Source organism: Juglans microcarpa x Juglans regia, chromosome 6D (genome assembly GCF_004785595.1).
Source record: "Juglans microcarpa x Juglans regia isolate MS1-56 chromosome 6D, Jm3101_v1.0, whole genome shotgun sequence".
Classification (NCBI taxonomy): domain Eukaryota; kingdom Viridiplantae; phylum Streptophyta; class Magnoliopsida; order Fagales; family Juglandaceae; genus Juglans; species Juglans microcarpa x Juglans regia.
This window is the reverse complement of record NC_054604.1, coordinates 28,280,076-28,341,023: the sequence shown is the minus strand read 5'-3', so window position 1 is coordinate 28,341,023 and position 60,948 is coordinate 28,280,076. Positions and strand designations below refer to the sequence as shown.

Below are 60,948 nucleotides of genomic sequence, written 5' to 3'. Positions count from 1 at the left end.
TTCCCTAATTATTTGGCTGCAACTATATTCAGAGAGAAGCATTACAAAGCAAAACACTTGTTGGATGCTAGTTTGGGCTATAATCCCTCCTTAATTTGGAGGAGTATTTGGGGTTCATTGAACTTTCTTAAAGAATGGTTGAGGTGGAGAGTTGGAAATGGGAAGAGTATCTATGTGTGGGGTCACAAGTGGCTTAACTCTCCATCATCATTCATGGTTCATTCTCCTGTGAAGATTTTGGACAGCTATGCTAGGCTCTGTAATTTATTGAATAATGATGGGAATGGGTGGAATGAGGAGCTAGTAATGGAAGTCTTTATAAAGGAGGAAGTAGAGCTGATTTGTAGCATTAATTTGAACAAGTTAGGCTCAGATGATAAGATGATTTAGTGGCATTCTAATAAGGGTTCCTTTACTGTGAAGAGTGCATACTTTGAAGAGTAAGGTAGGAAAAGAGCTCATAAAGGTGAAACCTCTGGAGAATGTGAAAAGGATAAGAAATGGAAGAGTATATGAGGTTTGAAAGTGCTAGGAGGAATTAAAGCTTTCTCATGGAAATTGGGGAATGACCTTTTAGCTACAAAGAAGAATTTGTGGAAGAGGAAATTGGTGGAAACTGCAACCTGCCCAGTCTGTGGTTAAGAGGAGGAGACATCTATGCACGTGGTATGGCAATGCATAGCGGCAAGAGATGCATGGGTAGTGTCCTTTAGAGCAGCTAAAAAATGGTCTAGTGCAAAAAATAATTTCCTACTGCTATGGGATAAGTTCATGGATAGGCTGTCTGAAGTGGAGTTAGAATTTGCAGCAGTATTAATGCGTATGTTATGGCTAAGAAGAAAATCTTTTATCTTTAAAGATAAATTCAGGAATCTTAAGTGTTTGATTAGAACAGCTAAGGCAATACTTGAGGGTTTTCGAGATGCTCAAGGGAAAGAGAAGGATCAAGATTTTTCTTAGTCAACTGGGCAAGAGGGGGTGACAGAGTTAATCTTAGGTGGATAAAACCTATACAAGGTTTCATTAAGGCCAATTGGGATGCTTCCCTTAGTAAACACAGTCTGGGTCTAGGAATAGTCTTGAGAGATGAAAAAGGTGACATCATGGCTTGTGCTTATTACAAAAAGAACCCAATACATGACCTTGTTGAGGCTGAAACTGTGGCTCTTTGGTATGCAATGGAGTTGTGTAATTCACTTGGTTTCAACAGAGTTATTTTAGAAAGAGATGCTGATGTGGTGGTGAAAGCAGTTCATAACAAGGAGGAGAATCTGTCCTCTGTTGGCCATATAATCGAAGATGTCAAAATTATTTTGAAGGAGAGAAAATCTTGGAAAGTGCAGCATGTCCGAAGACAAGGAACTGAAGTGGCTCATTTGTTAGCAAATAATGCTTTTAAGTTTGACCAAGGGAAGATATGGATAGAGGAATATCCAGAGTTTATTGTTTTACAAGTTTTTAAATGTGTAAACCGTACTGGTGAAAGTTTAATTAATTGAAATCTACGAGGTTTTTTATTCAAGAAAAAAAAAAATGCGTGCGTTGATTCTCTGATTCAATCATGGGCTTACATTTTAGACCTACCCTTTGGACTATTTATATCGATCTTATTTAGTAAAATATTTATGGGCTGCTAGATACTTCACAATTAGTATCGAATACAAATTTGACGAGAGAATTTTTGTATCGAATTTTATAAAAATAAATTTATAAATCAACATGATTTGATAGGATATGTTAGATTATAAAATTATTTTTATTATAAAATAAATATAACGGATTATATTAAGGTACATATAAATTTACTTTAATAAAATTTCTTGTGACCGTTTCACTCCTCATTTACTAATTATTTGAAGGAAAATGATGCTCTTCCTACTGGAGCTCTCGTTGGAATTTTTTATTTTTTTATTTAGTGATTAAATAATTTTTTTTAAAAAAATTAATTGTTAAAAGAAATAGATGTAAAAAAAAACATTTAAAATACATTAATAGGAGCTCTCAACGGTGGGCCGTGGCCGTAGAGCCACCCTTATTTGAAACTAACACACCAGCCAGCTAGATTTCATTGGGTAATGATACCCTTTCCTCCCATTTACAAGTTGTTTACAATCGAGTGACACGGCAGCTCTTCTTTTATTTAGGTTAAGTTTAGATAGTAAGTTGAGATAAGATAAAAGTTAAAAATTAAATAAATTATTATTTGATAATTATTTTTTAATATTATTATTATTTTAAGATTTGAAAAAATTGAATTATTTATTGTATTTTATGTGAAAATTTGTAAAAGTTATAATGATGAAATGAGTTGAGATTAAGGTCCCGTTTAAATTCGAAAAGTATTTTATTCCATCTCATTATTTCATCTCATCATTACAATTTTTTCAAATTCTCACATAAAATATAATAAACAATTCAACTTTTTTAAATTCTAAAATAATAATAATATTAAAAAATATATTATAAAAATATTTTTTCAACTTTCATCTTTCATCTAAAACATTCTAATCTCATATCTGAATCCAAACCAACCTTTCACAACTCCTCTTAACTCATTTCATTTTATATAATCATTACATTTTTTCCAAATTCTCATACAAAATAAAAAAAACAATTCAACTTTTTCAAATTTCAAAACAAAAATAATATTTTATTCGACTCATCTCATCTACGAAAACAAACGAGGCCAGCTCAATCCAAACTGAGCCTTAAGGTTGCGTTTGGTTGCAAGATTCAGCTGAACCCAGTTTAATTTTAAGCTGAGTTTAACATCCAAATATCCAACTTTCAAATTACTAAACTCACTTCAACTCAAAACCTCCTTACACGTAAGATCTACAATATTTTTCAACTTAACACATCTTTATATATGGACCCACAACCTTTTTTAACTTTCCATAAAAAGTATTAAATTTATTTTAACATTCAAACACATTTTAAACTCAATTTAGATATGCTTCACACTTTATTATAATTAATTTAATAATATTTTATTATTATATAGAGAGTAAATAGCTAATCTAATGTGGAGATTGAATTTAAATAAAATAGACAAATATAAAAAAGTACGATATTGACTAAATTTTAAAAATAAATTTAGTCCATCTAATAAAAATGCTCTTATAAATAACTGAGTTCAGCGCAAGTATTTTAAAATCATTTTCACCGCAACAAAACCCATCAAGACCTTTGAAATTCAAAAACAAAATTTAGTACCTTTCGCAGTCTCTTCCACCGCATCGTCTCTCTGGCAGCTTCGTCCATCAGCATCGTTCGGCACCGCCATCTCAGGTGAGTGTCTCTCCCTCCATCTATTCTTCATCTCTCTCTCTCTCTCTCTCTCTCTCTCTCTACGGGTTTTGACTGAAAATGGTTAACACTTACTGGTTACAGCCTTCGTTGCCGCCATACACACCGCCAGAGACGCCCCTCTCAAGCCTCAAGCTAAGCCTCAACTCGTTGTTCTCTCCCCCTTGTTTTGGTCAAGCTCGGTTCTGATTCATTCGGTATATGTCCACTTTTTCCTTGATTTGGTTGTGATTGTTGCGTAATTTGGTGGCTGATTGTGATTGCAAAGTACTTTCCTCCGAGTTGGTTGGCTGTTGCATATTTGGCCCTCTACCTCTTTACAATTGAAGCTTTCAACGGAATGCCTTTCCACAGATAAATCTAACCGACCAAAAAAAACTACAGCTTTGGATTAAGCTATGTCTAAAAATAGGATATAGGGATATTTGAGATGGAAAAACGAAAGGATCTAGGGATTTAATCAAAACCCAGCAATTTTGGGCCTGAATTTGATTTGGGAATGTGAGATTGATGTCTCCTGTTTTTTTCCAAATTTTCATTGCGCAAGGTCATTGACCACCTTTAATATAAAAAATTACCCTCTATATCCATTATATATATATATATATAATGGATATATACATATATATGGATTTCTAGCATGTTTAGTGTTCTTGACTCTGCCTGGACATTTGTTTGGAGTGGATATTAATAAAAAATCCGTACTTGTCTTGTTACCCTTGGGGTGTTATTTTTCTTTGAGGTTTTAGTTTATCAAAGACCTTTATTTTTTGAATTCTTCAAGCAAAATGTAAAATATTAGTTATTCATCCTCGTCCATTGCTTTCCTACTGTTTGAACTTTGAATTCTTTTCCTAATTACATTTTTATCTTTATTTTTTGTATTTGATTTAGAATGTGAAATATTAAGTGTTTTCATTCATGAACTAGGTTATTGAAGATATGAACTCATGGTCATTTGATTTAGAATGTGAAAGACTTTAGTTGAACAATTAATATGTTTCTAAATCCATTATAATGCAGGTTTGAGATTTCAGCATCATTAATGGAGGGATGCTTGGATTATGTTACAGTATTTCAGTTTTTGGTTGAATTGTAATGTGTTGTAGATAAGCACTAAATTAATTTTTGGTCATGCTATAATGTGTACAGTTTTGTTCAAGGATAAAAATTAGTGCTTTTGATTAGGTTGAAAATTAGTTATAATGTGTAGTAGATTAGTTGAAAATTAGTTGTATGTAATAGATAAGTGGAAAATTAGTTTAAATGCATACAGTTTTTGGCCGAGTTGTAATGTTTACTATTTAGTTGTAATATGTACTCCAATTAGAGCATTCCCATCCTATACTTTATTTCACTGTTATCCCTAAATTATAGGAAAGAATTTAGGGAAAAGTTGAAAAAGCCTCTCTCATCCCATTCTCTATTTTAGGATTTTGATTTAGGGATAAACAGTAGTTTACCAAATATAGGGAATCAATATTCATCCCCTAAATCATCTTTTATCAATATTTTATTCTAATAAATAAAATAAATTATTCTTCCAATCATCTACATTTTCTCTCATACTCATATTTATTATAATCTTAAATAATAATTTTAAAAATAATTTAAATATTTACTAAAATATAAAAATATTAATTTTAAAAATATTATCATACCCGTAAAAAAAATAATTTAAATTTTTGTTTAAAATATTCACTAGAGTAATAGTTCAAAACATAAGAAAAAATATTGAATAGTTAAGTTTGTAAATGGAAGTGAGAGAAAAAAGTAATAAAGGAAGAATAGAAGAATATTATTTTAATAGAATAGAGAAATGATGTAAATGAGATGTAGAAGATTTTTTTAAGATGAATAAAATTTAGAATAAAATTATAGGGAGTTTTCTCTTTAGCTAAAATTTAAGGAAAAATTTAGGGAATTAGATTAGAATGCTCTTATATTGGAAAGGATTATGTAATAGACTTTTTTTTCGAATACCGACTTCATTTATTGGATCTTTATAACAAAGTTAGGTCTTGTTTGGATTTAGAGATGAGTTAAGATGATTTTAGATGATTTGAATAAAATATTATTAGAATATTATTTTTAATATTATTATTGTTTTGAAATTTGAAAATTTTAAATTATTTATTATATTTTGTGTAAAAATTTAAAAAAATTATAATAATAAGATAAAATAAAATGAAATCAGTTCTCAATTCAAAGTGAGGCTTATTCTTTCATTTATTTCCCTCCAAAATAAAGCACGCTTTTTTGTTGGAAAATTCTATCCGCCACTACCTAAATGGCTAATCCATACTGTGACTTGTCTCGTTGTCAAATAAAAATTCAACTCAAATTTGCCAAACAGTGTGGCCTCTACGAAAGTTCTCTTTCCATAGATGAATACAGAACGTACTCATGTATCTTAATGCACCGCCGCCCAACAAAAGTAGCCCAGCAATTCGGTGAACCACTCTTGAATAATTCAGTTTAGCTCAACCTACAGCCAACGACCTCCGCCCCTTATTTATTCCACCACATTCGATCGCACAATCCTCAATTCTTCGACGCAAACTGTCACACATCATTTGTCGTGGGCAAAATTAAAGCGCAATGGCAAGCGGCGGCATATCACGGGATCAGGACGAGCGCGCCGGGGCGGAGATTGTGTATGGGTCGGAAGAGTGCTACCGCCACTCGGTCGAGCTCTTGGCAGAGCTAGGGTTCCCCAGAGGCGTTTTACCCCTGCAGGACCTCGAAGAGTGTGGAAGAGTTCGAGAAACAGGGTTCGTCTGGATGAAACAGAAGGCCCCGTCCGAGCATTTCTTTACTGGGACTAACAGCCGAGTGAGCTATGCCACAGAGGTGACTGCGTACGTGGAGAAGTTGAAGATGAAGAAGATGACCGGAGTCAAGAGCAAGCAGGTATTTTTGTGGGTGCCCATAACTGAGATGAGCATGGAAGATGCAGAAAGCAAGAAGATCTATTTCAAAACACCAATGGGGATTGGCAAGTCTTTTCCCATTACAGCCTTCATGACTGAGGAAGAGAAGCAGAAGTATCTGGAGAAGGCAAATAGTACTGATCAATGAAGTAAGGAACGAAAAGTACTTCTCCATAATTATTCTGCAGATTTTCTTTTGTTGTTGAATAATCTCTTATTGTTCTTATTTCGTACTTTGTTTCTCTTTTGAATCAGTGTCATTCACCGACTGCATCAATATATTTAAGGTTTCGCTCGATCTTCAGTGGACCGCAATCACTAATCCAATATTTCTTTGTCATTTTGTTCTATATATTGTCCTGGTAACAAAATAGACCACGTTGGTCGATCGGTGTCCTTAATTTGCCTCTACAACTTCAAAGTATTATGGGATGGGAATGTTTGGTTTGTTAGGATAAATATGAAAGATTAAGCTACGTTTGTTACTCTCAAAAAAAAAAAAAAAAAAAAAACTACGTTTGGATCTTAAGATGATATCATATTATTTGTGAATAATCTGTTATAAATAATAGTGATCTATTTATGAATAGTTAATAAATAGTGAGGCTATTTACTTACCAGCCAACCTAAATGATTTATTTCTTTTTATCAATTCAAATATTTAAAATAAATAGTGATTTTATATAGTATAAAACAAAGAGTCGAACTATTCTGTCGTCCAGTATAACCCACTCAATCTGACTGTTAAGCTAAATGTGAATTTTTATTATTTTCTTATTTTCTTTTCATATTTTTTCAACATATTTAAATATTTTTAAAAAATAAAAAAATATACTAATGTACTAAAAATTACTTTCTTAATTTTTAAGTAAAAAAAATCAAATACACAGTTGAGCAAAATGAAGGGACAAAATAAGGTGCAAACTAACATTTCCGTAAAAAAAAATAAAAGACTCGTTACCGACAACATAACCTATAAAAATAAATAAAAAAAACAATAAATCCAATAAATCGATCGTGCCGACTGCCTAGCTACTTCATTCACTCGCTCGAGATATAGCCACAAACAATGGATGAGTTGCTGTGATTCAAATTGTAAATTGAGGAGCTAGTTTTAGCCCTTGAAAATTCATTTCATTTTATTATTAAAATTTTTCTAAATTTTTATATAAAATATAATAAATAATTTAACTTTTTTAAATCTTAAAATAATAATAATATTAAAAAAATAATATTTTAATAATATTTTATTCAATTGATTTAAAATCATCTCAATTCATTTTTAAATATAAATGAGACCTTAGAGTATCTTTGTTGTTTGGCCAAATAAGAAGGTTGGCTAAAATTTACATAATTCATGTAAAAAAATCCTACATTAAATTAGACAAATCTAAAATAATTTAAATTTTTATTACAGTAATTGGCTAAAGATGAAGAACTACAATTGATTTACTAAATATTAAATATTAAATTTTCATTCTAAACAAATATTAAAATATTAGTTTCTCACTCAAAGTAAAAGTACTATTTAGTTTGTAATTAAGAAATTTAGATAAAATTTTAGATGAGTTTAATCAAATACTTTTTATTATTAGCATTAAATGATTTTTGAAAATATGATTTTTTAATATTAATTTAATTAGAATATAATTATTATTAATATTTAATTGGTAGAGCTATAAAATGTGATAAAAATAAAATAAATAAAAAATTATTAAATTAATAATATTTTATTATTGTATAGAAAGTGAATTAATAATTCGATGTGAAGATTAAATTTAAATAAAATAAGTAAATGTAAAAAAATATATGATATTGATTAAATTTTAAAATTGATTTAGCCACACTAATGAGAATGAAAATGTAAATGGGCACATGAAGCACTTGTATCCTGGTCCGAGGAAACACATGATTAACATATGGATCGTGCTACACCTATCCCGAGGCCTTTTTTTTTTATTATTTTTTCATATATTTTCTTTAATCTTAAAAAAAAAAAATTATCAATATTATTAAAAAACACTTTTCTAATTATTAAATAAAAAAAAGTAAATGGAAATCTACTGTCGGTAGCATTCGACGCATGGCATTATTTTTATAACCTATCTAATCAGCTAGCTAGCAGCCCAATCACGACATGTGCTTGAAGTTAGGCACTGCTATTCTCTAAACGCAGATTAGAGTTATACACGTGCTTAAAGTCAAAAGCTCGTTTGCTAATGGTTTGAAATGGATAATTCTATATATTATTTTATTATTTTATTATTATTTTATTAAATATAATGTGATATATTTATTATTATTAAATAATTATTTATTATATATTTTTTTATTATCTAATAATAATAAATATATCACATTATTTAATATAATTAAAATATGATAAGAATGTGATGTATAATATTATTTTATATATAAATAATAAGCACATATCGTGATTGAGCTGCTGGCTAGCTGATTATATATGTTAAGAATAATGCTCTATGTTTTTATGAATGTATGATAGGCTGGTCTCAAATTGACTTAGGATTATAAAATTCGTTAGATCTATTTTATAATATAAATAATTTTATAATTTAATATATCACGCTAGTTTATAAATTTATTTTTTTATAAAATTATTTCACAATTAAAGTATTTTTCTATAAGAAATGCGGACCAAAAACGTTTAAAAAACATTTTTCAAATATAATTTATACGGATAACTTATGATAAAATCATTTTTATCCATACAGTACTCGACGGGTTAATGAAATATAATATTTATTGTTAAAAACAAGTCTCAAAAGTAGTAAAAATCCGAAGACGATAAACAGTCAATTTCCGGGCGCCAAAACAAATGCTTCTGTTGCAACGGGAATTCACTACTTGTAACGGCGGCTGTTCGCTCACCTATTCCTAAAAGCGGCCACCAATGGCAAGAGCCCCACCTCTCAGCCCCTTGTACCACCTTCGACCAATCGCGTTCGTACGAACTCAACTACTTTTCCCTTCCCCGATAAGAACCAAACCTCACAGTATCTCCGGCCTACACGTCAGCTCCGCCGCCACCGACGCAATGCCCAGTCGCCCTGAGCATCACCCGTCGCTCGAAATCATCGCCGGCGGTGGTGACGGAGCTCGCGACTCGGTCCTCCTGGCTCTCAAGACCCTGACCCGTCCGTACACCCCGTTTCCTATGATCGGATGGAACCGCCACATGGAGACCATCTTCGCCTCGTTCTTCAGGTCTCTCCCGGACGTCAGGCTCCGCAGGGAGTGCCTCCGCACCCGAGATAACGGCTGCGTCGCACTCGATTGGGTCTCCGGCGACGACCGTCATCTGCCGCCTGAGTCTCCACTCCTCATTTTGCTGGTTCCGTGCCGCTCATAATCAATTTTCTCTCTAATTCAATTAGTTGTTATCCGGAGTTAAAGCTTTTTAGTGGTTTTTATGGATGGTTACAGCCAGGTTTAACAGGAGGGAGCGGGGACTCGTATGTGAGGCATATGTTAGTTCGAGCCAGAAGCAAAGGCTGGCGTGTGGTTGTCTTTAATAGCCGAGGTTGTGGCGATAGCCCTGTCACCACTCCTCAGGTATTACTTTCGGTCCGAGATTCTATGGCTTTTGCACTGCACTGTCCAAGCATGGCGCACACAATATATTTAGCAGATTATACATATGAATACTGAGAGGCTTCTATGAAGGTGTGTGATCAATTTTTACAACTCTTCTGGTTCAGTTCTATTCGGCTTCGTTTTTAGGAGATATGCGTGAAGTGGTGGAGCATGTTGCTGCTCGGTACCCAAAAGCTAATTTATATGCTGTTGGTTGGTCTCTTGGAGCAAACATTCTTGTTCGATATTTGGGTCAGGTAGGATAAACATATAACTATGTTTTTTTTTTTCTTCCTTTTGACCATGTTGATTATACACGTCGTGTTTAGCGAAGTGTTCTCCTTGCGATTATTTTTTCGTATCGAGTGTTTTGCTTTCTTTAAGTCATTCTCTTCCATGATTTATGAGTTGATGTGATATGTTGATTCGGGTTTGGAAGGCTTCTGCTTTTTAATTTTGTATGATGCAGAGGACCTGTGCCGGGATAATCTTATTCTAGCTTGTAAGGCTAAGCTTGAATATGGCAATAATTTCAGATTGTCGTAATATCCACTCAATTCATCAATGCCTTCATTAAAATTTTAACTAACCAGGTGGAATACGCAGTCATTTTTATGGTCTACCCACAGGCTAACCTCCACTAGATCATAGGCTAGCCTGTGTTTTGCCACTGTCTTAATTTGTTCTTTTTCCCTTCTAGCTGTGGTGCGTTTTACTTGATCTGTCGCGAATAATTGAAACTATTCCATTCATATCTGTTCCATTTCAAAGGTTTTTCAATTTTGAGGTTCTAAGCGACAAGGGAAAAGTCTATAAGGAGATTAGGGTATTGGAAAATCGTGTCACTACTTCAGATTTATCATAGTGGTGCTTCATATTTTTTATTGGGACAGTAAATCTGCGATTTTGGGGCATCTGAAGAGTGGAATGTGTTAAGTTAGGATGTTGAGTCTTAATTTCAGCTAATTACACTCTGATGTGACCTTGAATGCGACATGTGCTAAAGCCACCATCTTTGGGGGAGAAGTAATGTTATCTGGTTGTAGGAGCTACTCTTGGACTGGCTTCTTATTGTTTTCTTCTTTTCACTTGCCTCAAATCTGCTGCTGTACATGTTTCATTTATGTTTTCATCATGTGTGACTTGCAGGAATCTCATAGTTGCCATCTTTCTGGTGCTGTGTCACTTTGTAATCCTTTCAATTTGGTCGTAGCAGACGAGGACTTCCATAAGGGCTTTAACAATGTCTATGACAAAGCTCTTGCAAGTTCTCTCTGCAAAATTTTCAAAAAGTAACCGCTTGTTATATTGTCCTGAGACTTATTTGAACGTCAGTTTGATCTCTATGATTGTGGAAAGTATCACTTGAAAACTTTTGTTCTGTAGGCATGCTCTTCTATTTGAGGACATGGGTGGTGAATATAATATCCCGTTGGCTGCCAATGCAAAGTCTGTTCGGGATTTTGATGAAGGACTAACCCGTGGTATGTGTTTCTTGTACATGGGAGTAAATATTTTGTTAAGGATATAATGATATGTCATGATCTTGCAATACCTTCTACAATTGCTGCAGTTTCATTCGGTTTCAAGTCAGTGGATGACTACTACTCCAATTCAAGTAGTTCAGACTCAATAAAGCACGTTCGCATACCTTTGCTTTGCATTCAGGTAACTAACGTCTTTACCACTACATTTCTATAAGCATATATCTGGAACCTCAACCGTAACATAGAGCATGTGCATTTCTGGTAGATCATTTTTTGTTTTGCTTTTCCGTCTTTTCGTGCGTGTATAAATTTTGGTTATCAATTTTCTGATAGACAAATACAAAACTCATGCACTTGCATGATTGAGAACCTATGACCTCACCCTCCATCCGTTACATATGGGATGAAAAGGTGCCATTTATCGGTAAGTTGGAATTGCTGAGCCATACAGGTATGGAAGTAGGATATGCCTTGTGAAACAGTGAACTTATGTCAACATAAGAGACCAGGGCACTCAATCTAGATTCATCATTTATTATTATTACAAAGTCTTAAGTTTTCTGTAGGTATAATTTCTCCCTGGAAAAGCATAAGGGAGAACCTGGCATTGCAGTCTGCTGGTAATGCAGAAGGAAGGAAAATAATATGTTTTGAAGTGTCGAATTGGGTGGCCCCTTAGAGCTGATATCCGTGTCTCTAATCCCAACTTACATACTGTTTGCTTTAAGACTCTCCACCCTCTACTTGTCTAGATAAAGAAAGAGGCCTGACAACTTTGAATTTGTTCTTCTGTTTCATTAAATAAAATTCAGCTGAACTGTATCAATGCTCTTTTTTTTCCTTATCAAATTCATATTTAATATGCTATTGTGTTGGATTGGCCCAAGCCTTCTTTATGGAAGAAACAAATATCGTTTAAATATTTTAAAAGAGGAATGGAAAGGAACGAAGAGTAAAGAACTTCGTTTGGGTGTATAATAAGAATGAATGGCTATGAATACTTTTATAACAACAATACTATTATGCCCCTGCTTTTAAGTTATCTTTTTTCTATTCATAAATTATGCTTTATTGAGACAAACTGTCAAATATCAATTTCACTCGAGAATCATATCAAAATCACCCTAACTCCCTAATTTATAAATTTATTTATAATAGATATATACATACTTTTAAGTGGTTTTGGTGAAATGAGGGAGAGGGAGGGAGATGTAGTTTTTTGAAACAATGTGCAGAGCAACATAACTTATTTCATTGAGTCATGTGCTTATAATATAGAAATTACATTCTTTTAGACATGGATGACCTGAAAGTTATTCCATTAAAAGCAATAAATATTAAAATGTGTTGCAATTGTAGTTCTTATTTCATTGAATCACAAAGTACACACTAATGGGTAAAGGAGAGAGGAAGAAGAATCAAATGCTAGATTTTGAAATGTTTTGGAATGCTTTTTAGGTTTGGATTTCTGAGGCATGAGTTAGACACTTTTAAAAATCATGTCAGGTGATGTTCAGAATGTTCTATTAAGCTATATATGGGAATGGTTTGCAGGCAGCAAATGATCCAATTGCTCCATCAAGGGGAATTCCTCGTGAAGATATTAAGGTTTGTATGTTGCTCCCTAGTCTCTTGAGACATCTCGTTTAATTTGCTTAGTACTGAGTTATGTTGAATCTCTGGAGGTGCAACTTGTTCCTTCTTCCTAAGGTGCCCAACCGCTTTTGCCATGCTTATTTATCCCCTCAACTACACAAAGCCTTTTCCTTGCAGTCTTCATGTCTCCTGCACACTCTTCTTTTCCCTATTTAGCTTCATGCCTTCATCTGGGTCATATTTTATTCAGATCACTTTGGTAAAGAAGTTGCTTTTTGTCTCTTGAGACATATTCTCATTTGATTCACTTAAGATAAATTTATGTCGAAACTCTAAATGTGCAACTTGTTCCTCATTCCTGAGGTGGCCAACCACGTTTTTCAAGCTTATTATCAACTTATCTGCACAAGACCCCTTCCTTGTAGTCTTCATGTCTCCTGCACAATGTTGTTATCTCCATTTAGCTTCAAGCCTTCATATGGCCGGGTCATATTTGCTTCAGATCACTCTGTAAAAAGGTTGTGTTTACTCGTTGACCCTGTTTCCAAACATCAGTACATGATCTTTTGACCTATGTCCAATATACCTCTCTCTCTCTCTCTCTCTCTCTCGCGCGCATTCACATGCACATGCAGTTTGGTTTATTACTCTTGGAATGCAGTATTTTAAAATTCCCGAAAGAACTTTTGTTTGGGGGTATAACTATGAAAGGGACTATTCTAAACTGGCAGAAAGATGATAAAAGTGGTCATGGAAACCTTGGAAAAGCTTCTGCCTGGCATTTAGCCTACCAATGCTGTTTAGATTTAGAGGAGTAAAACTAAAGGAAAAAGGTTGGGGGGTGTATTTGGGTCTTTTCTTGATTAAGTGGAACAATTTTTCTTATAACATTTCACAGTTTGCTGCATTTGAGTCCCCCAATGAATCATGGTTTAGCTCTAGAGGAGCTATATAACAATGGGATAAAATGACAAAAAATAGACTTTTGCTGTGGTTTGAAATGTCATGAGTTAAGAACCAGGACTACCACCTTGTTATTTGCTAAAAACACACATCTCTACCTGTTTATGGGTTAGTTCTTTTGAAAAGTTTGACTTGATTGATATTTCCCTTCATCATATGAACCTAACCAGGTTCTGGGCTTTCCCACTGTTGCGAATTCAATTGTTGTATCGGTTTTCTCCTCTTCGTTTCCTCTTTTTTTTTTTTTTTTTTTTAATTATTATTATGAAATATATCCATTGCTACTGTTGTAGGAAAATCCGAACTGTTTGTTGATAGTGACGCCCCAGGGTGGCCATCTAGGATGGGTCGCTGGTGTGGGAGCTCCGCTTGGGGCTCCTTGGACTGATCCTGTTGTAATGGATTTCCTTGAGCATCTAGAGAGAGGAGTATCTAAAGGCCTTGCATCTTCAGTAGATTTGCAGCAAACTAGCGATGTACAGAAGGCTTTCACAGGCTAGAAGTGTAGCCGGCAGAGTGGTTGGCATTTATTCATTTGTTGATCAATTGATACATCCTCTTGCGATGATGCTTGTGGTCAATGAAGAAATATCATTGGATTAAGACCATGTCCTCTTGGTATTTCTTTAATAAGACTATGTCATCCAATTCTTTTCCAGTTTCATATTGTTTGTTCATCTTTGGATTATTATATTAGTCAAAATGCTGGATGTACAAACTGAATTTACAGAAATGAAGGAACTAAATATTTAGTATAGTGAGGTTAATTATCTTTTGTTTTACTTGCTTGCATGCTACCTCTCACCTGGACAGCATATCTAAGACACAATGTCGTCCATTGAAAAATTTCATGAAAAAAAAGTTAAATACTAAACTAGTCACCATGTTTTGGTTTATAGACAGATTGATTACGAACTTTTAAAAAATGAATTTCTTCATCCAAGTGCTCTAAATTTCGGTGGTTTTTTTTTTATCCTTTTATTACATAATCGTTAGACCCATTAACAGAGTCCCTACCATTGCCAATAGACTCATCTAATTCTGTATATTTTAATTTAATTTGATTTTATGTTTGTTAGATTCGTATGTTGTCAGCATTGAGTTATACTGTGAAATCGAGTTGGAATGGTATATATTCATTCAATTCAAACTCAATTAATATAATCAAACTCAATTAATAGACGAGTGATATTATAAGTATTTATAATTTTACTTACACTTCTACTATTTATTTTATTAATTTTAATTTAAAATTTAAATTTTAAAATTTATAATTTTCAACGTATCAATAATAATTTTTATTAAGTATATTAAGCATTTTTAATATTCTGTCGGTGCGATTTGGCCTAATTAAACGTTTTCAACGATGGATGGATCGCGCATGCCATCATGGATTTGACTGACTGGCTTCTATTTTCAGTTCACACACGGTTTTCAAAGCGCACTCGTTTCACGTTTAAAGCAACGTCCCTTCACATTGATCCTAACCCTTCTGCTTTCTTATTGTTCTATCATCCAATCACCTTCTCTCCCGCCTAAAAAACCAGAACAAAAAAAGGCACAAAGCAGACAAAGCAGCCAATTCATGGCAAGAGCTCCCCCTCTCACCCCCTGCCGCCACCTCCATCTTCGACCAATCACAGCCAAACCAACCCAACTACTCTCCCCAGTTACAATAACCACTCCTCGCAAAATCTCCTCCGTTCACGTCAGCAGCACCACCTCCGACACCATGACGAGTCGCGGGTACATTCATCCGTCTCTCGAGATCGTCGGCGGTGGCCGACATCGCGACTCGATACTCCAGGATCTGAAGACCCTGGCCCTTCCGTACAATCCGTTTCCTGTGATCGGATGGAACGGCCACGTGGAGACCCTCTTCGCCGCCTTCTTTCGGTCCGTCCCTGACGTCAGGCTCCACCGTGAGTGCCTCCGTACCGAAGATAGCGGCACCGTCGCCCTCGATTGGGTGTCCGGTGACGATCGTTACTTGCCGCGTGACTCTCCGATCCTCATTTTGCTGGTTCCGTCCTTTCTACTCGCTATTTCTATGTTCTATTTGGTTTCGGTTCCTACTAACCGAGTATTTATACTGTGCTAATAATGGACGGTCTCAGCCAGGTTTAGCCGGAGGGAGTGGGGACGCGTACGTGAGGCACATGTTGGTTAGAGCCAGAAGCAAAGGTTGGCGTGTGGTCGTCTTCAATAGCCGAGGTTGTGGAAATAGCCCTGTCACCACTCCTCAGGTACTTACTTTTAGCTTGAAGATTGTTCCATGGCTTTTTTGGCCCTGACCTTGTCCAACTATGGCCCGGAGTCCTGGACAACATATTTGTCAGATTATAAAAACATTCGAATCCTGAGAAGTTTCTTTCTAGTTTCTTCCGAGGTATATGCTATTGATCTTATAATGTTGGTGCAGTTCTATTCAGCTTCCTTTTTAGGAGATATGCGTGAAGTAGTGGAGCATGTTGCGACTCGGTTTCCAAAAGCTAATTTATATGCTGTTGGTTGGTCACTTGGGGCCAACATTCTCGTTCAATATTTGGGTCAGGTATAATAATCATGCATTAAACTGTTACCTTGTTTTTGGTTCTGTCTGTTTTTTTTTTTTTTTTTTTTACCACGTTAATGTCCATATACCTGGTGTATAGCTAAGTGCTCTCAATAAGTTTTATATTCTTGTATCAATTGTTTTTTCTTTCTTTAACTCGTATTGCATCCATGATTAATGACTTATTGATAAATGCTAATGTTTTGTCTTTGAAGGCTTTACTGCTTTTAATTTTGCAAATGTGATAACAATAATATTAGGCTAGATTGTTTCAATGTAAAATGCAGTTATTTTCTGCTCTACTCAGTTCATCAATGCCTCAAGTCTGGATAGCCAGGGGGAATACACACAACATTTATCTCCATATGCTCTACCTAAGGCTATTCTGGCATTCTCTGTTAGATCATAGGTCAATCTGTGTTGAACTTGCAATCTAAAATGTCACAAGAATTTGTATTTCGGGAACTTTGTTAAATGTCATAAGCTAGATTTTGAGTTTTAACTTTGAAAATTTTGTTTAAACATCCCCTATGCTATGTTATGTTTAGATTTAGGATCCTATACTATTCTTTGTTCTAACCTCATGTATGTAGTGTGAGTTGATTAGAAAAAAATCCCTCGGTTAATTTCTCCCTCCATCAATATTACTGATCAAAGCACGCTGTATGGTAATATGTGAAACTGCTAAGTGGAAACTTTTTTGAAAAATAAAAATATGAAATTAAATTTTTGAAAAGTGATGCATGAATTTTATAATAAAAAAGAGTTTTTATATTTAAAATAATAAAACTGTTATGAAAAAAAACGTGGTTGCAACCACCAAGGTTAGGTCAAATTTGGTGATCCTTGTGGTGGTCGAGCTTTGGCCACCATGAGATGGCCTTTTTTTTTTTTTAACGGTTTTTATTTTTTAAAATACAAACTCTTTTTTACTATAAAAATTGATGTACCTTTTTTAATGTTATTTTAAAAAAAAAAAATTGCAGTTTTAGAGACTGCCATATGTTTTCAGTTAATGCTGATAAAAGGAAAAAATTAACGTGGGGTGTCTTCCTAATTAACTCATACCGCATGGTTTATTTCTTATTTCTGAAAAAATATCATATAGGTCCTAATCGAAGTACCCCATGGCACAAAGAGAAACATTGATAGATAGCCTTTCAGGAAAACTAAATTAAACTCATAGAACTCATTTGAGATGAGTTGAGATGGTTTTAGATGAGTTAATAAAATATTATTAGAATATTATTTTTTAATATTAATATTATTTTAAGATTTGAAAAAATTGAATTGTTTATTATATTTTATATGGTAATTTAGAAAAATTGTAATAATAAGATGAGATGAATTGATGTAAATTTCGAATACAAATGGTGCTAAAGTCTAAACAAGACACATATGCCTCTTTTGACCTTGAGACCTTTTGGGGAAGAAAGTCAAAAGGCACGTTTTGATCTTTTCCTCTTATCCATTTCTTTTCCTGGCTGGGCCAGGTTTGGGCTTTCAAAGGGTTGAGTTGGGCTCTTGGACTGGGCCATGACAAGGGGTGTTTGATTAAAGTCTTTAATTTAAGCCAATTTATACTCTCATTTGACCTTGAATGACGTCGCTGCTAGAGCGTGCATCTTCGGGGAGAGGAATATTATATTTTATTGGTCTCTTGTTCTGATTGTTTTTTTGGTTTCTTTTTTCCACTATACTCAATTCTTCTCCTGGTTCATTTGTACTTTTGTTACGTGTTACTTGCAGGAATCTCATACTTGCCCCCTTTCTGGTGCTGTATCATTGTGTAATCCTTTCAATGGTCTCCTTACAGATCAGAACCTTCGTAAGGGCTTTAACATTGTCTATGACAAAGCTCTTGCACGTGCTCGCCGTGAAATTTTTAAGAAGTAATCCTTTGTTCTTGCTACTTATTTACACGTGAGATTGCATGAGGTTGATTTCTATGTTTGCTTGAAGTATCAGCTGAAAATTTTGGTTTTTATAGGCATGCTCTTCTCTTTGAAGACATGGGTGGTGAATATAATATCCCATTGGCTGCCAATGCGAAGACTCTTAGGGAGTTTGACGAAGGACTAACTCGTGGTAGGTGTGTCATACTCCAAATTTAGTATACGAAGTAGAAGAATGGGGTAAAAATGGGATTCCATATTGCTTGTGACATTATTTGGGAGGGAGGCATTCTCTAAAGGGTTCCAATTGTGACCTTGTGTACTTTTGAAATATGAGCTTGATGTCACTTGGATTTTCCTTTGAGATGTTACAATGTTAATGTGTCTTTTGTACATGAGAATAATTATTCATTTAGGGATATAATCTCCATTTTTTTTAACGTTGCAGTTTCATTTGGTTTCAAGTCAGTGGATGACTACTACTACAATTCTAGCAGTTCAGACTCAATAGAACATGTTCGCATACCTTTGCTCTGTATCCAGGTAACTTTTCCCTCATATCACGCACTTCTAAACTATATTTCATAATCCTAACTTATAATATTAAACTGTATATATGAGATTAAACACCTCATACAATTATTATATAGCTTTGCTATTTTGACATTTTTTGGTCTACAAATGCGTTCTGTAAAAAATTATAATGTATTCTGGTAAAATTGCAAATAAATTCTTAAAACTTGTGTACCAAATGAGATTGAACCCGTGATCTCACCGTCCACCTTTAACATTATATGATGAGGATATATCCTTTGATCCAAGGATCATGGGCCAATTATAATAGCAAAATCATAAGGATGTGGAAGGTGGAGATGCCTTTTGAAACAACAAAAATATGTCAACGTAAGGGACCTCTGTACTCGTTTCATATGTTATCTTATTGCGCAATCTTCAAAGTTTGCAGCAGGACTAGTGTCTTGAAGCGCATGCATAATACACTACCGGGCATCAAATTCTCCCTTTACTATATAGAAAAAAGGGGGAAAAAAAGGGTCTTGAGTGCCAATTGCCAAATTGGCCTGCCCCCTTACAGCTGATATCCATATCTCTAGTACTAGCTTACATACCGTTTGGTTTAGAACTCTCTTATCAGCTAGAGTAATGATAAGGCCTAACAACATGGAGCTGTTTCTTCTACTGGGCCACATGTAACTCATAGCACTTATATGTTATTTTACTGGGCCACATGTAATGCCTGGAAATACATACTAATGAGTGAAGGATAAGGAAGGAGATTCAAAATGCTAGTCTTTGAACTGTTATGGCTTGCTTTTTATATTTGAAAATGGAAGGCGTGAGTTATTGGAATGTTTGAGAATCATTTGGTGAACTGCAGCATGTGCTATAGATTTACGTGTGAATGGGTTTGCAGGCAGCAAATGATCCGATTTGTCCATCTGTGGGAATTCCTCGGGAAGAAATCAAGGTTCGTTTGTTGCTCCTTAGTTTCTTGATCCATACAGTTGTTTCCCTCCCTTATTTTCAAATTGTGTTGATCTCTCAAGGTGCAATTTGCTCCTAGTGGTCAAATTTGTTTATCGACTTTACTTTTGACTTCCTGTCTCCCGAACTATCTTGTAATCTTGTATGTATTAAGTATACTGATTGCTGTTGTTACAGGAAAATCCAAACTGTTTGTTGATTATTACACCCAAAGGTGGCCATCTGGGGTGGGTTGCGGGTGTTGAAGCTCTGCGCGGGGCTCCTTGGACTGATCCTGTTGTGATGGATTACCTTGAGCATCTAGAGAGAGGAGCATCCAAAGGCCTTGCATCTTGTAGTAATTCAGTTTATGTGCAGCAATATGCTGAGCCTGAGGGATTGCTAAGCCTAGAAGTACTGTAGCCAACAGGTGCTTAGCATTCTTCATACACACATGATATTGTTATATCCACTCGAATTTAATCTTGCTATCACGGTCATGTAAATTGACATTTAAAAAAGAATAGGATAATGCCATCAAATTCTTTCTACTCCAGGTACTGTCACTGGAGCCTAACAGACACACATCATTGGATTACATATTTGAAATTTGAGGTATAGAATCATGAATTTGCAAAAATGAATGGACTAAAGGTATAATAGTTTAGGGAATTATTCATTTTTAGGTTAAAAACACATCCAAGGGCAGTATATAGGCAGACATTGAAGTATACATTTGCATTTGTTCTGTCAGTGAAATGAAGCAGCAATCCTGTATTTACTATGTGTATTTTTTCAAGAGATTAAACCCGATTTAACACCACATTCAAATCTATCAGCATTTTATATACTCCTATATAAAATCTTCACCGTCAATGGTGCGATGGACCCTTCTGGCCTGTCCTTATGTGACAAGGAATAACCTAGTGCTTTGTTCGATGCCTATCCATTTTGGATGTTGAGTTTCTTGTTCTTTCATTGCATTAAAATTGGATTGGATAACCTTGTGGGTTGGCTCAAGAGGTAAGAGCTTTGGTGTGTGTTTTTTTAAATAGAAGTTGCAAGGATTTGGTCTTGGTAGTAAATGCTCTCTTAGGTCTAAAGTCTGAACCTTTAGGTGTAAATAATTTTTAGGAGTCACGCTCTATCGTCGGTGTAAAAAAGATGATTTGAGATACAAGAGTCATTGATTTAATCGAGTAAATAATATGTTGCATTTGCATAATCTTAAAATTTCTTCCACCACATGTTGGAAAAGAAAATGGATGGAAAAACAATGAATTTTAAAAGATAAGAGATCTCACACACATCCTTGCTTAGTCTCCACGAATTAGGCATATTCAATTACAATCCAAATTTAATTGCCCTTCCAATTCAGATATTGCTCTTTTAAGAAAAGTAGGCCTAATGATATGGGACAAGTTGATTGGGGAGAGGTTCTAGCCGCCTCCACTCATTGTATGTTTTGGTCAAGGTCACCCAACTGATAACATTAATATTGTCTTGCAAAAGAAAAAGATAATGCCCAATTAGAACTGTTCGAAGGTGACAAGGATACCTGTCTGGATCACATCGAAGAAAATTCCCTGGAATCCATGGTTGGATTATGTTTGGGAAGTAACCCGAAAGATGGGGACTTTGACAGGAAAGCTACATTGGAAGTATTGGTTCAATCTAGAAGATTGTGTAATTTTTTTTTTTTTCAAATTAATCCAACTCCTGTAAATTTTCCTGACAAATCTACCAAACTTATCAAAATACGAGAAAAATGTGTCCTTACCACCTTCTTGGTGTATCTGAGGATACGGCAAATGTGAAATGGATGCAAACGTGGGGCCCCCCAAGATGGTGGTGCTTGGGTATCCCAAAACATACATACCCCACGACGAAATTAAGAAAATCACAATCAGAATCTCAAATAGAGCGTGAATGCCCAACCCAAAGGCATAGATTAGGGATGAAATGGTGGTGGGCCCCAGTGTACTCTGTGTGACAGTGGGGCCTACTGCTTATGTGGAGTTTTGTCAGTGGACAAATCATCCCCCAATGTCATCCAAAATCTGAAGAGACTCAGTACCTTTTGGATAGTGATGGCATTAAAATAAGGACACGTACACGTATATAATTAAAATAATAGAAGAATTATGGATGAGGATGATGACGAGGGCCCAATACGAAGGGTCTGTTTGTGGCTTGGAGCAGAAGTTTTAAAAAATGTTTAAATAATTTTAAAAAAATTTTAATAGAAAAATTAAATTATTTAAATGTTTCGTATTAAAATATTTTTAATCTCAAATAATTTAAAAAATATTTTTAACTTTTCTTTAAATATACTTTTCTAAATAATTCAGAACGTAATTTAAATTTTAAAATGACTGTTAATTTACAAAAATATCTATACAATTTTAAGATAATTATAATTTTTAAATTTTTAAAAATATGATTATAATTTTTAAAAATTCAAATAATAGTCATTTTTATATAAAAAAAAATACTTTTTTAATTTGTTTCTACGTAAATGAAACATGTTTGAATGTATTTTAAACATATAGTTATAAAATAATAAATAACTTTTTAATAACAAAACTTATTACTTTATAAGTTGTAAGCCAAGTTATAAGTTATATTTTTTACTACAATCTTAAACATGCACAAAGAACATTAAAAAATTGAAAATTTAGATTGTACTTGCAATTAATTAATGGATTTTCTAAATTCCAAGTTACAAATAATATAATTAGAATAGGTTTTTACAAAATTATAGTTAATCATGATATATATATATATATATATATATATAATTGTTTAATGAAAAAATTACAGTCAGCATCATCGAATTATAAATGTGCAATAAAAGAGCATAATAAGTGATATAACTTTCTTGCTTGGGCAAATATCATGTCTAGGGGATAAACATATTTTTTAATGATTTTTATTACATGCTGACGTGTTGTTTACGCTTGCATGCGTGGTATTGCTGATCAGTCAATAAAACTAACAATGAATTGATGGGTGGGGATGGACATGATCTTCATTTTGAAATTTCATTATAATCTTTGTATTTCACGCTTGTAGAATTTTCAATATATATTGTTGTAGTTATGTAGTTAATAACGTAATTAATTTTAAATATTGCATCTAAAAGTATTAACATATATATACTATGTATGTGTGGCAAAACTAGTTTTTGGTTATATCTCCATATATTATATATCATTTTCTTATTCTGAATGAGAAATGATAGTTGCAGTTGTGACTTATGAGTGTGCAAGTCTCACATAATTATTTTAAAATAAATAAATAAATAAGAGATCTACATGAAAAAAATTTAATTTTTTAATAATAAATTTATTTTTTTTAAATAATTATATAATATTTATACATTTTACGACTATATATAATATTTCTCTCTCTGAAATTTTGGTATGAGATCATGGCTTTGCAACATATTTTTCTTTAATAATCTTTACAACTTTCTTACATTTCATACTTCATCATTTTTTTAATTTTTATTATTTTTTTATCAAATATTTATTATATAAATAATGAATAAAAAATTTAAAATAATTTAAAAAAAATAAACTCAAAAAAAATAAAAAAATATTAAAAATTTAAAAAATTATAAAGTATGAAGTATGACAGAAATTGTGTGACAAAACTCATTTTTCTTATTATGTTATTCTCAATTAAGCTAGTGCTATCAGTTATGACAGTACTGACTGATGCGACTAATTGAAAAGGACAAGTCATCTTTCATATATATATATATATATGTACACACATAAACATACATACTAGATAAGTGTTTATGTGCAAGACACGTATTCCCAATTGAAAGTGTTACTATATTTCTAGTATGGTGGATATAAATTTTAAGATGTATAGCAGTTAAAACAACACGTATTATAAATGTAAAGATAATCATAAATCTATGAAAATTTTTTTTATAAATTATTATAAATATATTTAAAAAGAAGGAAGAAAATAAAAAATGTAAAATTATTGAACACATAACAAATCTAATATTTGAAATTAACTAATTATATTGAAATTATAATATGACATACTTTGCTCCACTCGTTATATGACCAATTAGACATAATAATAATAATAATAATAATAATAATAATAATAATAAAAATAATAATAAATGAAAAAAAAATAAGATAATAATATTTTTAACTTTTTCACAAAACTACATAGATATTGTTGTGTTATTGGAATGATAAAATGTAAAAAGAGAGTATTAATTTGAAATTTAAAAAGGTATAATGTTTTTTTTTAAATGAAAATATTATTAATTTAAAAAGTGATTTATTATGATTCATTATTATGAGAAATAATATGCAGACAATTACTATTTTTTTGAAATTATATTCTATAGTAAGAAAATATTATTTTTTAAATTTAAAGATAGTATTATCATTTTTTTCCTTAAATATAATATTATTATTCCTTTTAAATTGAATTACAATATCGACCTTAGAAAATAAAAGCATGTTCTTACCAAAATAATTTTCAAAGGATAAAAAGTGTTGTTAATTCTTTTAATAATAACTTTAAAAATGCATTAAAAAATATATTAATATGGAATGTGTTATCACAAAAAATAAAATAGTTAATATGATAAGTTAAAGACCAATTATAAGTTGATGCATAGATTGGAACCTAAAAATAAAAATTACGTTTTGTAAAATGAAAATATGATTAGTCCAATGACTATGATTTATTTTTATGAATTACTACGAAAAATAATATGAATATGAGTTTTAATTTTTCAAATAATATTATATGCAAAATATACTATTATTTTAAAATCTAATAAGAAATATTAAATAAAAATCATAAGTTGTTAATTTGTTCCACAAAATGTTAATAAACAAAAATCTTCAATTGAGATTATTTGTAAGATATTAATATTTTATTAATATTATTATATTCTAATTAATATTAAAAGAACAAAAAACCTAATTGTATTTTTAAACATGAATTAGAGGACAATAACGTAATTATGCAAATCAGGACAAAAGCATAGTTGTGCACATGGGCTGCGACAAAACTGGTAAAAAAAAAAAAAAAAAAAGAAAAAAAAAAAACGGAAGATCAAAAGTTAGTGTTCATCACTGTTTCAAATCGATAACCCCTTTTAATCATAGAATAGATAAATAAGTCGGGAATAACGAAAAACAAGAAAACATAACTCATTGCGTATATACGAAATTTGGACGGACACAATGAAAAAGAGTGGATAAGCAGAAATTAATTAAAGAGAGACACTGCATGCATATGCATATATGCGTTGTAGTATGATATTCTAATCAACAAAAAAGAAAACGAGAGAGAGAGAGAGAGAGAGAGAGAGAGAGATGGGGATTTTTGTGGTGGTGGGTTTCGCTTTATCCAATCGGTCGAGGACCATATTAATTGTACGTGTACAAGATAAGTATACCCGGCGGGAACATTCGCAATAAAGCTGGCTCATGTGTTGCATGAAGCAATGTTTGAATGTCATGGTCGGAGTCATATAATTGATCAGGAAAAAAAAATATACTAATATTTTTCGAATATCCCATGAAATTATCAACACATATATATATATATATATATATATATAAAGAGAAGCAGTACATGATGTATTTACCCAAACTTTGAGCCACGTTCTTTCAGATCCTCACAATTCCCACTAATTTGGAAGTCCTAATCGAAATGTATAACGTGTGGGATATGACAGAATCCAGCCCCCTGGAAACGTTAATTGCAGTGTGAAAAGCTGAATGGTATTTTTCTTTGGGGAGGAAATTAATGAATTAATAGTAGTTTGACAAGTATTGTATATAATAGCTAGTTGCAAGAAAAAATGAATGAAACGTCGATTTTGCAAAGAAAACAAGATAAGCTTCGGGTCAGGATCCCCGGCGGCCTGTAGTACATAGTATATTCCAATAAAATGGAAAAGTGCTTCATCCGGGACTATATATGCAACATGCTAGCTAGTTGGTTTTCATCATCATGATAATATATATATATATATTTATATATATATATATATATATAAGACCATGATAGATACATCCACCATTAACGTTTTCTTTCTTTTTTTTTTTTTTTTTTTTTTTATATATATATTTTTTACAAAAAATAAAAAATAAAGGCTGTGATAAATATGTACAACAGGAACAATCATATCTGAAGCCGTAAAAGATTCTACAATAAAAGAGGCTACAGCCTCATGAACAGTGGATTTTGCTTGAGTTCACAATATCCTCATTTGCATAATTACATTTTTGTCCTCTAATTCATTATTAAAATTTTCTATTATTCTAATACTAATTATAATATAATAATAATAATAATAATAATAATAATAATAATAATATAAACTTACAAATAATCTAAATTGAAGATTTTGGTTTATTGAACTTTTGTTGAACAAATTAACAACTTATTTTTTATATTTCTTCTTGGATTTTAAAATAATATTATTTTTCGTATAAATATTATTGGAAAAAAAATTATCTTAATATTATTTTTCATAGTAATTCATAAAAATAAATCATAGTCATTGGACTAATAATAATAATATTTTCATTTTACAAAATGTAATTATTATTTTTAGGTTTCAATTTATGCATTAGTTTATAATTGGTCTCTAATTTGTCACATTTACTATTTTATTTTTTTTGGTAACACATTTCACATTAATCTATTTGTAATGCATTTTTAAAATTATTATTAAAAGAATTAATAACACTTTTTATCGTTTAAAAAATTATTTTAGTAAGAACATGCTTTTATTTTCTAATATCGATATTGCAATCCTAGATTTGAAAAGAATAACAATATTATATTTAAGTTCAAAAATGAAAATATTGTCTTAAAATTTAAAGAATAATATTTTATTAAAATTTAAAGAATAATATTTTATTACTATAGGATATTGTTTAACAATAATTGTCTTTATATTATTTCTCATAATAATGAATCATATTGAATAACACTTTTTAGACTAATATTATTTTCATTTGGAAAAAAAACATTTTACCTTTTTTAAATTTCAAATGAATAGTCTTTATTTAAATTTTATCATTCCAATAACAATTATATCCAGTAGTCTCCTTAAACAATTAAAAATAATAATATTTTATTTTTTTCACTTATAAGAAAAATATTATAATTATTTTTTTATCAAAAAAAATATTATGTACATGTCTAATTGGTCTTATAATAAGTGGAGCAAAATGCATCATGTCCTATTATAATTTCAATATAATGAGTTCTAAACATTTGATTTGTTATATATTCAGTATATTTACATTTTTTGTTTCCTTTATTCTTTTTCAAGTATAATTATTATCATTTGTAAAATCTTCTAAATAGATTGACGATTATCTTTACCTTTATCATAGTTGTTGTTCGTTCTAATTGATATGCATCTTAAAATTCATATTTCCTATATAAAAAAGATGCAGTAGAACTTTCGACTGGGAATATGTTCTTTGCACATAAGCTCTTACCTAGCTAGCTAGTATGTGTGTGTATATATATATATATATATATATATAGACATAATATTATATATATATATATATATATATATATATATATATATACACGTTTTATTGCACCTGATCAAAAATTACCTTATTAATTCAGAGGTATTCGTAGCTATATATGTTGGAATCTTGGATAAGTGCGTGCATATTGCATGATGAGGACGATGAGATGACAACGAATGCAAAGAAATCATTAGAATATTATATGTACTTGGAATCAGTCCCCACAACCACTTTTATTATATGCCCCGCCCCGACCATCTTCCCCTTAATTACGCTCATGCACATGTGCATGCATGGCAGCTTGAAACGTCGATGATGATCTCTGATCCCTTTCTCATGTGATTAATTAACAATGACACGAAGCTCATGATCATGTGCAGCCAAATATATGCATGTCTAATGCGCTAGAGTACCAATCTTCATTATAAGCAAAACAACTTTCCTCTAGCTTGTAGGTGTCACTTACAATATTTATTGTTAAAGTCTTTTTGTCATAATTGCATAAAAAATGATCCAATGTGTTAATGCATAAATTTGCACAATATACCGGAAGGGAGGAAAAAATATCCTTGACCCACGAGATAATTCTGTTTGATACAGTGCTCTTCACGTTCATCCATAACATAAATAATAAATAAACGAATAAAAGTAAATAAAGAGAGATGCAATGATTTACATGATTCTACATAATGTCTACGTCCACGGGTTGTTTGAGGGCGAAATTTACTATAATGAGTGATTTTACAATCTCTTATGACCTCACATATCTCACAATATAATAGAGGAATTTATGGAAGATTTTTTGGAATCTCTATATGCGATGGAGTTTGTACGTATGAAGCTTTTGTGGAGAGCCTCTGGAGAGTCTATGGAGAGTTCGTCTGATTTATGGGGGATATCCTTATTATATAGAGGTATATTTCCTTCGAGTGATAGAGTCCAACTTGTTTTTTGTGAAACATTTTCATTTTAAGAGTTTGAATATCTTTCCTTTTAGGAGTCTAGTCAACTAGTCTTATCTTTTCTTGATTTTATCTCTTAGTTTGATTTTCGACCTTATCTCGACGCTAAATTATAGGCTGCTGATTTGACCCTAGAAAAAAGACTAGGTACAACTCAATGTGTAATCCTTAGGTCGGATGGACCTCATCCAAATCAAATGGATAATTGTCTATGCGAGTTTCATATATATTGCCTAAAATTCTTGTATAGACATAATTAAATGTTGAAAGATTCATATACTGTGTTTTCTGTTTTAGAATCGGATAATTCAATTTGGACAGAAAAATAGTGGTAACTATCCTTCCCTTATTCCTACCATTGACTTTGAGTTCAAATCAATAATGTTACAATTCAATCTGATAATATTAATTTAGTTAAAGGAGAAATATTATTCCAAAAAAAGATGCATATGTTACACATGTACATACATATTGATTTATATTACCTATATATATATAATAATCCATCCATTACATGCATATCATGTCGTGATTAAAACCTATCATATAAAACCAAACAATATCGACACTCCTTAATTATATGAAACGTCATTCCCCGTCCCTAATTTCTTGCTAATTTCTAGAAAGAATTAGCAAGTGCTATTATTCTCGCGAATTAAGGTTAATTAACTAATGGCAAAATAACTATATCGATCTTGCAATAGTATTGTCCTCAAGACCCACGGTTGGATACGGTGACATGCATGTATGGGACAGTAATATGATCACCAAAAACGTGTAATTACGATATCGAGATATATATGCCCAACTCATACTATATATATATATATGGTAAAGGCTACGACATTTCGTTAATTAGTTTAATAATTAATTTTGAAAATTGAAAGTAACTAGAAGGTCTTGCTAATAAAAATGTGAAATCATCATTTATCCTAAAATGTTAAATTGATAAAAAAAAGTTAGATTTAATTATTTGTATATATTATATTCTTAAGCTGATGCAAAGAAAGAAAGATTTGTTGAGAGAAAGGTGTAAATTTTATTTTATTTTTTATTTATGGAAGAGCATGAGAGGAACAAATTTCTTAATTTGAATCTAGATCTCTAGATTTTTACTCGATCATCAGATCATATATGAAGAGTAATGAACTTATACCATAGTCATTCTATATATGGCAATTAAGATCATTGAACACAACTCGATCTCTTCTTTTGTCCTCAAGTACAAGCATGCAAATTATGCAAGTGATGAGAGGATATTGATCAGGACCTGACTATTTGTGTCATAAATATTTGTGACTGCGCAAGAAGTTTTTGTTTAATTATTTTTTAATATTGTGATTTTTTAATGGAATGTCATTGGTTTAAACAACAAGTTATTTATTAAGCTCCGATCCATCCAAGCACAATGATTTTTTTTTTTTTTTTGCATGGCAGGAAGATCAGGTTAACAGACGTGTCGTGAGTAACAACAACGTGCCTGATCATAGATTACGTACATTCTCAGTTTAATTTTTTTCCCTTAATTTTTGGAGTCCTACCATATCCTCTCTTCTGTTTTGAAATGGTCACACACGAGAAAAATCACAGATTATTGTACGTTTGGACTCTCAAAACGTGACCAGATTCACTGTACCAATTGATCCCCACAGGCACACACCCACAAAATTTCTCAAGTCTATATGGGCCTTTGGCTCAAAACTCTCCATCGTCTTTCCTCGAAACTTTGCCCATAACCCAACGAACACCTTTTTGTCGTTCTCACGGTCTCTCTTTTATTTAAACTTCTCATCAGAAGGCTCCTCCTCAACTCTCTCTGTAGCTCTCAATACTCGTCTGCCATTTGCCATCCCAAAGCAAGAACATGGCTGAAACCAAAATCCCAGGCTTGGCCATCTCCGACAAGAAACGTGCCGGGTCCGATGACTTCGATGGCGACAATATCATCAGCGCGAAGAAACAAATGCTGTCTGCGGCATCTACGTGGGATGACCCGGCAGCTGCGTTAGCTGCTGCTCGCCACGAATTCGGCGAGCATGGAGGCGTGAACATGTCCATCGAGGCCTCGGCTACCTTCACTGTGATGGAGCCCGAGACCCTGAGCCGTATGTTCACAGGGGAGCTAGGCCCCGACCGCGACTTCTTCATCTACAGCCGTCACTTCAACCCGACTGTGTTGAATCTCAGCCGTCAGATGGCGGCTTTGGAAGGCACTGAAGCCGCCTATTGCACCTCCAGCGGCATGGCCGCGATATCCTCCGTGCTCCTCCAACTCCTCAGCAGTGGGGGCCACGTCGTCGCCTCCACGGTCCTCTACGGCGGGACCCACGCCCTGCTGACCCACTTCCTCCCCAGGGCGTGCAACATTAAGACAACGTTCGTGGACATGAACGATTTGGAATCGGTGAGGAACGCCATCGTCCAAGGCCGAACCAAGGTGCTGTACTTCGAGTCCATCTCGAACCCCACGCTGAGTGTGGCTAACATACCCGAGCTGAGCCGGATAGCACACGAGAAGGGAGTCAAGGTCGTTGTCGACAACACCTTCGCTCCAATGGTGCTCTCGCCTGCTCGGCTCGGCGCCGACGTCGTGATTCACAGTATCTCCAAATTCATAAGTGGTGGGGCCGACATTATTGCAGGTAAGCTGCAAGTATTTTTTGGTCTTTCTAATTTTATACCGCACACGTGTCGCGGCATTAGTTCCTTGACAGGTTGAAATTAATCCATTAAGGGCGTAATAACCTGCGATAAAATACCTAGAATTTAAATGACATGATGTAAAATAAAAATTAAAGATATTAAACTCAATTTCAGTTACAAGCGTGAACGAATAAAAATAAAAATAAAAGTTTCAAGCGTGAACCTTTTCCCAGTGAGATCCACAAGGCATTTTGGATTCACGTGATCATGATTACTTTCACTCGTGAGTGATGTTTTATCGCTCCACTTTGAAAACGTGCCACATGTTACAAGCAGTCCTTTCTAATGGTCTTTTTCTTCTTTTTTTTTTTTTTAAATAAATTACGTATTTTTTTATAATAATATTACTTATCATCTTAATTTTTATTATATTTTTATTATTTTATAATATAATATTAGATGATTGAAATTTATTTATTATATTTTATTTATAAACTTATTATTTAATATTTTATCATAAAATGATAAAAATTAAAATAATAAATAAATTTTTTCTTCATTTTGTACGACTAGAAATATCGCAGCATGATGTGTCTTCTTTTGTTGGTTTTTTTTTTTTTTTTATTTTTTTTTATTTAAGGTCTTCTTTTGTTGGTATGTGGACAAAGGCTTAGGATTCATTGTATTTCACTCATATTTATTATTTTATATCTATTATTATTATTATTATTTTATTATTATTTAATATTTTATTATTTTTTTTTAATTTTTTTTTATCACTATTCATAAAATATGTGAAATTACCTCACTATCTAAATACAATGTTAAAAACACACGTGCGTGTGATGTTATAATTTACGGTGGATTGTACCTATGCATGTGATGTTGCATTTTGAGGTACCTGGGTCCTAACATGTCTTATCGATTGAGAGTATACTCAAGAGCTTTCAATAACATATTGTAAAAAAGTGATTTGAAAGGGTTTTTTAAAAAAATAATTTCATAAAATTAAAATTATAAATCATCGTAATCTTTTGTTAAATTTATTTTATAATAAAAATAATTTTTTAATCTGATATATTATATTAAATTATAAATTTATTTTCATAAAATCTCTTTTACGATTGAATTATTTTTATTTATCATGCTACTGAGACAATCCCATCACAAGAAAGGTGAGACAATCCCATCCTTTACGAACTTACTCACGTAGCTTTTTGCTAAAAGAGATCATTCGGGATAACGTTTACTATTCAAACTTGGATAGCATATCTTAATCCCGAGTTAATTGTTCTTAGCAAAGAGAAATACTCCGTACAATTAGAGTGTATTTTTAAAAAAAAGTATAGTCTATTATTATTATTATTATTATTATTATTTCATATAAATTTTATATTTATTTTTTTTTTAAAGTAATTGTACGGTACTTGTCTACTCACAACTGTAATTAGTATTTCTCATCAATATATACGCCTCTATCGATCCAGTATTAGCCTTATATGCACGCAATGATCTTAAGTAGCTTTATAAACGGGGGTTGTGGACCTTTTTTATTTATTTTTGATGTGTTTTGCCTGGCAGGAGCCCATGACCCAATGCAAATATGTTGTTCTTGTTTTCAATCTTGTCATTGCCAATTATATTAATTAAGAGACTTTAGAAAAGACCATTTATATCACCCAAAGTGCTAACGCATTTTTGTTAATTTGTTTTATCGGTAAGTGTTAGTGCATACAACATGTATATGAAATTAATATCCCAATGACAATTTACAGGAGCTGTGTGTGGGCCTGCAAGTCTTGTGAACTCCATGATGGACCTCCACCAAGGGACCCTGATGCTTTTGGGGCCTACAATGAACCCCAAAATTGCATTCGAACTATCTGAGAGAATTCCTCACTTGAGCCTAAGAATGAAGGAGCATTGCCACCGAGCACTGGTCTTCGCCACAAGGATGAAGAAGCTGGGCCTTAAGGTCATCTACCCAGGGCTTGAGGACCACCCGCACCACACCCTTTTGAAGTCCTTTGCCAACAAAGACTATGGCTACGGTGGGCTTCTCTGCATTGACATGGAGACCGAGGAAAGGGCTAACAGGCTGATGCATCACTTGCAAAATAGCACCCAGTTTGGGTTCCTGGCAGTTAGCCTGGGATATTATGAGACCCTAATGTCCTGCTCAGGCAGTAGCACCAGCAGTGAGATGAATGATGAGGAGAAGGCGCTGGCCCGAATTTCACCAGGGTTGGTGAGGATGTCCGTCGGATACCTTGGGACATTGGAGCAGAGGTGGAGCCAACTCGAGAAGGCGATTTCCAGAATGCAGGACTCGGGTTCCTTGAACAAATACTGATATCACCATTTTCTGGAGCCCAATGCTAAAAATAGTCTGTGTAAGGGTTCTAGCTGTTGGTCGTTGTTCATGTTGGAGTACTGGGTGCTTAAATCCAGTCTAGAATTGCAGCTAGCTGTGGATGTTAATATAAATATGTATATTAGCTTTCCTTTGAACAGTACTGTAATGTTTTGCTGGTATATCTGCCTGCATGGAGTACTCTAATGTAATCATCTATGGCATATAATTAATAATCGAGCTTCCCATTTATAAGGGTTTTATAATTTATAAACCATCATCCTTCTATCTAGGAAATTGCTCGTGTGCACAAGGTCCATTTCCACCATTGCTGTACGGCTGCATCACCGTTTGGAGATTGAAATGGGAGCTTAACCTATGGTGCTTAAAATAAGAGGCTCCAAGAAAAGGGAAATGCTTATAAGAGCTTAACCTATACCGACCGCTTCTCAGTATTTTACCTTAATTGTTCTCAAAAGAAAGAAATGATGTGGGTGTCCATGACCCAAATCTTCTGTTGCAAGGCATCAGCCTAAAAAGAAGTGGCTCGGATCATAACTTAATTCATGTTGACAGCACTGGCGTTTAATAACAAGACTGGCCAGCTGAGAACATATATTTAATTTCATTGATAGTTTGGAGAACAATCAACCTCAAATTATCGTCTTAAAATGGATCTACCTCCTGCATACATTTTCTTACTTGTGGGTTTAATTTCAAGTATATAGATCATAAAATAATCAAGGAATTACCTCATGCATAATCAATATTCAAATCTAATTTATTTATGTTAAATAAGGTTAATTCGAACTATCTCAAATAGTAGAATTTCCATAAGACTAGATTTTTGCTCATCTTATAGCTCACGTTACTTTATTATTTGCACATCTAAGTTGTTTACAAGGCTACTAGAGTCTCTAAAAAAATTTCATGCTTCAAGATCAATAGATCTAGATGGTTGCCTTAGAAAATTGTATAGAGAGATGAGAGCTTTTCATTTGTACGTTCACTTTTTCATTCTACTTCTTTTAACGTACGTAACATTCTAATTTAATGAGTTTCTTATGTGTGGTTAATTAACTTTCCTGAAGACACAATATGGGTCATGGGTAACCACTACCAACAGTTGACTTTTCTCATTATTCTGATTATGGAGCAACCTGTATTGTCCTTGTTTAGCAGTTTGGAGGCGCATCTCAATATGTATAAGAACGCTGGTATTGGATTATGCAACTACAAATTTACATAGTATGACCTTAAAGTGGGATGTATTGGATTATGTATATCTAAAAATTTGCATAGTTATAAACAGTGTTTCTACAAATTTGAAGATGCACTTCACTTTTCAAATATTATTTTATTACTTTTTTCTCTCTCATCCCCCCTTTCTCACCACTAACGGATAGAATTTTAGAAAATAAATTCTAGTGAGTGCTAAATGATAGAATTTGCAGTGGTGCTAATTACAAAATATATATAAAAAAAATACGAAAAAAATAAATAATTATTTTATTATTATTTGGCTCAAATATGTATAATCTAATGTGAAATTTTTTTATATAAAATCAATCCTTAAAAGATGTGATTTCACAAATGATAAAGAAACCCATTCTAATGCTCTTACTCGTGTGAGGTCATGACATGAGGTCGCGCAGATCCTTGCCATACTACTGGATAATGGTTTCAATAATTTGGGCTCTGAGGGGGTAAAGAAGAGCCCACAAGATGATGTGGATTAGGCTTAGTGGCCCACTACACAACTTCCTATGCGCATTGAGCATCTAAAAGAGACTCATTAATCTCAAATGTTAAATAGTCATCCTTTTCCCACTCCTCTTGGCTAATGAAAGTGTGACTGTAAGTAAGAGTTGGTTAAACAGCCGATGCTTCTTAAAATCGTGCATGAGAACTCAATTGTTGATATTTGGTTCAAGTTCAATTTTGGTTATCAAAGTTTGACGTACGTTTCTGCATGCCTTGCAAAAGAATAGAGAAGTGATTTCGAAAATACTCTAAAAGGGCCTCTAGATGGCAAATTCAAAACTTTAGAAAATTAAAAGTAGATCTTTACATTTAAGAGCTTAAGAAAATGCTTGTTGAAAGAGATTATTGTTTGTCCCTAAATTTGTTCTATATTCATTTTGTATGTAAAGAGTGTCGTGATGAGTGTTGTTGTGTCACATGTCACCATCTAATTGGTGGACCTTTGAGATTAGCAAACCACTTGATCCCTTGTTTTTAGTTAAATATTCATTGACACATGCTATCGTTAATTATTAGTTTTATAAGGATGTCCCATAATGTTATAGGGGCATGGGGTTAATGAAGCCAAACAGGTGCAAGGATGCTAACCCTTATATATATATATATATATACATTGCACTTTATAAAGTTTTTAGTGATACAAAAAAAAAAATGGAAATAGTGAATGAAGATCTAGGACTCTAGATGGATCTTATGCCTTGGGCATTCTCTCTCGCCCCAAGTCTTTGAATTCATTTCCGTGAGTTGGGATTTCAATATTGGACCAGACGGATACTGATATTAGGTATCGACGGTACCCATTTCCTTAAAAATGAAAATATTGGCTATTATCGTCATTATCGAACAAGTGTGTCATGTCCTCTTTTATACATTTTTTGTTTGTATGTTCTTCATCGTACATTCAGTCGTGTGGTCAATAATCATGAAATTAACCATGAGTTATCCCTAAATAAAAAGATCCAAACTTATATATGAATGACCAAAAATTATCACTTGTCTAAAAAATTTAAATTGATGAAAAGAAGTAAATTTTATTATTTATTTTATATCTTAATACTTTCCCTCACGTGTTGGCAAGATTCCTCTTCAATGAATAATCCAACACGTGAAATATTTAATTAAATGAGATAGATTGTAGAGTCAGAGTTCAAATTCAAGACTTCTACTTTGATATCATGTAAAATCACTACTAATTGTAAGATAAAACAGAAAATATGATGGAGTAGGTTTTGATACCTTACTCACTGAAAGAGTTTGTATATTTATAGACCTGTATTAAGTAGTTTGTTACAAAAGGAATTCAAATTTACAAGGATATGTAAAACACTATCTTAACAAACTAATTCAAAAATCAGAAATCAATTGTTTACAATTTTGCATTCATAGTGTAGCAGACTCGAGATCTTCTGTTTTCTCTACATACTCAGTTAATGAAAATAACATAAAAACGACATCCACCTGCTAAAGTTATGTGAGTCAACCAAACATTAGAATGTACAAGAATTAATGGACCATTTGTTTGTTGTGTGGACCTGTCATATGGAATCTGTTCTGCTTTTCCTAGAGGACAAGATTCATAGAATGAAGATTTTCTAAAGGATTGAGTACTAGGTAGATGTCTCGATTGAAGTAAATTTTTTAAGACAAGCTCGAAAGGGTGGCCTAGTCGACTATGCCATCTATCTTTAGTTGTCTTTGTTCCTAACTTAGTTGCAAAGCAATGCATCCTATTGGAGAAACTCTTGTTGCCAGCTAAAGGATATTGTCCATTTTCAGCTCGACCTTGGAACAAGATTTTGTTCTGTTTGACAAAGAAGTTACAGCCAGTTAGAATAAAATAACAATCATTATCCAAATAGAATTTGTTGATGGATAATAGATTGATAGATGCATAAGGGCAATGTAAGATATTTTTCAATTGAAAGGACTGTTTATCAAGGAGAAAGAAGTGTGTCTAGTATTTTGAATTGACAAACATGTGCCATTGCCAACTATGTTTGTGCCTTCGAAGGGTTGTTGAATAGTAAGATTTGTTGCATTACTGGTTATGTGTGCATTAGCCCCACTGTCAGCATATCAGATTTGGTTATCAAGTGTAGCATTTGTTTTAGCTGCCATAGCTACAAGTTATGTAGGAGGAATGCGACATTGATATGCATAATTGAACCTCTCATAGCAGTTAAGGGCAATGTGATTTGTTTTGTCACAAATCTGACAAGTAGGCCTATTTGATGGAGCACCTTGTGACTGAGAATTGTTCTGGGGTACAGAACTGGAGCCATGATTGTTGAATGCAGCTAGAGCTCGATTTGGTTTGTAATTATTATTTAGACCTGGCTTTTGGAACTAAGTTCGGCACTTTAGACTTGTTAGCAACAAATGCATAGTGAGTATCTGCAGAGTTTTGTTGCTGACTTTCTAGTAAGGCCTCAAAGCTAAGTAGTTCAGCTTGAAAATCTTCCAAGGTAAGATCATTATCTAAGTAGCAAGAGTATATGAGGTAATGAATGGAACGTAACTTACCTTGAGATCTCCTAGTAAGTGAGCAATAAGATCTTGATCATCCATTGGCTTGCCAGCTGCTGCTAATTGATCAGCGAGAGCTTTAGTTTCATCAATATAGGCAGTACTGGTTTTATTACCTTGAGAGAAAGTTTGAATCTGTCTCTTAAGTAATGCAACCCATGACCTTGAAGCAGATGCAAAGCGAGTATGAAAAGAATCCCAAGCCTGCTTAGCAGTCTTAATTCCATAAAGAGAAGCAATTTATTTCTCTGAAATGGAAGCAAGAGTCCAACTTTTAACACAATTGTCCTTCTGGAACCATATTGCATAAGATGGATTGGGTGCATCCTAAATGGTTTCTTCAGGAGCCTTAATTGTAACATCAATATGGCCAACAAGATCATTGCTATTAAGAAAGACCATGAACTGCATACTCCATGCCATAAAATTGGCACCGGTTAGCTTCTCAGTAACAGATTGAGAAGTGGTATGAATGTTTGGATTGGGGTGGGGCATACTTTCAGTGTTACTTGAATTGGAAGACATTAGGAAATATGGAAAGTTGCAAAAAGTAATGGATCAGGCGTGAGCCGTACGACTGACTGATACCATAGAAGATAAAACAAAAAATTTGATGGAGTAGGTTTTGATACCTTTCTCACTGAAAGAGTTTGTATATTTATAGAGCTGTATCAAGTAGTTTGTTACAAAATGAATTCAAATTTACAAGGATATATAAAACACTATCTTAACAAACTAATTCAAAATTCAAAAATCAATTGTTTACAATTCTATTTTCATAGTGCAGCAGACTCAGGATCTTCTGTTTTCTCTACATACTCACTCAGTCAAGCTAACACTAATCCCAAAAGCTTGAAATTGGGAGGGGGAGCAAGGATATCATTGGTAAATATCAAAAAGCAGAAGCAACTAATTAAATTCTCCTGTTGAATATTCGGTCAGCAAGATTTCTGTTGAATCTTCCACCCAAATTACAACAATATGATCAGCCAATATTTGACTGACATTTGAAAGTGGGCATGTATGCAGGTCACCCACAATACAGACACATATTCTAATATTCACCCACGATTTGTCCACCATTTTCATCTCATATTATTGCATTCTAACTTCATTGTTTATTTTAAGGCCATAATATTCTTCTTTCTATTTTTTATTTTGCAAACTCAATTGTTCACGTCATTGCACCAAAAATTCGATTCTGTGTAGGCCATGATCTCTAAAATGACTCCATCACGATTAAAAAAAAAATTGAACGATCATTTAATAAAATTTCAAATTTCAGTATCATGTTTGTGATCATGACATGATCAGTATGTATTATATATTGTTCTACACAAAAAGATTATCATTTAGTTCAAAATCGATTCCTCTTAATGCTTCTGATCTATTGATTTATGCATACTTTATATATATATATATATATATATATATATATATATATATATATATTCATGATTCTTTATCTGATGACCATTCCACTTATAATATTTATATGTTTTGAGATTCATCATTCTCGTTTGACTCTAGAAATTAGTGGTGCGAAACGAGTATATAATTAGCTTTAAGGGAGATGATGATCAGTTGATGTACTCTTAGGAAAATGATAAAAAATTAATCATACATGAGGAAATTTTAAGATTTATTAATTATATATCTATAGCAACTTCGAGGTTTGCTCACTTCAGAAATTAGAAAGAATAATAATATTAATACATACAATTTCTCTCCTCTTGTCCTGGCCTTGCTTTGAAAAAAAGAAAAGAAAAGTCTCAAAGAAATGAGGGAAATATATACATAAGACATTATAAGAAATCAGGGCTTTTCCGGCCAGTGCTTAAAATCGTCGCAAAAACTTTCAAAAATCGCCGCAAGAGCTAAAATAACTTGTCAATTACATGAATTATTAAGACATAAATGTAAATAATAAAATCTACTTTTTTCTTATCAATTTAAACTTTTGAGACAAGTAATAATTTAGCAGTATTAGAGCAAAGGTCAATTCGAATCTTAACTTTATTATCCATCAGGTTAATTAAATATTACACATGAAGGAAAGTGTTAAAAACATAAATATAAATAATAAAAATTCATATTTTTCCGTTAAGTTAAACTTTTGGGATAAATGATGATTTAACATGAATATTAATTATGATATATATTAATTACTATTAATTTATTAGTGCAATTTGTAGTGCAACTATATATAAGTAACTAGTTATAATGGTCTATATATATATATATATATATATATAGCTGTACGTACGTACGTACGTGGTACTATACATTAATCTATATATATATATACATCTTAATCCGTACTACATAATTTAAATCTTCACAACACTTTCCTAATTAATTAATTTGCAACCACATATGCACTAGCATTATAAAGATAAGATCACCGTCTAATATTTTCATGCATTCGTGGCATCAGTATGGACACATGTATATGAAGTTAACATTCACGTGTCATATATGTGAAGTTAACATTTGTCGTGATGGCAAGGTCCAATGTAGCTTATGCTATATTAATTGGACCCTGCTTTACGACAAATGCATGAAGCTGACCTAAATTAATTAGGATAGTTAGGATCATGCTAAAAAGTGGATTTTTTTAGAAGTGTAACAAACACAGAAAGATCAAAATAAATTTATAAATTGACATGGGTTCATATGATCCATTAGATCTATTTTATAATAAAAGTAATTTTACAATCTGAAATACTATATTAAGTTACGTCAGCTTGTAGGTTTATTTTTTATGCATGTTTTGTAGCCACCCGGCAACGATGATGCTCATATACTTGTAAGGGTGGAAGAAAGGGCGATGGGGTGGCTATGTCACCTTCGATATCAAAGTCAGAACTTTCCATGAAGAACAAGGTAAGTAAGAAGTTATGGAAAGTTAGAGAGAGTGATCGAGAGTGCATAACTCCTTTCTCGCTGCCAGCCTTCCTTTATTTATAGCCTATTCCTCATAGTATCCTTCTGTTGCTGCAATGAGTGTATTTTTTTCGAGCGGTATGACGTTGCATTTAATGCATCTGCTCCTATCAGCTACAGGAGTCCGACCTCGGGGCTAGTCACAACTCCAAGCTGCATTCAATGTAACCTATCTTACAGGAGACAGGATATAGGTCTGTCTGTTTCTCATTAATGCGTTGTGATTGGAGGAACTGTCGGTTGCCTTCCCCCTTCTTGGGTCCTTGGGTTCGCCTGGGCCTCCCCCCTTGCCATTCCTTGGTTTTCCCTACTATGGATCTTGGGCCTTGGTGCTCGTGCGAAACTTGAGCCCGGCATGGCTGGGTACAAAACTCTCTTTTTATTTACTTTTGTGTAATTTTTTTTATTTATTTTTTACTTGATTTGTGATTAAAATACCAGAGTCCAATAATAAATTTACAATTTTATTATTGTTGAGTTGTAATATTGGTATCTCAATATGCTTATGTTTTTATTGTTGTGATTGTAATTTTGAGACTATGCTCATATTTGTTATTGTAGAGTTTATAATATTATTTTTATTATAGGTTAAAATTTGTTATTTTTTGTTACTAGGTAGTCTTATTATTTTTTCTTTAGATATTATGGTTAATAAGAGCACTAGTAGTGGGCACAAAGTCAAAATTTGGCCAAAATTTAACTAAATTACACAAAAAAGGACTATAATGGGCTCAACAAATGAACAATAATTTTAACTTTTAATATTTTCATTGGCCAAATTTGTTGAGCCCTAGTTGCTGGCCAAAACAATATTTTGGTGTAAAAAATTATCCTCCTGCGTGCTATATCTTTTGCGGTTTCACTTGAAGGACAATTTCATTTCGTGTTTTTCATTCGCTTTGGTCTTCTCCCTCACTCCTGAGCTACACGACCAATTTTCACAGAGACACGTGAGGCATACAGCAGGTAAATCTGGTCTTTTCCCTCACTTACATGTCACCCACGATTTCATTCCTTTATTTTCATCTTCATCTTCGAATACAAGTAAACCCACATCCTTGTAGGTGACCCACGAAGTAGTGCTCTTACCAACAGCTGAACCATTTCGCCCAAATCCCACGTTGTCTTCGTCTGCCACTGTCGCAGCCCATCGCCTCTATCTCTTTGTTTATTTTTTTTTTCCAGAAAATGGAATGTGGATGAGGTTTTTTTTTTTTTTTTTGGAATGTGGAAATGATATGGTTTGTAATGTTTGGGCCCTTTTTTTTTTTTTTTCTGGAATTTGGTCTCTTTTTGTGAAAAGTATAGGCAAAAAAAGTAGAATTTTGGTAGTTGCTAGTCGGAGTAGAGTAGTTTTTGTCAAAATCAATATTTTAATACAATATTGATAGATTTGTTAAGCCTGTTATTTGATATTGTTGAAAAATGGCTAGCTAAATTTGTAAAAGTGAATTTCTTAGTCAAATTTTGGTCAAACTTTGTTGAGGCTACTACTAGTGCTCTAATAAATATAGATTTTAATTTTTATGTGAAATTATGTTAATCAGGTCAAATGGATTATACATGTTAGTTCAACTATTTACATGAAATGAGCTGAAATGAGTCGTGTTGTGTTGAGCTATTTCTAATTATTATTATTAAACAGGTCAAAATGAATAATACGACACGACCCGTTATTTAAATGAGTATGAATAGAGTTTGCAAGTGTGACATGTTTAGCTTAACAGGTCGGGGGATCACGTTCAAGTTGACCTATATAGCCAAATATCTATAACTCGACACAACATGAACACCCGTAAACATGAATTGCAACTCCTACCATCTTCATACTCGAATTAGAGAGAACCAAACACATTTACACCAAGGGGTACGTAACCCATCTAATTTGCTCCAATTTGTAGCTCACTGCTATTTAGCCAAGCCGTGCATACACTACAACAAAATCACTCTTTAGGGACGAAAATTTTCATCCCAAAAGATTTCAGTTTTGTCTCTAAAAGTGTTTTGAGACGAATTTTTTTCGTCTCTAATTTGTCTCAAAAAGCCCGTCTCAAAAAGTTTTTTGAGATGAAATTTTGATTTCATCCCAAAAGGTAGTTTTTGAGACGAAATTGATCATTTCCGTTCAAATGGATTTTTTTTAGACGAAACAAATTTCGTCTTTAGTAATTGTTCGAATGCCAAAAATACCGTTCGAATGTACAAACAATAACTTTTTTCGGTGACCTCTTATAGCAGGAAAAAGTCATTTACAAAAATAAAAAAAGAAAAAAAAATTGTACTAAACCATCACTGAGGTGTCTTTTATAAGACATACACAAAATAAAAAGCGTATTCATTCAGTCTTCTTTGTGAACCATTACAAAGCTTGAATTAATTCTGATGCAATCCATGTGCAACATGATGAACCCATCGTGGAGGAGGTGAGTCCAAGTGAGGTGAATAAATCTAAAAGAAAAGTATGTATCAATAATTCAGAGGTTAGGGGTCACTAAGCAAAACACTTCTTTTCACAACTTTCTAATTGATCAACAAATTATCAACTAGATTTTGTATAATCTAACAAATGGTTGAAACTAAAAGCAGGAGATCAAGAGATAAACTCCAACTCACATAGCCAAGAAGCGTAGAGATGACTAAGCCAACTTAAGCTAGCAAGTTAGTGTTGCATCATGCTCCCCTGTATACCTGAAGATCTGAATCAGCCATTGAAATGTTAATGGATAACACAACAGACTAAACCAATTGCCACATCTATATATATAACGCAGCTGGCACATGCGGCTTATTATATTATATGCAGCATATATTTACTAAAATAGAGATGTCATTGAGCTTTAATTTGGTCTCAGTTGAGCCATTTACTAACTTAAAAAAAACATACAAACAACAACAAAAATGCAAATCATTGGATATGCAAGGAATGGTTGTACTAAAATTGTTGTAGTGGCTAATGGCCATTGTTATAAGTAATAACAAGAATGTATGTTCTGTTTCAAACAAACAAAAACAAGAAATTCCTAACTGATCAACTATACCTAGAAAAATTGATCAACCATACCTAGAAAATATTGAGTATAAAATATCATAGATATCATGAAGACCCTAAGCAAATTAATTGCACCATATATTGATAATCAAATTATAATTAAATTATTTCATCTAATTGCACCAATTCAAGCAAAACATACTACTTTCATTTAATTTCAGGCCACTGAATTATATCAACCCCACACTAGTAATAATTATATAATCCAACAACAACTCTAATTTCAAAACAACAACTCAAAGTGATTAATAAACAAACTATTGAAAGCCTTTATAGATTTGGCTTCAAATAAACAACTAAGCTAGGAAAAGGGGCACAATTGTACATATAGGAATTCATAAAATAAACAATTATGGAAGAAGAGCTTTGTAGAGAAATGAAGATATGGAAACAAAGATCCAAGTCTTTCATATGATTTTATACTCATACAAACTAAAACATGTAGTCCCAACCACAATACTATCAAAAACACCTTCGGGGCAACTTAGTCACTACTCAAATTATTTCAGTTAACATAAAAGCTTTTCCTTGAGCCTTTTACTAACTTAAAAAAACATGTAAACAACAACAAAAATGCAAAATATTGGATATGCAAGGAATGGCTGTATTAATGTTCACTAGGCATGCTCTTGATGATTTCAAAATCACCTGAAAACCATCAAATATTGCAACAATTAGAACAAGTCAATTTAGTTTAGGACTGAAAAAATTTTAATAGCTCTGCTTTTGCTACATACCAAGATCAATAACGCTAAGACTACATACTCTGAAATTGCAAATCATCAAGTTCAACTCTGGGCAACCACATTATTGACCTCCAAGTGGCATCGTTGTTATTCATCAAGCTAGGATAAAAAAAATTTAGAATTGGAACTTCAAGATGGTATAGATTTCTCTAAATTATAAAAAGAAAAGCTAAAATACACACTACTCCACCAGATTAATAATGTGATGAATAAGAATTTTTTTTTCTTTTTGAAGTGGAACCTCACTTAAGCAAGGAAGCCCTTCAAAAACCTTTAGAGAGAAATCCCGCATGAAACCCCACCAACTACAACCATGTATAGATAAGGTAATCCGAGGGAACTCCTAGTACAAAATCAAAATTAATAACTAGTTTGAAGATACTATCAAATATAGGAGGCTTAAAGAGATTTCATGTAATACTAGGATTTTCTAGAAAAATTGGTTAAGGCAGTAGATGACGTTTCTTGAAAAGGTAAAGTTCCTATTTTTTTTAACATAGGGTTCAAAAACATACCATATGGTCTTCCTTTGCTACCGATGATTTCAGATCAAACCGTAAGCACAAAAATCCCCAAATCCATGCATTGCCGAGCATACTCCTCTCATTCTAAGCCTTAAAATCCAGAATTTATAACTGAAAAACACAAGAAATTCACAAAAGCAAAGCAATAACTTTTGTTTTGAGCGAGAAATAAAAGAAAATGATAGAAGGAACAAAGCCTACTGCAGGTGACTTGGTGAACGCGGACGATGGTGGTGGCGCAAGGAACCACTGGCAATAACAAAGTAGCCCATAAGCACAAAAATCTCCAAATCCATGCATAGCCGGCCGAGCATACTCCTCTCATGCTAAGCCCTAAAATCCAAAATTTATAACTGAAAAACACAAGAAATTTACAAAAGCAAAGCAATAACTTCTGTTTTGAGGGAGAAATAGAAGAAAGTGATAGAAAGAACAAAGCTTACCGCAGGTGACATGGTGAACGCGGACTATGTTGGTGGCGCAAGGAGACAATGGCAATAACAGAGTAGACCGAGACACAGAGAGTGAGAGTGAGAGAGAAGAGAGAAATAAGAAAGTGGCATGGGAGAATGAGAGAAAGGAGGAAAGCTTACTTTAGTGGTTGGCCGGATGTTGGAGACGAAGGTGGTGACTAGAGGCTAGAGCATCGGCGATGACAATAGAGAGGGAGGAAAATGGAGAGCGGGAGAACAAGAGTGAAAAACAAAGGAAGGAGGGAATAACTTGTTTTATTAGGGATTGATTTTCGCGGTGTTATTTGAGAAATTTACGTTCGAATTATGTTCGAACAACAAAAAGTTTGACTGCCACATTTTTCAGAGCAAATATTTTTATGGACGAACTATTTCGTCTTTAGATACTACCGTTCGAACTATAAAGTGGTAGTTCGAACTATTCTTTTAATAATTACAGTTTTTGAGACGATGTTTACGTTTTGTCTCAAAAAATTACTTTTAGAGACGAAAAAAATTTGTCTCTAAAAAATTTTGTCTCTAAAAATCAAAGTTGTTGTAGTGATAGGCGTCTCCCTTTACCATACAATATATATCGAGAATATGTTGGTGATATATTGTTGGATGCAAATATGGTTAGAACAATTATATTTCCAAACTGATGTATAGAGCATATTTAGTAAAATAATTATATTGTATAATTTGATTTAAAAGATAAATTTAAAAATTATCTGAATCTAACAAATTAAATTTTACTATTTAAATGATATGAATGTTATGCTATACACACCAACTTAAAAATAAAATAACTCATATGACGTATCACGTTTAAATGAACTATTTTGGATTAATATTTTGAGTACAAATTAACCAATCTATTTGGATGCATCGGCCATGTGCGGGATCAAAGATTCAAAAGCTAGCTGTTTTTTTTTTTTTTTTTTTTTTCCTAAGCAAGCAAATGAACTTCATTAATATTAGAAAAGATGATACATGAAAAGGGGGTGAGGATCCCCAACAAATATTCCATTACAATAATAATAGTGCAAAGGTGGTGAAAAAAAAGGAAAAAAAAAAGGTTTTGGTACCAATTTCTTGGTCTCTACCCTTACCCTACAAAGAGGGTTCTGTCTTAAAAGACAGTCTATTGGTAAGCCACCGCTGGAGGCGGTGTAAGCGGGTGCACTGCAGTCAGTTGTCTTGAGATATTTTTTGGATAGACCCTTAGTCCATTTTTCAAGATCATCGGTTAGAGAAAATGATAACATAGTAGGAAAATCGATATCGGAATGACAGATCTGCGGTGGAACAAAAGTCTTCCCATGCCTCTATATTGGCGCGTGTGGGCCACGCGCTGGTGGTTTGAAGGTTAGGTGGGTCTGATCTGAAAGATCGGGAGGTGGGGGATCCACTAGTACCACGTGTGTTGCTGGCAGAGGTGTCAAGATGAGGTGGCGTGTGAAGCCCACACACGGAAACAAGCCGCTCATGTGGGCCACGCGACGACCTTTTTGGTGCAATTCCGTGTCATCCCGGTAGATGGGCGGCTAAGGAGTGGCGTGGTGGGGCACATGTTGACTGATGGTGGCCAGAGTGTGATAAATCTGAGAAAAAATGAAACAGTAGGAGGAAGAGGGAAAAAAAACTACCATAAAAGCATATTCACACCTAGGTAGCGGAAATGAAAAGGAACATGAGTGTTTGTCATGTTCTCTCTTTCTCTCCTTTTCTTTTCCTTTCTTTTGAGAATATGTTGTATATACAATAATTAATGTATAGGACTAGAAATTATATAGCCTATAGGTATGAAATAAAAATGTACGTACATGAGTACTTTAAACTATATATTCCCAGTTAATATTTGGGTAGCAAACTTCTTTACATGTGTACGAACTCTCCCATGCATATATATATAAAAAATTCTATTTATCATCCTCACACATCATATACTATACTTTTTATTTTTATTTTTTTCTCTTATAAAACGTGTGGTATATAAATGATGAGTAGAATAATTCAATAAGTTTAAGAAGAATAAAAAAAAATTTAAAAAGTTTAAAAAAAAAATATAGTGTATGGTGTGTAAAAATGATGAGTAGTACTAAAACTCTATATATATACCTCAAATTAAAAAATATGTCCTGTTGCTTTCTCTTTTCGTTATTTTTTTCATTTCTTATAAGAATATTATCGTTTCGAGTCTTTTAAAATAATTTACATTATTTCATATAATACGATTATTGCATTATGGTCCGAAACTTAGGCTCGGTTTGGATTGTAAGATGGTATCGTTTCATCTCATATCAACATCAAAACATCATAAATATAAATAATTTAATTTTAAATTTTTAACTTTTTTATCTAATCATTATTATTTTTTCAAACTTCCAAACAAAACATAAAAAACAATTCAACATTTTTAAATACCAAAATAAAAATAATATTAAAAAATATAATTCTAACAATATTTTAACTTTATAATATTTTTATTTAATTTTTTTCCTTCATTTTCAAAACTTTATAAAACATCTTAATTCAAATTATTTTATTACTATTCATAAACTAGATCATTATTATTTATAAATTTTCCATCTCAACAACCAAACAAGACAGTACTACCATTATACCATACCATGCAACTTCTTTTGATGTACCCAGCACCCATGCATGCAATCCATTTTAGAGATAAAAAAAGAAAAATCAATAATTAAAAAGATAACGTACGAAAGGAAAAGGGATTATGCTTGCTAGGGCCAAGATCAATATTTAATAATCCTTTTGACTAGTCATAAAAAAATAATTCATCACAGCTAGTTAGGGCTGCATGCACAGATATAAAAAGAGTGAATAACACGGACAATCGAACCTAGCTAATTCCCTTTTTTTAAAAAAAAAAAAAAAAAGAAAAAACAAAGAACCTAGCTAATTAAAGTTTGTCAGTTTTGAAAATTTGAAAGCATCGTATTGCTTGTATACATGATGACCTTTTACATAAAGTACTACTGAAACGTACGTATTAATGGATATTTCAAATTACAAGCATTCTTAAATGACCAAAAATGGAGGTTTTTTTTCTGATCTTCTCTCAAGATCGAATAAACAATATATATATATATATATATATATATAATATTATACACGACCAATTACTCAATCAGCTAGCTAGTGACGTCGTATTGAAAACTTGAGTTGTCTCATGATGATCTAGACGTGCGTCACCAGTTTAGCCAGCATATATTTGAATCTCAATAACAAATAGGGTAGTGATAGTGTCACGCCCAGCTTTGATCTCTGTGTGTCTGTCTATTGGTACAAATTTTATTATTATTTTTTTTTATATTTTTTAAACATATTTAAATATTTTTTTAAAAAAAAATATATTAATATATTAATAATTATTTGTTTAATTAGTAAATAAAAAAATTAAAAACATGAACGATTAAAATGAAGTGACAAAACGAGATAGTATAGAAGAAGCATTATTCAAATAAAATAAGCGAAAAGCAAATCCAGCAGATAATTATAAGAAATCCTATTCTTTAGCTAATTAAATATTATCCTTCTTAACCACACTATTTATTAATTAAATAAATTTAGGGGTTTTCCCAGAAACATGCAGATGATCGTACGTCACTGATAGATGCCTAATCACGTTGGATTTCCCGATAAAATTTTCAAAGATTTTAATTTTATTTATTTTTTTATAGGAAAGTTGGAAGTTTCGAATCCAGTTTTTTTATTTTAAAAAATAAGCCTATCATAAGCTCTTAGCCGCAAAGATTTTAATGAATTAAATACCCCGGCCTAGCCTGATCATTCATGGACGTACAAAATATGAAAGCGAAGGGCTTGATGTGCATTCGATCGACCCCCTATCGACATGAAGAGAGTTCATGTTCGACGCATGCAAACTTTTTGTTTGTCCCACTTCCAACAGTTTTTTTTTTAAGCTATCTATTTTTTACGGCAAGGTCGGAAATGAGCTTGTTCTAATTAATTAACAGTACTACAAAAAAAATTATTTTTTTGTCTCATTTTTCTTGTAGTAGAAGTACTTTCATGAAAAATGTCAGTCGTGCAAAACAATTGCTTATTGTCGTAATATACATGAGACATACTTTTCATAAAGTAGCCAAGTTAATTATCTATATTTATACGCCTATCATTATTGTGACATGACACACGTACACATGATACATCACGCGCGGTTGAAGGCTATCGATTTATATTTAATTCAAGAAGATTATATTGAAAGTACTAAATAGATAGATCATCCTCATTATTTTATAAGAGGCCGGACACTTTCTAATTGACAGACCAAGTAGAATTTAATTATTTAAGATGAATGGTACGTCTATTCATCTAGTACTGTAAATTAATAGAGATGATGCAATTCAAGATGAAAAACAACAATACTTCTATTATTATTATTATTATTGCTAATTTAGTTCGCTTTTGATCACCAATATTGATGAGTATGATCGAAGTTTTACCAGGACAAAATTGAAAACAAATTATATATATTCGATGGAAAAGATGATCATCATCATGTCACATATATGCATCGTGTAGCAAACTAATTTTCTACAATCTTACACGTACGTACGTAAGTGATTAATTAATTAATTCGGTGCTTAAAATCATTAGTGAATTCGGTAGTACTACAATACTATAAGTACTAACGATCTATTCATAATTTATACCTACCTATCATTGTACATGTACGTTGCACTTAATTAATAGTCCTGATCAAGATATATAATGGGTCAATTAATGAGGTAATTTTAATACATTAATTTGTTGAGATAAAGACACGAAAAGAATCTACATCTCATGTGTATATATATATATATACGATCGTCATGAGTTTCCACCAGGCCGGATTAAAATAAACAACAGGCCAGAATCTTCAATATATATGATCATGAGCAGGGAAAAAAGGATTCCATATCGAAGAATATTATATTAAATCAACAGACAAAATCATGTGTGTTATTTAATGTGGGTTGATGCTATATATACTCGTAGAACGTTTCATTAATTAATGTAAATCTGATTAACATCACCACGCATATATCATTGGCAATTAACAAGAATACACATGCACATATATATATATATATATATGTTTAATTTGGTTTTTCCTATATATATATATATATATATATATATATATGATCTGCAAATAAATAAGCTGTTCGTTTATCCGGCCATGTCGTCTTAATATTGAAAGTAATTTAAGAGAGAGAGAGAAAAAAAAAGAGAGAGAACAGAAAAAGAAAAGAAAAGGGAGAAAGGAAAGAAGCACTGAAGCAGTAATTTTAAACTTTCATTGCTCTAACTTAATTAATACTGGGAGATTACACATACATAAACGTTTACTAAACAGGTAAATATATTTAAGTAGTACTGATGCTGATAGGAAATAATTAAACACAGCACATGACATTGACGCTAAATTAAGCCTGCAGCCTCATCCAAATGGCTGATCGCTAACAGAGACATGCGGAGGCGGCTTAATTAAGATATTTTTTTAAACGACCAGCTGCATATATTATATATATATATATATATGTTTTATATACAATATAGAAGTAATTCTGTGAATTGTGGCGTTTTGATTTCTTATAATCTGCGCCTTGGTTCCACTTTCACAGTAAGAGGGTTTGCCATCTCACACGAAAGCTTCAAGACCTCGCTGAGATCCACCGGGTTGTGATCCGATTGCACCCACTCAAATTCATTCAACAAAGTTGCCACCCAAAAGGTCACCGTTGTCAAACCCAATGCCTTTCCGGGGCATGTCCTACGACCCGATCCGAATGGTGCAAGCCTGAGGTCGGACCCCAGCACAGAGAACTCCACGTCAGTAGCATCATTGCACACGAACCTCTCTGGCATAAACTCTAGTGGGTCCGTCCACAGCTGTGGGTCCCTCGTTATTGCCCACATATTTACCATGGCTGTGGTCCCCGCAGGCACGTCATATCCATCGACTATAGTATCCGTGACCGAGAGCCGGGCCCACGATAGAAGTGGGCCTGGTGGGTGGAGCCTCAGAACTTCCTTCACGACCGCCGGCAGGTAAACCATTGATTGGATGTCTGATTCGTTCAACGGCCGCGATCTTCCGACGACCCTATCGAGCTCTTCATGCACTTTTAATTGGATGTGAGGGTGGAGTACCATTCTCGCTAGTATCCACTCTATCAAAACCGCCACAGTATCAGTTCCTCTGAATATCATCTCCTGTATTAATTAAGAAAACAGCATTAAGCAACTGATTATTAGCACTATTCAATAACAAGTACTATATGTGCGTGTCTTTAAGTGAGTGAAGCTTTACCTCCATATAGAAGCCACACTGTTTTAGCTTCTATAACATATGAACGTTTCTTTTCATATCATATCTTACACGCATGCCTTTCTTTTTCCTCAGCAAACATACATATTATTTTATAGGTAGGGAACAGAAAATATGCTGATAGAATTGAATACGAATGTTTGTTTTTGTAATAGGCCAGTGTTTTGCTTACCCAAAGCACGGCGACCATATCCTGGTCCGTTAATTTATCAGGCCCTTGAAGAGAGAGAAGAACATCCACAAAATCATGGTTTCTTTGGCCAGTTTGGGCTCTATGCTCTTGGATAATCCGGTTCACGAACTGGTTCACTTTAGGGGTCAGTTTGGAGCATCTGAACCTGATTTTCTGAAGGTCGAGCCCTGCAAGCCAAGGAAGGTGGTCCGACATGTTGAGCTTCCCCAGCAGCTCGTAACCTTCTTGCACAAGCTGACCCAGTACGTTGCTTTCGCTGTTCGATGGCTCGAGCTGATAGTTTCGTCCGAACACCGAGCACATCATGTTGTTAAGCGAAGCTCGCTTCAGTATCTGGCGGACAGAGAACTCTCGGCCGGGACGACATGCAATCTTGGATACCATTTGAGCTGCGATTTCGAACCTCTGAGACTCTGAAGCGTTGATTTGTTTGGGGCAGAAGAGATGAGTGGCAGCTATTCTCCTCAGTGTTCGCCAGTAAACTCCGTAAGGAGCGAAGCCAATAGCTCTGTTGAACATTAGGCTGTACGCAGACTCTTTCACCGGACGATCGGCGAAGACTGAGCTGTTGAGGATCTCTTTAGCTACATCGGGGTTGCATGTTATGATGAAGCGGGTTTCCCCAAGACTATATGCCATGAGCCGCTTAGCTCCAAGCAACTCGGCAGCTGCAGCGAGCTTGTGGTGAGCCAGGTTAGCCATAAGGTTCACGCTTCCCAGCACCGGGAACCCTCGTGGCCCTGGTATTTTCTTCGCTTTGGTCTTATTTGATATTTTCCACCAATATTTTCCCCATGCAGGACCTCCGGGGTAAGCCCAGTAGCACAAAGCCAAGGCCAGCCAAGCCATGCAGATAAAAACGAAAAGAAAAAGGTTGTTTGGGGAAGAGAAAGCTTTGCATTTGGAAGCGAGAGCCAAAACCCACAAGGTATCAACCTGTGTTTCCATGGTGGAAATTGGAGACAGAGATTTAAGACAGACCAAGAAATATGTGCGTGTTTCCTTATTTGGGTTAAACCATGAAGTGGTCGTTTGGTTTATATAGAGTGTCAAAGGGACGGTTCGGGATCTAAAGTGTAACCGTTAAAGTCACGGGTGAGTTACTGACCACATAACGGAAGAAAAAAAAAATTATGGCAATTATGGAAATAACGGCGTGCGCCGCCCTGGCCTTGTAACGGAAAGGAAGTGGTCTCGGGCCCCCACGCTTATTTAAAACGCGTGGTATATACCTTATCGCTTTGATGAGAGAATTAAAGACCAATATGAGGAGCCCTCCTAAGCTAATAAAATCTAAATTGGGTCCTTCAACTACCTTTATGAAAGCATCTAATCTCCATAAATATCCTCTTACTTCTTAAATAGATTTAAATATGTCCAATTGGACAAATCAGAAAATGACACTAACTCTTATGACAGTGACTATTTAAATAAGAGTAGTGTTATATGTACTTAAAGTTTTATTTACACTTTTATTTAATACTCATTTCATTAGTTTTTTTTTTTTGAAATTTAAATTTTGAAATTCAAATTTTATGATTTTCAACATATCAATAACTGACATGTAGATAAGGAAGTTTTTTATAAGTTTTTATTAAGTATATCTAGTATTTTCCTTAAATAAATAGGAAAATATATAAAGAATAAGAAGAAGAATAAGAAAAGAGGAAGGACTTAAGGAATGGTGATCATGGTCCATGTGACCATATGCTATATAGATAGCATGGATGAAACTAGAACTTTTACTTAGGCGGGTTAAATACAATCTTTAAATAAAATCTAAAAAAATGAGAATTTTAACTAAAGATTTATGTCGAATATCATGCATGTATCATGTATGTTAGTATTGCTTACTTACAAACATTATAATATAACTCGATGAATGTATAAGAATTATTAACTTGGCATTTTAAGATATAGATTAGACATTTAGTAGATATATAAACCATTATATGTTTATCAATTAACGTTAGTGTGATACTATTGTATTAATAGAAAGAGTACGTAAAAGATAAAATATTATATAGATGTTAGGAAAATGCTAGTCTGCTCCATCAACCTTACCACACGACCTTCTCGCTTGACGTGGCATGCCATGTGGTTAGTAATTAAAAGAAAAAAGAAACACGAAATGAAAAATGAAACCGAACTCTTCTTCTGTCGAATGAGAAAAGAAACCGAGCACATTCAAAATCCTAAACTGAGCTCTTGGTGACAAGCGAGTGATTGCCAAACACAAAAACAAAACAAAAAGGACCTAGGACTATGATTTACAAAGAATGTTTTTTGCTTTTTTTTTTTTTTGATTGGAGAAGATTAGAGAGGGATAGAGATAGAGATAGAGATAGAGAGATCGAAATCCAAATTTGGCGTTGGAGGTTTTAAGAGTGAGTTGTATTTAAGAGTGACCCTCGACAGCTTGAAGGAGCTTCTAATACTCTGAGAGAGAGAGAACAAGCGCATGTTGGGTAATGGGTTTCAGAGATCCTTCTCTAGCTCGATTTCATCATTTTTCTTCTTCTTTTTTAATAATTATGTGACGTGGCACGAGGGATAAGGTTGAGCGGTTAAGAGGGAGCATCATAGTAGCACATGAACCCTAAAAGTGATTACAAGAAATGTAAAGATATGAATCTCGGGTTAACACTTAGGTAATAATAGAAAAGAATATCTAATGACCTACAAGGATTTTTTATTACTTATTATTGATTTTGAACAATTCATACTCTAAGGGCATGCATGGATAATGACATGAGATGAGATAATATGAAAATTTTATAAATAGTAATAAAATTGTTTGAATTAAGATGAATGGAGTAGCACAATAGCATATTAGCATGGCCCTAAAGGTTATTACAAAAAAAGTAAAGACATGAATCTCCGGTAAACAGTTAGGTAATAATAGAAAAGAAGATCATCTAACTACCAACAAGGATTTTTTAACGCTTATTATTGATGTCGTATAGTTCATACTCAGGGCATGCATGGATAATGAGATGACATTGGAAAATATGATAATTTTGTGAATAGTATGTAAAATGATTTGAGTTAAGTTGTTTTATTGGATTTGAAAAAAAAAAGAGAAAAAATTGAATAAAAATATTATAAAATTAAAAAATTATTTGAATATAAATTTTTAATATAATTTTTGTTTTAAAATTTAAAAAAGTTGTATTGTTTAAAAATTTTGAAAAATTGTATAGAGCTTTATATTTGGATAATAATTAAGTAATGAGTAGATGATAAAGTTAAAAAATTGAAATTGAAAAGTATTTTATTTTTGAAAGATATTTGTGAAGTAAATTGTGAGAAATTTTAAAATGAGATGAGAGCTTTCATCCCTGTTGCCAAACAAGGCCTTGCTTCGTTAAGCATTGAAAAACGAAAGGCACGTAGCACGGATTCAATAAGTAGGCCAGAATTTAGAAAGTCAAAACATATCATGTATCAAAGATTCAAAGGAATGATAATTTACGAAACTATCTAATGAAAATAAGTATGAAACTCCTTACGATTAGCATGAATTATTATATTCCTTTCCTAGTTGACAAATTGATTGCCAAACAAGGTCTTAAATTACTTGCTTCTTTAAGCGTTGAAAAACGAAAGACACATTGCATGGGTTCAATAAGTAGGCCAGAATTTAGAGTGTCAAAACATACTTATCAAAGGAATGATAATTTACAAAACCACACAATGAAAATAAGTAAGAAAATCCTTAAGATTAGCATGAATTATTTTCCTTAATTTCCTAGTTGACCTACTAGAGTAAGATTTTTCTTCATTTTGGTAAGACAAATCGGTGATGTGAGAAAACTATATACATTAAAAAAATAAGTATAACTATAATTGTTTCAAAAAAATATTCGACTTGATTTTTGAAAAAATGAATTAGCTTAATCCCCGAAGTTAACAAGCACGCACATAAACTGGAGAGTAGCTTTTAAATCTGTCCAAGAACTGCATCTTTCGGTGTTTTCATGCTTTTAGGCGAGGATTTTAAGTAAAAAAAGTAGGAAAAAACATGAAGCGAGTGGTGGGGTTCGGAACACGGTACACACGCGTCCGGACAAGAGGCATGCACGAGGGTGATGGGTATCGTGTTCGTGTCCCTTCCTCCCTGCCAATTGGTACTTTGTAAAGTCATCCCCAAAGCACAGCGCAGTGATCCTCCGGAGCGGGGGCCCCCCGCCTGTCTCATTTTACTTTTCCAAATGTGTGACAATTGAGCTTTCCCGCGGGCCGAAGCACCAGCATGCTTGCTTTTTTAATTTCTTAGATCTCAAATTCGTATCGAAGCCGACGTCTCATTAGCCTTTGTCTCCATCAAAGTTCCCTTCGTTTTAGGGCCTAATTGTCACGACGTCTGAATCATAGTACTACAACATATATATATATATATATATATATATATATATATATTAACGCCAGAGCATACTCCAAAATTTAGGATGACGATGCCACATATATACTTGGGTCCCACTTTTTGTAGCCCCCATTTTTTAGAGTCATCACAATTAATTTAGAGATAAATTAAAGACATGAAAGAGAATGTAATCAGAATGATTTTATATATGGAATGGTTTTTGTTTAGATTTAGAGATGAGTTAAAATGAGTTGAGATGGTTTATAAATAGTAGAATAAAAGTTAAATTATTTATTATATTTTGTATGAGAATATGAAAAAGTTGTTTTGAGATTTGAAAAAGTTGAGTTGTTTATTATATTTTGTATGAGAATTTGAGGAAGTTATAATGATGAGATGAGATAAGATGAGATGAGTTGAAATGAGCTGATGTGAGTTTTAAATTCAAACGAGACCTATCACTGCTCATTGAAAGAGTGGCAGATGAGAAGATGAAGGAGAGATCGATGATGCATTAATTTTCTTTGTTTGAACTAATTATTTTAACCTTATTATTATTATTATTATTTTATAAATTGTTCTTAAATCCTTTAGTTAGGCAAAGTTAATTCATATAAATGGGCTTGTGATTTTTATTTGCCTCAACCTTTTGACTGGCTAATAAAACTAGTGCACCTAGTTCCTTGCATTGAAAGATGTTCACACACATTTATTTATTTATCTTTAGGCATGCTGTAAATGATTCTACTTGAAGACCTTTTCTGGGACTAGTCATGGCGCTCCTCCTCCTTAATGAAGCATTTTTTTTTTTTAATACTAGTTCATATTTTAAAATAGAATTTTTCTATGCATTAATGACTATTCACCCCCACACCCTCACACCCGTCAATTTTCTTTTTTTTTTCTTTTCATAGAGTGTGTAGTGTTTTTCATAAGGTATACTGAGGTAGTGAATAATGATTAATGAGAAGAATTATTTTTTAAAATATTGATCAACCCATTATATAACTTAATTAATTTGGTCCTACTTTTTAATCATTCCAAACTTTGTTAATGGAACATTAATAATTAATGTTCAAATATCTCATTAATGCTACACTCAAATAAAAGATCAGCCAAGCTAGGCTTCAATATTGCTGGCCAGCTAAAATGGCGAAAACTTTACAAATTTTAATTAGGACAAAAAGGAATGCATCATGTGCCATATATAGTTTGAAACGCCACAGAACACGTTCACAGAAAAAAATATCAAGCACCGAGACCTATCCCTCATGTGTGTATTGGCATGCATGCCCTTAAAGATAAGGAATATAGAGATCAGAATACAAGTATCATTCAAAACATCGTCCAGCAGAGTCATTCGGTACCAATTCAAACGTAATCGGATAACAATACACTTTAAAAAAAAAACTAAGATACGTTCTATGGAGACATATAAAGTGACGAATCCCGAAAGCAAAATCGTCTGGCATGCATAGGCTAGCTGCCAACAGTACCCTTCAATAAAATAAGTGCAAGTGCTACGAAAGAATCAAATACTTCTTAATTATTTGCTTATTGGTTTTATTATATATATATGCATGCATGTGGATTGATCGAGCTAGCAACATTAAATGTATTATGCATGATTAATTGATCAAGTCTTAATTCCCAGTTGCCATAACAGGCTCGAGAGATCAAACATATAACAATGTTGTTTTTCACCTTGATTTATATTATTTTTAGTCATACCAACAGGCCGTTGTAATATATTTTAAGTATTTTTTTAACGTATACATGTAATTACATCACTTGTTTAATTAGTTATTTCATTATATATGCAAATTGTAGTCTAAGCTAAGCTAGTAGCTATATTCCAATGGTGCATATTATATATATATATATATATATATATATATATATATATATATATATATATATCTTAAAGCTATAAATTAAAGCACGACCACAAACACACAGAATCTATACTGTGTACTGCTTTGGTGACATAAAAACAATGAATATGTACTTGTTTTAGCTTCAGATTCTTTCTTGCTTGAGAAGCTAGCTAGTACTGGACATGCATGCAGGAGTACCAGTTGCTTTCTTTAGCTTTGAATTCATGAATATGGTCTTGCAATTTGCACAAATTGCTGATGTTTGACCTTTCCAAATCATTCCAACTTTACCAACGTCTACGATTTTTTTTTTTTTTTTTAATGAGAAATTGAATTCATTCATTCATAAGAAAAAAGTTACATTCATGACTGGATACATGTAAAAAAATTCCCAGATTACAAGTCAACTACTGCATTTGAAGCTCCACTAGTACACAAATTCTTTTGTGACTGAAATGATCTTAACTACTGTTGTAGCTCGGTACAGATAAACCGTCTAAGAGACAATACTTTGCTTAAAATAGAGACTCATACCCCACCCTCCATAGGAGGAGACGCGGTTACGTTTGGATAGTAAGAATACTTGAGAAGTATTGAGAATGTTTGTGAATAATGGTGAAAAAGTAACTAAAAGTAATGAATAGTAGAATGTTTGTGAATAGTAGGTGAAAAGTAATAATAAAGTAAAAAATAATAGTAAGAGTGTTTGAGAGTACTTGAGGTACTCAGGACAAAGCAGGATATAGAAATGATCTATTTTTTTTTTTTTTTTAACTAAACAAAAGGAAACAACAATAAAAGCAGAAATATAGATATGAAAATGAAGGAGTAAATCTAAACTGTAATTAACACTATAAGAAAAATGAACATTTATGATAGATTATTTGAGACAATAATGATTATTTGTGACGAAAACAGACTCATTTTGACTGAAAATAATCATATTTGTAGAAAATAGTTGGCTACAGATAATTAGTTTTCTTATAGTAGTGAATGTTGACGATTATGATCACAATTTTGAGCATTTATATATATATATATATATATATATATATAATACTTCATTAATTTCTATTCATGTATGTGAATATTCAATTAATTTTGAGAAGTATTGAAATTACATACGAATTATGTCTGGACTTTGAATTCATAAACTTTGCTGGCTACACACACATATATATATCCACCTTTATTTAGTTTATATCCACCTTTATTTAGTTTCATTAGTCTAGGAACTTTCATTTACTTCTCCTTTGCTAGCTCTGTGCATGCAGGTTGCTGATCGATGATATATATATATATATATATATATATATATATATATACACATATATATATATATATATATATATACACATACACTAGGGAATGGCTTCGAGTGCGTTAGTCTTGGGATGCACCTGACATAATGATTTAAATAAAAAAAAATAAAAAAGTCAGTAACTTATTTATCTGAGAAAATAAAATACAAGATTAAAAAAAGACAAAAGATCAAGATTAAAAAAAAAATCTAAACTTCAGTAAAATATGAGCATAGTCTGCATCTATATTGGATTATCTATTTACTCTCTATATAATAATAAAATATTATTAATTTTTTATTTTAAAAAAATTGAAACAAAAAGAAAGGAAAATGAGTACACTGTTAGAACAAATATGACATGAAAAATAGACTTCAATTCATGTGTGCCGCGGGGCTACTAAGAGCCTTTTGGTAAAATATAATCATTCATTAAATTTTACAAGTGAGCTACACGTCAAATGGTCAAGAGTTTTAAGGACATTTTGGTAAAACATAATCATTCATTAAATTCTACAAGGAAACTATACGTCAAATGATCAAGGATTTTAAGACCTTTTTAGTAAAACAGGACTTAACGAAATTAACGAAAAAACAAAAAAAATTAACGAAAAAATAACAAAAGTTAATATTCATAGTTAAATAGTCACTTATTATAATAATAGAGTATATATATATATATGCTGTAAGTGTTGGTCATTTTGATATATACTTCTAATTGCACAATTAAATTAACATTAATTAATGTTGTGTGCTGGCCACATGTATTTTGTAAACTCAACTGGGAATCTTGAATAGAGCTTTTAACTGGTGAGAAAATATACACTTCATTAAAGAGCAGTACTACGAGTATTTGAGTTGACAACTAAATCTAATCTAATATATGCACGACTGTGAAAGCATTATTTATAATGTCTATGGATCGATCTCCATGCATGTCATCTTTTTCTCCATGATTTTGACTTAATTTTTATATCCTAATTTCCAAATATTAATAGGACTTATATATATATATATATATATATATATATTTTCCGAATCGTGTATGTAATTGCATGCATGGGTTAATTTCTTGAGGGAAGGAAAATATCCAATATAGTCCGTGCGTGTGAATAACTAATGAATCAAGATTATGAATTAATTCAAACATTTAATATTTATGGTAATTTTTTTTTTTTTAATTTCCTCATGACTTGGACAATAATATTGTACGATGGATGTAAGCTCGCATGCATATCGGCCTGATGATCAAGATGTTAATTGGTGTGAAAGTGATATATATATATATATATATATATATATATATTTAACTTTAATTTACAAACGGAGCACTATCTATTTGAATGAATAAATTAATAATCTGATCACGAATCAATTGCATACATCGAATTGATGGCTGATCTATACCTATGCTTATTTTTTCGAAAGATTTGATGCGGAGTCGACGAAAGATTGTTTCTTTCAGCAGTGATTTAATTATGTTCAACTTGAAAGCTTACAAAAGTTTCCCA

General features: G+C 32.8%; 5 protein-coding genes and 2 long non-coding RNA genes across 12 annotated transcripts; 4 read left to right on the top strand and 3 right to left on the bottom strand.

Moving 5' to 3' along the window:
• The first annotated feature begins 5,732 nt into the window (after positions 1 to 5,732).
• LOC121268824 lies at positions 5,733 to 6,540 on the top strand. Its single transcript, XM_041173088.1, has one exon. It carries the CDS (start codon positions 5,911 to 5,913, stop codon positions 6,388 to 6,390), a length of 480 nt encoding a protein of 159 aa, XP_041029022.1. The 5' UTR covers positions 5,733 to 5,910; the 3' UTR covers positions 6,391 to 6,540.
• Positions 6,541 to 9,063: 2,523 nt separating this feature from the next.
• LOC121234939 (embryogenesis-associated protein EMB8-like) lies at positions 9,064 to 14,640 on the top strand. 5 transcript variants are annotated; one of them, XM_041131084.1, is made up of 8 exons: positions 9,065 to 9,597; positions 9,690 to 9,818; positions 9,965 to 10,096; positions 10,989 to 11,131; positions 11,226 to 11,323; positions 11,413 to 11,507; positions 12,881 to 12,934; positions 14,179 to 14,640. In XM_041131084.1, exons 1-8 carry the CDS (start codon positions 9,157 to 9,159, stop codon positions 14,383 to 14,385), a joined length of 1,299 nt encoding a protein of 432 aa, XP_040987018.1. In that variant the 5' UTR covers positions 9,065 to 9,156; the 3' UTR covers positions 14,386 to 14,640. The 5 variants fall into 5 exon arrangements, with proteins under 5 accessions (XP_040987019.1, XP_040987018.1, XP_040987020.1 ...); XM_041131085.1 differs by lacking the exon at positions 10,989 to 11,131 and having other exon boundaries at positions 9,064 to 9,597; positions 9,987 to 10,096; XM_041131086.1 differs by lacking the exon at positions 14,179 to 14,640 and having other exon boundaries at positions 12,833 to 12,934.
• A 629-nt stretch (positions 14,641 to 15,269) lies between these two features.
• Positions 15,270 to 20,372, top strand: LOC121234938 (embryogenesis-associated protein EMB8-like). 2 transcript variants are annotated; one of them, XM_041131082.1, is made up of 8 exons: positions 15,270 to 15,908; positions 16,003 to 16,131; positions 16,308 to 16,439; positions 18,189 to 18,331; positions 18,430 to 18,527; positions 18,783 to 18,877; positions 19,767 to 19,820; positions 20,015 to 20,372. In XM_041131082.1, exons 1-8 carry the CDS (start codon positions 15,471 to 15,473, stop codon positions 20,237 to 20,239), a joined length of 1,314 nt encoding a protein of 437 aa, XP_040987016.1. In that variant the 5' UTR covers positions 15,270 to 15,470; the 3' UTR covers positions 20,240 to 20,372. The 2 variants fall into 2 exon arrangements, with proteins under 2 accessions (XP_040987016.1, XP_040987017.1); XM_041131083.1 differs by having other exon boundaries at positions 15,771 to 15,908; positions 16,007 to 16,131.
• Positions 20,373 to 30,050: 9,678 nt separating this feature from the next.
• On the top strand, positions 30,051 to 33,577 carry LOC121234647 (methionine gamma-lyase-like). Its single transcript, XM_041130675.1, has 2 exons — positions 30,051 to 30,976; positions 32,753 to 33,577. The coding sequence occupies exons 1-2, from the start codon at positions 30,199 to 30,201 to the stop codon at positions 33,328 to 33,330; spliced, it is 1,356 nt and encodes a 451-aa protein (XP_040986609.1). The 5' UTR covers positions 30,051 to 30,198; the 3' UTR covers positions 33,331 to 33,577.
• On the bottom strand, positions 32,084 to 32,730 carry LOC121234648. Its single transcript, XR_005934432.1, has 2 exons — positions 32,523 to 32,730; positions 32,084 to 32,249 (listed from the first exon to the last, which is right to left on the bottom strand). It is a non-coding gene; the product is annotated as an uncharacterized LOC121234648 (long non-coding RNA).
• Positions 33,578 to 42,834: 9,257 nt separating the features above from the next.
• LOC121235209 lies at positions 42,835 to 43,482 on the bottom strand. The gene is made up of 2 exons (XR_005934531.1): positions 43,180 to 43,482; positions 42,835 to 43,014 (listed from the first exon to the last, which is right to left on the bottom strand). It is a non-coding gene; the product is annotated as an uncharacterized LOC121235209 (long non-coding RNA).
• Positions 43,483 to 50,647: 7,165 nt separating this feature from the next.
• LOC121235344 (cytochrome P450 78A3-like) lies at positions 50,648 to 52,919 on the bottom strand. Its single transcript, XM_041131693.1, has 2 exons — positions 51,874 to 52,919; positions 50,648 to 51,586 (listed from the first exon to the last, which is right to left on the bottom strand). Exons 1-2 carry the CDS (start codon positions 52,840 to 52,842, stop codon positions 50,963 to 50,965), a joined length of 1,593 nt encoding a protein of 530 aa, XP_040987627.1. The 5' UTR covers positions 52,843 to 52,919; the 3' UTR covers positions 50,648 to 50,962.
• Between the last annotated feature and the right edge of the window lie 8,029 nt (positions 52,920 to 60,948).

Excerpts from the sequence above, each read along its gene's own strand:
- LOC121268824 (XM_041173088.1), top strand. The coding sequence starts at position 5,911 with ATGGCAAGCGGCGGCATATCACGGGATCAGGACGAGCGCGCCGGGGCG.
- LOC121234939 (XM_041131084.1), top strand. The coding sequence starts at position 9,157 with ATGGCAAGAGCCCCACCTCTCAGCCCCTTGTACCACCTTCGACCAATC. Across the intron at positions 9,598-9,689 it reads CTCCACTCCTCATTTTGCTG|CCAGGTTTAACAGGAGGGAG; the intron begins GTTCCGTGCCGC and ends GGATGGTTACAG. Across the intron at positions 12,935-14,178 it reads TTCCTCGTGAAGATATTAAG|GAAAATCCGAACTGTTTGTT; the intron begins GTTTGTATGTTG and ends CTACTGTTGTAG.
- LOC121234938 (XM_041131082.1), top strand. The coding sequence starts at position 15,471 with ATGGCAAGAGCTCCCCCTCTCACCCCCTGCCGCCACCTCCATCTTCGA. Across the intron at positions 16,132-16,307 it reads GCCCTGTCACCACTCCTCAG|TTCTATTCAGCTTCCTTTTT; the intron begins GTACTTACTTTT and ends ATGTTGGTGCAG. Across the intron at positions 18,332-18,429 it reads CGCCGTGAAATTTTTAAGAA|GCATGCTCTTCTCTTTGAAG; the intron begins GTAATCCTTTGT and ends TGGTTTTTATAG.
- LOC121234647 (XM_041130675.1), top strand. The coding sequence starts at position 30,199 with ATGGCTGAAACCAAAATCCCAGGCTTGGCCATCTCCGACAAGAAACGT. Across the intron at positions 30,977-32,752 it reads TGGGGCCGACATTATTGCAG|GAGCTGTGTGTGGGCCTGCA; the intron begins GTAAGCTGCAAG and ends GACAATTTACAG.
- LOC121235344 (XM_041131693.1), bottom strand. The coding sequence starts at position 52,842 with ATGGAAACACAGGTTGATACCTTGTGGGTTTTGGCTCTCGCTTCCAAA. Across the intron at positions 51,587-51,873 it reads ATATGGTCGCCGTGCTTTGG|GAGATGATATTCAGAGGAAC; the intron begins GTAAGCAAAACA and ends TAATTAATACAG.